The following is a 72,089-nucleotide window of genomic DNA, read 5'->3' as shown; positions in this document are numbered from 1 at the left end:
GGTGTATGTTAACTTTTTAAGAAACAGCCAAATTATTTTCCAAAGTGGTTGTGTCATTTCATGTCCCCACCAGCAGTGTATGAGAGTTCCAGTTCCTCCAATCCTTCTTAATTCTTGTGTATCTTTAAAAATTTTAACCACTCCATAGGTATGTAGTAGTATCTGATTGATACTTCCCTAATGACTAATGAAATCAAGCATCTTTTCATGTGATTACTTGTCATCCATATATCTCCTTGGTAAAGTGTTTAGCTATTTTGTTTATCATTTATTGGGTTATTAATATTATTTTTTTACTAAGCTTTAAGTGTTTTTTTTTTTTTTAAATAACACATATTTTGTATGTAAGTACTTTATCAGATAAATGCTTTGAAATTATTTTCTCCCTGTCTGTGGCTTGTCTTTTCTTTCTCTTCTCATAATAGTGTCTCTCAAAGAACAGAGGTTTTTAATTTTGATTATAAATTTTTTTATTTTATGGATCATGCTTTTGGTGTCACAGCTAAGAAATCTTTGTATAATCTAAGACAGCAAGATTTTCTCTATGTTTTCTTCTAGAAGTTTTATAGTTTTAGGTTTTACATTTAGGTCTATAATCCACTTATTTTTAATTTTTTATATGATCCATTTTGAGTTAATTTTGGTATATGGTGAAAGATATGGATTGAAATTCAGGTTTTTTGCATATGGATAGCCAAGTGTTCGAGCACCATGTGTTGAAATCACTCAGCTAATTTTAAAATATGGAGCACATAATTCCAGTGTGGTCCATAGACTATCTAAGCATAATCACTCCTAGTGCTTGTTAAAAATGCAAATTCCTAGGTCTCACACCAGCCCTTTCAAATTAAAATCTGATGACAAATACCTAGGTGATTCTTATAGATACTAAACTTTGGGAGCAACTGGCATAAGGTCATTATTATTCATTAACACTTTACTTCAAATCACTGTCTTCATCAGAGCCCAGAAAAGATATAATTTAGAAAAAATAAGTCTCTATAGGATGGAAAGAAACCAGAACAGTTTCTGTTTTTCCTTTTTAATACAGAATTTTTTAAACATATACAAATGTAGGTTGAATAGTGTAACGATTTCCATGTATTCATCCTTCATGTTAACAATAATCAATATTAAACATTACTTTTTTTAAAAGAGAAGAAATTGCAGGTGATTTTTTCCATGTGGGGGAAAACTTCCAAGTTTAAAAAACAGTGTGAAAAACTAAAAGTAGAAAAAACATAGAATGAGCAACTACAAAAAAAAAAAAAAAAAAAAAAAAAGAAAATCAAAGATCAATATAATTGCCCAACATAAATATTGAAAACCTCTACACATCAAAGAAATCTTGAGCAATTTAAAAGACAAGTAATAATCTAGGAAATATTTTTGACTAGAACAAGTGATTAATTTTTAATCTATAAAGACATATAAGATGAGTTTAAAATGACTAAAAAACTAAGTGATAAATGGGTGAAAGGACAAAGTACATAAAATACACCATTGAGATTATGTTTAGAGGATGTTACACATGCAGTAACATTATCTTTAAAAATAATTTTTATTGTGATGGGAAAATGTTTATACTATGAAAAAAGCTGAAAAGAAAATTGTGTATTTTGTATGTCCTCATATATTTAAAACAGGCTTAGGAAAACAAAATGACTGAAAGCAAATATGCTCCTGGATATTATTTTCTAAGTTATCTCCAATGAACATGTATATGTTGCTGAGTAGTCAGAAAAGAAACAAACAAACAAACAAACAAACAAAAAATTCTATTTTTTAAGAAGAAAGTGTCTGAAATGGGATATTTCCTTTGCAAAGTCAGAGATTGGCACAGAGTACAAACATGGAACAAAGGAATGGCACGGAGAAGGCCGAAGACAGGTTTAATACAGCATCGTCTTAAATGAAGGGATAGAAGAAGAGAAGAAGGGACAGAGGTAAGAAGTCTTACCAATGGATGAAGACTGTTTTCACCTGAGCAGTACAGATTGGGGGGACTGGCAGAGGGGAACAGATGCTAATGGCAGTCTGTTTTCCTGATCAGATGTAGACCCTGCTCAAGTCCACAGAACTCCTCTTCTTGATTTAAGGAGTGGGGCGAGGAGGAAATAAATTAAAGCTATAACAGTCCTTTCTAGTTGTCCAAAGCCATCCGGCGGATGAAATGTCTGTTTGTGCATAGACTCTGAAGTGTTACTTCGTTAGTATCATTTCTCTTCTATGGTTCAGAAACTAAATCGAAAATACTTCACCAAGTTGGAAACCCACTCATATCTTCTGGATTTGTACTTCTGAACTGAAATTGAACTCTGGCACTTTAGTTCACATGACATTAGAACAATATAAGTTTTTGTTTTGGAAAAGAATGGCTTTAAAAGTCTCATAAATGGGTCCTGCCTGTTCTTGGAAATCAAGTAACACTTGTAAACTCCAATTCCTAAATGTTGTATAATTGTGAATAAGTAAATATTAAGGAAGCAGAAATGTACAGATTATACACCTTAGATTATACACAGGTTCATAAATAATAAAAGTATCTCTTTCAAATCCTAGTATTGGAAATCACATCAAGAAATACAAAAAAGGACATTAAAAGATACAAACAGATTATGATTCAGGACGATATATTTATAATTTTAAAAAGTAACTTAGAAAGTCAAGTAAGGCTGGTAAAATCTCCAAAGTACTACAACATTTACTGGAAGACATTTTTATACTTTTGTTGTTTAGATGGTTCTATAATTGTATGGTTCCAGGTGGTGTAGATGAACATTTTCATGTAGTCTTCTTCTGTGATCAGCATTAAAATAACTATCACTGAAACAGCTATTGAGTATCCAAAGTATGCAGAACATATAAAATAAACTAAAATAAATTTGTATAAAAAAGTTTTTCTCAGGCTTGTCAGGAAAATAATACAGAGTGACTGTGAGCTATAAAAACTAGGCGACTTCTCTAAAATAGCAGCATAGGACCCCCTAAGCAGGTTTAAAAATAGATTTAAGGATTGATCCAAGTTATTTTCACTATTTTTGTGGAATCTCTTTTCAAATCCAAGAATTGAAACATGTAGCATGATGGTTATGATTCTACTTAAAGGAAGAACAGAAACTGAATATCTGAAATATTCTGAAATAAGAAACAGGATCAAACAAATACTACATGTTTCATTACTTTATATTTTAAAATATTACTACTAGATTTTTCTGATATGAAATATTCACACATTACTTTCATTTACTTACATGTATTAGTGTGAAGTGTGCTAAAAAGTAGAATAAAAAATGAGATTAAAAGGTAAGATTATCAATAATAGAGCTTTAAGTTCTGGACCCTAATTTATCTGCAGGAATAGATGTCGGACCCAAATTTTCAGGCCTGAGAGACTTAACCTTGTCATACACTTGCCACCTAACTTATTGAACAGTTTAAGAATAAGCACCATATATTAAGTATCATAAATGTGTAAGACATATTCTTCAATGTTCTGTTTTTGTGGAGCATGCTATACAAATAGCATTTTGAGACTGTTTTGATTGTGTACTTATCAAGATGTGCTTGATATTTACAATTAGTTGGCCAGATCCAGCATATTTAGTTCTTATTACTTACCTAGTAAATTCTGTACCTTCTCAGATTCTGTACTACGATGAACGTTATGTCTGAAAACTCATTTGATAAGAGAACACTGGCCAGTTAGCAATATGTGAGATATTATTTTAGAAAATATGGACAATTTTTTCTAAATAAGTTTGATTTGGATGGTTTCTTGGGCTTGAAAATTATATAGTCTAATATATGTTTGATCTCTTAGTGAATTCCAAAATTACTGCTCCTGTATCTGTATTTGGGGATAATCTATAGAAATACATTTTCCAACCTTCAACTATGCTGTTTCTCATAGAAAAAATTTCCTGGACTCAGTTAAAAAAATTGGGTATCTGGTAATAAGGAAAGTATTTTTTCATTTCTTATCAAAAGCCACTTACTGGATGCTAGTTTCATGTCAAATACTCTTTTAAGCACTAAAATAAAGAAGAGTTGGTTTCCACTCATTGATACACTGGTTTATATTTGGCAGCATGCACATGCATTATCCCATTTAATCCTCACTGGAACTCCACAAGTTAGATATAATTTCCCCCATTTTACAGGTCATAAAACTGAAGCAGAAATGTCACTTGCCCAAGATCACACTTTTAGTAGAGCCAGGATGTAACCCAGATAATTTTGGGCTTCAAGTTCTTTTCTCTTTCAATTATTCAATAGCATACGTTTTTCCAGTATTCTTCAGTTGAGATAAACCATGTATCTATTGTAATGCAGAAATCCCTCTAGTCCAAAGTAAGAATTTCAGTACCTTGTCTGAATTTCACTGGCTATTTCAATACCATAGGAGCAGGAAATTATTCATTTCATGAGAAAATTCATGCACCTGTGGATTTCACTTTTGCGCCAGATGAATAGGTGAGGTTGGATTTGATTTACTCCATGACTAAACTCTAAAATTGGGATTTAAAATGGATATGTAATCTCACTCTGATTCCATTTGCCCTGTAGTGCTGCCTAATGGTTATGCAAGTCTCAGAAATGTATTTAAAGTAATAACATGTCCTTTTTATCCAGTAACATCAAACTGAGATCCTTTTTGTTCACTTTGACTAGACCTCTAACCTTTAAAGGTGAGTCAGGCAGCTGCAGAAAACCTGATCTTATTTTCTGCCCCCGGCAAGACTTTTTCAAGTTCATCTTTTTTTCCTTTCTCTCAAAATCTGATGAAAAATGAAATGTCAGGAAAACAAGCTCTCAGCCTAAAACACTTGTGTCTGTCTCTGTGACAGATGTCAGTTTGAAAGGTTTCAGGTCACCTGTCAGAAGTGTGTCAGTGTGATCTCTGCTTACATCGACCTCACACCAACACCGAGTTATGTTTTTAAAAATATTCTTGAAAAATAATTAAATGATTTACAGTCATTGCCTTTTCCTCTGTCTTTTAACTCTGATTAATGAGACGAGAGAGAGAGAGAGAGAGAGAGAGAGAGAGAGAGAGAGAGAGAGAGAGAGAGAGACTGAGACTTTTGAAAGGACTGCTTGACCTTTGGGTGCCCCTGGCAGTGAACCAATCAGCATTCTTGTAATCCAAACACAGATGCCTGGAGCTAAACAAATCCTATACTTGTGAACAAGAATTCAGTTTGCTGTCAAAATACAGTGAGGATCACCACAATGCTGCTTTGAACAAAGTATCATGAATTAAAGTTTAAATGTTTGTGATTAACGGAATAAGATGGAACAACATAATATCTCAATGGTGGCTCAATTTAGTAACAAATATTTCCAGCAAAAAATCATGTCTTTTGAAAAGTTCTGTATCCTAACTCCATTTGCTGGGCATAACTTCCTAATATTTTATGCCAGAAACACCACTAGTATTATTGTACAAGTCAGTAGGTTGTAATGACTAATTAATGGGGTTTAAACTCTGTTCTTTCTGGATTAGTTACACAATGTTTGAATTATTTATCACAGTGATTTAAAAAATGTTTTTCTTTCCTTTTTTTTTTTTTTTTTAAATGAACCTTTATCATAGCCCAGGAAATGTAAGGACTGGGGGTGGGGGGGTGGGGGTGGAACTAAGATGGGATTTGTTTCATTACTTTGGGAATATTCAGGGATTTGCTTGTAACCAAGAAGATAAAAGATTACTCTCCAAAGGCATGTTTGCCAAATCTACCACTCTAAACAAGAGGCCAGATCAGAAGGAATGAGAAAAACCATGACTATAAACCCAGAAACTTAAATAGCACTATAGAGATGTTAGTTTTTCTTTTCCTTTGCTTGATTTTTAAGTGTACAATACTTCCCTACTTTCAAGTGGGCCCACCCGTGCTGTGAAATACAAGTAAGTTTATTGAAGATATTCATAGTATCCATGTCTGCAAAAACATTATTTTTGTGAGTGAAAAACCTGGGGAGGGGGGGACTGTAGACCTGGAATGCAATTAATTAGCTTGAAAGAGGTGGAAAACTGATTCTAGGCAATCAACGATTTGTGTAATATCTGGAAAATTTCCTTACCTCCCACAGCTATGTTTCAGACCAGTGTTTCTCAGACTTTAAAGTACACACAAATTTCATGGATCTTGTTAACATGAGATTCTGATTCAGTAGATCTGGGTGGGGCTTGAGCATCTGTATTTCTAACAGATTCCTAGGTGAGGCGGATCCTGCTGCACCTGGACCACGCACTGAGTGCTGAGGTTCTAGGCTCTTCTCAGCTTTCCAAGAGCGTGTGTGCCAAGTGCCTCAAGGTTCCCAAGTAGTTCTGCAGTTAAAGCAGCCTATCTTATTTAAAAAATTCCCTTTCTAACGTATTTTTCCTATGTTTATGATCTTTTTCTATGTGTCTGTGACTGGATCTCTTTTTAGGAATTGCAAATTTTAATATAACATCATCCCAGAATGACCCTACTGTGTTACAAAGAAGAGGTACAGTACAAAGATGGTAACAATGGCAGGTTTCCTCAACTCTGCTCTTAAATTATTAATTTTTTCACTAGATCATAGACTTGGTGAGAGCATTTTGCGCTCTGCAAGGTAATTGCCTTAATTTTGACTGACATCTCTTCCTTGTTACATATAGCAATCAGGCTGCTCAAAAAAGGTTGAGGTTCTTTATAAGAATGCACTTGGACTAAGAACCACCCAGAGGAAAAACAGTTAAAAACAAGAGTAGTCAGAATTATCAGCAGTGTTTAGACCCAGATGACCACAAACATCCTGGAATTTACTTAACCATGTCTGATTTCCCAGTGAGTCATGTTTACATCTCTAGACAGTTTACTTTTCCTTCATTTTTTTCTTGATCACTCATGCAGTGGAAAGCAGAAACGAAATCTTCCATGGCATTCGGAGTGCCAATACTTGTGCTAGCTATGTGTTCCTGTTACTAATAGGGAGAGATCTGGCCATTAGTCAAGCAAAGCTGCACCAATTTTCTCATGCTCATTACATATTTATAATATGGACAATCTTGTGACATATTATGCAGCTGCTTTAGCAGGAAACTAATATCAAATAAGAGAGTGCCAGATTTAGCTTTACCAAGGAAAAAAAGCACCATATTTAATGCTTAATTTTCATTCTGTGTATGTTAGATATGTACGTGATTGTTGAGATTTTCATACCAGTGTGTTCATAATTGTGTATCCCACTACAAGTTGTTTTTATCGTTGGTAAAAATTCTTACTCTCTTTTCTGCCAAATGCTAAAATAATTTCAACAAGTGAAAAATATTTGCTAATTTTCTCAAAAGGCTCAAAGTATTTTCTGCACAGAGGGTATAGCCCATTGCTACCTTGCATTAGGAACCAAACCACGAGGTGGTTGCCTATCACATAGCAAGGCGTTAAGCACTACTGTATCCCTACTTTCAGGAAAGCCTTTATTATATGTTGCCAACTTCATCTGGAGAGTCAGTCAGATACCTGCAAGCATGTGAGTATAGATTAGGCCAGGAATATAGATTCCATTATCGCTATCACAGAGACTGTTAATAACATTACTCCGAATAAACACTCCCATATAAGAAAACTGCTTCAATCTTTTTAATGAATATTGGTGGAGGGGAAAACAAATGAAGGATGTAGCAATTGTGGAAACAGATTTTTCTGGCTGAAATTAATAATTCTGAGCAGTACTGAAATTAATTACTCTGTGGTTATAAGTAGGGAGCGGATTTATGGTAAATGACAGAGTGTTTGCAAATTTTCCTGACTACTCGATTAGAAAATGCACAAGTGGCGGCGTCAGCCGGGCATGCATTATTTAAGTGGTTGGTGTCTAGCAACAATCTGGAAACTGCAATTGTTGTGGTTGCCGTAGGAAAATTCGCACTTTCTGAGAGAAATTCTTTCACCTTTGTGTGCCCACAGCATGGATCTCTCCTCATGGCAGCTGTAGGAAACAGAGGAACTCCGTGACCTGGAAAATGTGGAACAACTGCCACAAGGTGACCCTGCAAGGCTGGGGTAGGCCCAATTAATTTAAAATTTTGCTTGGCCTTGTCTCTTCCAATTTTCTAAATCCTCTGGAAAAATGATTAATGCGTACACTGCCAATGCGAAAATATTTTTGACCCTATTAAAGTCGACCAAGGGTAAACCAAGTGTAGGCTGGCATTGTATCAAACTAGCTTTATTAAATTTGATTGGAGGTTTGTATGAGGAAGGGACAGACAAGGACATTATTTTGCACAGCAGCTCTCTTTTAAATGAAAATATCAAGAGGAATACAAAGTAGCAATATGCCCTGGACAGGAATCATTTTAAATATAGGAAAATACCATGAAGAACTTTGTTTAAAGGTAAACAATATTTGCTAGAAAATTTTCTGCTATCTTATTGCTATGCTGGTTAGGTACCAACGAGGGTGTTTTAATTTATGGGAAGCTTATGGGAGCCTTATATTTCTTCATTTATAGATGAACTAGTTCAACCTTGCTTTCTTCTGTCATTGAATTCTACAACTTAAAATTACCTGCCTGCATTTTGAACCTTAGCGGAACAAGTCTTAATCTGCAGACGTTGCCCCAATGTATCCATCCTATGCAATCATCTAATTAATTAATAAAGTGATTATTTTTTTTCTACTGGTTATGCTGTTTTGAACAAAAATGGCACAATTCAGGCACAATTTCAAAGGATAGAATTTATCACGAGCATTTCTTCCTTCTCCAAGAAAGAGAAAATCTATTGAATTGTCATGAAAGATCGTGAATGCATAATTTAATTTAGAAGCCAAAATCCAGATTTCACATGTAATGTTTCCTATAGTTATTTCAAACCTAGGAGATATCAGCCACATGGATATTATCATAAAGATTATATTTTACACATTTATCATATGGAAAGTATAACAATTTCCTTTGTGGCAGGGATAGTTCTCAATAACCTTAACATACTTGTAAGTAGCATTTAATAAATACTTACTGAATGAGTGAGTGAATGGCAGAAATCACTTGTGACCACCTACCAAGGGGAAGACTACAGTTACAGCGGGGATGACAGTTTAGGTGATGATAATAGCGCAGTGAACGTTTTAAAATACACTAGTCATTTGTAGTCATTTTTAGTCGAGCAATTATAGATGTGGAGAATGTAGTCATAGGATAAAAAAATATCCATGACTGTGATATTAGCTTTGCCTCAGACGTTTTAACTGAAAGACATGAATGAACTGTCTATAAGATGTCATAGATTGTGTCATTCTTCACAAATGTTCTGTGGCTTTCTCTGCAATGTCTTCCTATAGGAAGGTTATACATCTCTGCCCTGTTTAACACAGGTAAGACCTTTTGATGTTAGGGCTAACGAAATATGAGCAAAAGTGAGGTATGTCACTTCCAGGCAGAATCTTTAAGAGCCAGGGTGTAGTTTGACTATTCTCTTTTCCCTCTGCATGAGAATCAGCAAAGTTCCAGATGAAGGGAGCAACATGGAGCCAAGTTGCAACTGACTTGTGATATACACAATAGTGTGACTAAGAAACACACTTTTGTTGTTGTTAGCTGTTGAGATTTTTCTATTGTCTGTTACTTCTGCAAAACGTAGCCTATCCTGACACACAGATGTAAACTGTATCCTTTCGGTATGAGCTAAAGAACATAGCATTAGTTATGACTTTGTGAGCTTTGGGATGAAATTAGCTCTCATCTTCCTGCTACCATATCTAGGAGCCCACTTTCTTGCACACCCATCTCCTTCTTCTTAAATGGATACAGTGAATCTGATCTGAACAACAGCCAAGCCCTCTACTAGTGTTCTGGATCCCATCTCCTCCCAAATATAGAATGAAGCTTCTTCTCTTTGAGTTAACTCCTGCGATGTCAATGTTTCCCTCTCTGATGCATCATTCATATCTTCCATGCTATAAACAATTCTTTCTTGGCTCTACATTCCTTTCAGCTGGCCCCTTCCCATTTCTCTCCCCTCTTTCTCAACCAAACTTCTAAAACGACTTACCTGTGTTTACTGTCTACATTTCCTCATCTCCGATTCAATCTCTAATCCACTCTGATGTAGTTTTCGTTCCACCACTGAAAACAAATTGCTCTTGTCAACATTACCAAAAGCCTCTGTATTGTCCAGTCCAAGGAACCCTTCCTGTGCCCATTTTACTCTACTTCTTAGCAGCATTTCACTGAGATAACCATTCCCTCCCTCATGTAGGACTCTACTCAGCTTCCAGGATACTCGCCTGCCTATTGTGGTTGACTCTTTTCCCTCCTTTACTCGCCTCTAAAATGTGTACAATGTAGACCTCCTATGGGTCAGTACTTGTTCCTTCTATCTGAATATTAACTTCCTGTATTGAATTTGGACTTGTAACTCCTATTATTTTTAGCATTGCCATTTTGAAGTCCCCACTTAGAAATACTCATAAAAGCTCTATTTATATATACATTTTTATTTCCCACTTCAAAATATCCTTTATGAAACTTCAGGCAGAATCCATAACTTTGTTATTTTAATTCCCTCATTTTGATCTTAAAAAAAATCTATTGATCATCCACAGTGTGCCAGGCACTATAATGTTAAGCATATAAAAATGAATCGGATATATTCTTGCTCTCAAAAAAAAGTGCTTAGTGGGGGGGGAATATGCACACAATTATGGTGAGATGAGTAAATGAGAGCATTTAATAATGTACCTTGTATAACACGTGATGGAGACATAAAGGAAAGAGTTTTTTGGGGAAGTAAGAGAACGATTCCCAGAGCAAGTTATTTTGGGCTAAAACATAGTCAAACCGGAATTTAGCAGAAGCAGGAAAGAGGAAACATTATTCCTAAAGGCAAGAAGATGTGAGAAGGTTGGTCATGTTTAGGGAACTTTTAAATAGTTCTGTATTTTAACATAGAAGAAGGGAAGTTGAGGAAGAGTAAGAGTTGAGGCTGGACTTGGGGACTCGGCCCAGGCCATAAAGGCTTTTGATGGAATTATATTCTCTTCATGTTCAGGCTGAAATTTCTGAGCCCTTGCCAATTTTTCTGTTTAATCCATCCAGTTCAACCCTAAACGCATGAGTTCTTTCATAGTAATGGGAGGGACACATAAGTAATGTGAAAGTCTTGAGACAGGAAGCATTGCATTATACCACTTTTCTAATATTTATATTCTCCTCTTATATCTATCTGTTTACATTCTAGTCTTATTACCTATTAATTTGGTTTTGAGTAGCACTTTTCAGGAAAGTAGATACTAAAAGTTTGAATGTTTTGACAACTACTACATACTATTTATAATAATCTAATTTCAGTCCTTTATCTTAAATACTGTAAGGAAACAATCATTCTAAATATTGAATGGCTATTTGAATACTAAATTTTCTCTATTTCAATATAGATAAAATCAGTTATAAAATGGTTGAGGGTTGAGTACTAAAAGAAAATCCCAATTGGTGGGTGAATTATTGTAAAATACAGTTTATCTAACAGAAACCACTGGAAATGCGTACAGTTGGATAATTTAGCACTATTTTAATAATGGAAAATGTGACAATTTCTATAATTTTATTATATTTACATTCTAAGCCGAAACTTGTATTTCTTTTTATGCTCACAATGAATAAGTTTTTAAAAAATTAAAAATAGCAAACCCACTGTGTATATATGGATTCTTGAATATTTCATACCTACCAGAGAAATACAACAAAGAACCTGTTTTGAAACAAACTCAAAGAAAGAATTTTGCTTCTAAACCTTATAATATAAATAGTATTTTAAATATTTAAATTTTGTGATGCAAAATTCAGTTGAGTGGTATAAAAAATGTTTTTGACTATGTTTTACCTTAAAAAAATCTCTCCTATTTTCATTTTTAAATTTATAACAGGAATGAGAAATTGATTATGAATAGGGCATACTAGGTAAGATCTTTAACTTCATGGATGAATATGTTAGGGTGAAGCAAATAGTTTCAGGGAGGAACCTTTGCCATGGAGTGCTAGCAGGCACCATTGTCTTTCTTGAATTATTTTATGGTTTCAACTCAGTGGACTCTGATAACTTCTCCAGTAAATTAGTCACTTCTAGTGAATAGCCTCCAGCACTTTTGTGAAAGCAGTAGAACCAAGAACAAAGAGACATTAATGGTATGAAGTAGATTCTGCCCTGTGACTTCAAAACTAAGTTAAAAAAATGGGATGGTAGGAAAGAAAGTGTGCAGGCCTAATTTTCTGAAGATAAAGGTAGTTTATAAAATGCCTTTAAATATATAGCGATTTCTTATCTGTCCAGCTCTTGCCCATTCATATGCTCATTATAATTTTCCATTTGCATTTGATAGACCAGGCTAGGCAGGTGGCCAATCACATATAAATTGGCTCCGCTAAAGTAAAGACTCATTTCTCACATGGAACTTGAGCTACTGGGCACAGGGATACTTTTAAAATACCTGTTCTTCCCCCCCACCCCCTCCAAACCTCCAACCACATGTGTAGGACATGTAATATCCTTAACACCACGACATGTTCAGGAATAAGGAAGTCTATACTCCAAATTATGTAAGGAGAGGCCAAACAATTTTTACAAAGATTTAAATAAAAAGCTAAGTAATTATGAGCTTCCTTTTTTCCCTATAGTGCTGATGTCTCTTCTCCGTATTAGGTAAAGTGTTTTGGGATGTTCATTAAGGATTCCAGGCCACTGGAGTACTACTAAGATCATTAATTTCTACCACAAAGCCTCAAATGTATTACCCTAGTCAAGTGGGTACTGGGGAAATCTTGTTCATTATTTCTGATAATGGAAAATGAACTTTTCTGCATTGGCAGCTACGCAGCTCACAGTTGTGGATATTGAGAAATTAGGCATTAGCTTTTCTAGATGTCTAGGGTTCCACTCTATATCTCACTTTATAGGTTCTGGCTGTTACATAGGAGCTAGTGCACTGACAAAGAACTTAGCTTTTTGGAAGATGGGAGGGTCCCAAGTGTGGAGAAAAGGTTGATGTAGGCCTTATAATGTAATTAAACGAGAAGAACAAATGCCTTCCCATTTGTCCATTGGGTTAAAATACAGTTAAACACATAAAAAAATTTTATTAAAAATATTTACTTTTTCTTAAAACTATTTTAAAGGTTTAATTTTCATGTTATTTCAGATGTGTATCAAACCTTTATTATTTATTCATATTAAGTTAATACAAAAAGAATTATTAACATCTCGTATGTATAAGACATTGTTCTAAATATAGGAGATGCAAATGTTTAAGAGTAAGGAGATGTTCCAGTCTCTCAGTAGAATTTCCCTGCTTGTTATAGGATGATACCAAATAACCACAAAGTAAAACACATGGAACTTAAAAATATGCAGTGTAGCTGGGAATGGCTCTAATTGCTTGCTCAGATGATTGACTGAAATCTGTTCTTTGTGGTGGCCTGCGTTAAATGAAGTTGAGATACCCGCAATTCTTTGATATTTTATAGGGGAAGGAATAAAAATAATTGGATGGATAGAAATGTTGTAGTGGAATTATGTATAACCTGCATATGCATTCTTTAATATTATGTGTCTCAAGAAGGCCCAGAGAGCATTCTCTTCAATGAGACATTGAGAAATACATTGGTCAGAGAATACCAAAATTCTTTAGGAAATCAGTAGTAGGTGTTCTCTGTAAGTAGGGCTCATGGTGGGTGATGTTCAAATAAAAATGGAGTTCTTATTTTTATTGTGGATGATTGGATTTCAGAGTGGCAGATGCATTTAATCTCCACTTTAAATTAGTAATTGGGGTTGAAGTTTATTTAAAAATATTTGCATTTATTGAGGTTATCTTATCATTTTCTTCCTTTAATCTACTTCTTATGCTGATTACAACAATAAGTTTCCTAGTATTATATCAGCCTTTCATTTCTGTGATAAATTCTATTTGATAAAAATGTTTTATTTTGTGGCTGGACTGTGGGATTCATCTACTAATAATTCTTGAATTTATATAATAAATGAAACTGGACTACAGTTTTTATTGTCTTATCCTTGCCCAATTTTTGTTATTACGATTTTGCTAGCCTTGAAGACTAGTAAATTGGACAGATGTCCACATTTCCGTATTTTTCTATGCTTATGGAGATTATCTTGTCTGGGAAGTGTTGACTATAGCTTTCCCATATAATCACCTGGGTTTGGTAACATTTTAGGTGTAAACTAAAACTTTCTTCTATAGTAATCATTCTGTTCAGACAAGGCATTTTGCTAAGGTTTTCATTGGTATAAAACAGAACATTCTATAGTAGTTATTTTTAGAAAGGATGTGAAGGGGGTAAATTTTTGAGTCTCTGCTTTCCTGAATATGCCACTATTTCCCCCTTCTAATTGATTAAAAATTTAGCTGGGTCAATAATTAGATTTTTTTTAAATGCCCTTCCTTAAATGTCTGACACTATGCTATACACCTAAAAGTAACAAAATAATATTGAATGTCAAAATAAATAAATAAATAAACTGCTAAAAAGAGATTTGAAATTTGAGCAGGAACTGCTGTTTGTTACTCTTTTATTATGAATTTTGCTCATTCAGGTGAATCTTCTAACTCAAAATAAACTTCTGGTTACTAATTTCTTTTTAAAAAATGTCCTTCCTGTTCTTTGAAAGTGTTGCTCCATTGTCTTGTAGAGTAAGTTATTGCTGAGAAATTTAATGCAAATATAATGAGTCTCGTTTCATTGTAGGCCACCTGTTTACTTCTTCATGGAAAGTTGAAGATTTTCCCTTTCTTTGGAATTTTGAAACTTACAATTTGTCTTTTGTGTATATCTTTTCTTTCATTCTGTTGAGCCCAAAGTCGTGGGTTTCTTTTTTTTTTTTTTAGCTCTGGAAAGTATTTTCCTATAATTTTCTTGATTATGTCCTAATCTAGTATAACCAATGTTGGTATTTATACTTCTATCATCAATATGTCTTAAATTTTTTGTACAGTGTTATCATTACTTTGTATCACTTTTTGGAAGAATCTTTTAGTTTGCACTTTCAGTTTGTGAATTCATTCTTTAGTTGTGTTTCCATTCCATTTAGCTTTCGAAATTACTACTTAAATTACTACTATGGTGATTCTAGGGGCCAGACCACATAGTAGTGTATGAGGTGTGTAGATTCTTTTAGGAATAAGAGGTTCTCATGCTCCCTGGGTTTTGCTCGCTTTGGGCTCAAGTGCTGCCTCTCCCGGCTTAAGTGCTGCCTTTCCAGACCTAGCACGCATATTGATTGCATTAGTTCCAGCTTCCAGGTAAACACCTCTGTTGCCCACTGTTATAGGCAACTGGCAATCAACCGAATGACTTTCCGGGTACCTTTCTTGCTGAGTCCAGAGCATCCTGGGATTGCTTTCCTCTTTTACATATGTGATGCATTGTGATCTGATTTTCAGTAATTCCTGAGACAGTCTAGTCTATTAATGGCTTTTCTACTGATGCTGTACATTAAATCATTTAAAAAATACTTTTTCTATCATTCTTAGGACTTTAGATAGGAGAGAGAAAAGGTGCGTGTACTCAGTATGACATTTTGGTCGAATATTATCTCCATTTCTTTGAACATTCTATTATCTTGGTTTTGTATTACCAATATTCTCTGGTGTGTTCTATGAGGTAGAACACATGTAAGTTTGCAAACGCATCCTAGAAAAAGTGCTACATACCTCATTGATGAATATCACTATGGTCACCTTCGAAGTACTCCCCTTGGGAAGCTGTGCACCGATGCCAGCACCTTGTCCACCCTTCAAAGCAGTTTTGGAACTCTTTTGCTGGAATGGCCATCAGAGCTCTCATCATATTGCCCTTCATGTCCTGAATGTCATCAAAATGTCTTCTTTTCAATATTACCTTTATCTTCGGGTAAAGAAAGAAGTCACTGGGGGTCAGATCAGGTGAATAAGGGAGGGTGTTCCAATACAGTTATTTGTTTACTGGCTAAAAACTCCCTCACAGATAGTGCCGTGTGAGCTGGTGTATTGTCGTGATGCAAGAGGCATGAATTGTTGGCGAAATGTTCAGGTCGTCTAACTTTTTCACACAGCCTTTTCAGCACTTCCAAGTAGTAAACTTGGTTAACTGTCTAGTTGGTACAAATTCATAATGAATAATACCTCCGATATCAAAAAAGGTTAGCAACATCATTGCAACAAGTTCTCAAACTTAATTGTCAGACCTCATAAGCATGCTTTTTCATCTTTCAGAATCTTAAAGTTTTAAGTCAAGCTGTGGGAAGGATGGCCACATCTTTTGTAAGACCACAACACTGGGGCTCCTTAATTTGATAGGCTGGTATTGAATAGATTACTACCTGAGGCAGTAAATACAACAGGCAGTTACTTGAGATCAAAATCAGGGAACTTCCCTGAAGAATCAGAGGATAGAGGGTATGTTCTCTGTAGTTCATCTGTGTTCAGAAATGTGAAAATTATAGAAAATTTCTGATTATATTTCCAATGAGAATAAAAAAGCATTCATTTATTAAACTTTAACAAGCAATTATGAAGAAAGAACAAAATTGAGATACAGAAGTATTGTGTAGATATGAAAAACACAACTGTTAGATTCATAACTTCAAAGGAAGCAGGATATAAAAATTGACAGAAAGAATATCAAATTAACAAAATAAATGAAAAAATAGATATGATAAAATGTCACAATTTTAGGAAAAGTATAAATAATTAAAAATAATGAAAAAATATTAATAATATGGGCAGAACTATATGATCCAATCTACATATATAAAACAGAGTAAATGAAAAGTGGTAATAAGCAAAGATATAACAGAAGATTCATTAGCAAAAGTAAGATCTGAATTTTTAAAATAGAGACATAACTCATGAATTACTAGCAATATTAATTTAATTTCACATATAGTGATGAAATTATTGTATTCTAAAAGTAGAGCAAAATTCTCAGAAATATTAGCAAGAAAATCATACTACATATAAAGAAAAAAATTTAGGCTGGCTACAGACTTCTGCAATATTTTTTTTGCACCAAATCTAAAACAACATGAAAGAGAATGTTGAATATAAAATGATAGAGATACATCAGACTGATAAAAAAAAAACAGAGGAAGCAATATAATTTTAGTACAAAATAGAATTCAAGAACAAAAAGCATGTAATGTGATGCTTTTATATTGATAAAAATTAATATCCACAATAAAGTTACAGCAGTAATGAAACGTGTAACTAAAAATATAATACTAACCTATACACAGCATAAACTTAGAAATACATGGAGAGACTGACAGAAACAAAATTGCAATAAGATGTTTCATCATATGCTGTTCTTAGTCATTGACAGATCAAAAAGTTAAAAAGTAAATAAGGACTGAAAGGAGTTGGAAAAATGCACTCAAGGTATTATTACGTCTATATCTATATTTTTATTTATACTTATGTGGTATACGACACTATAATTTTATAAAATATACATATCTATCTATATAAAAGCTCTATTTTATAGAAGCAATAGTTTTTTGCAAATGCCTCAGAAATATTTACAAAAAGTGATCATATACTAAATACATACCATCAAAATTTTAATTAAAAGTAAGGAGTAGAAACCATGTAAGCTATATTTTTAAATGGCATTGCAATGAAATAACTTAATTGCACAAATCTAAACAAAAAAATTCTCAGTATTTGGGTATTAAAAGCAAAATAAAGCATTTTGTTAAAGAGCTCTTGCATTATAGTAATACTATAGACTTTAGATGTAGTGTTTAGAGAGATGAGAACTTTTTAAATTAAAACCTCTGTGATGTTTCCAAAGCCATGGCTTGAGGGCAAATCCATAGCCAGGGTTTCCTTGTTTATTAAACAACAAAGACTGAAAAATCAATTAATTTAATATTTAACACCAAAATTTTGAAAAACAACAACAAAGCAACCATAAGAAACTCAGGAGGAAGAATGTGATTTAATCAGTAATTTATTTTTAGGAAACAACAGCAAAAAGGGCAGAATAACTATTAGAAAAGCTTCTGGCATATCCAAACAAGAAAAAAAAAAGGGAAAACTAAGTGTAGAAGTTTATCATTTAAAAAGGGGATATATTAGTAGATGTATCAGAAGATTGGAGAATTTAAACATTTTAAGATAATTTTACATACCACTCTGTGCTAATATATTTAAAAATCTCAACAAAATAGGTTAGTTCCTGGCTAGGCATAACTTATCAAAATTGGTCTGAAAAGAAGTGAAAAATTTAAGTAGACCTACAACAGTTGGAAAACAAGAAGTAAATTCAAGTTCTAACTTTTGTGTGTTCAAAGTTGCAGTGATTGAAAATTCTCATAGTATATAAGTTGATTGAGAACATAAAGAGAGAACGTTTTTAAAATCATTTTAAGAAGGTAGTGACCTTTGATAACAAAGTATGACAAAGTTAGCATAGCAGTGGAAACTATAGATTAACCTCACTACTGTAACACATAGATGTAAATATACCAAACAGATATCAGAAAATAAAATATAGAAGTATATTAAAATAATAAAACACCATAACCTAAACTAGTTTTTGATCCTCAATAATAATTCATTATGATTTGAACATTATTATGTCATAGGTTGCAGACTCAAAGTGATATGATCATTGAGCGATGGCTAATATATTAGTTTCCTGTTGCTTCTGTAACAAATTGCCACAAATTCAATAGCTTGAAACAGCACAAATTTATTATCTTACAGTTTGGGAGATCAGGAGTCCTAAAATCAAGTGTTGACAAGACTGCATTCCTTGTGGAGGCTCTAGGGGAGAATCTGTTTTCATGCTTTTCCAGCTCCTAGAAGTTTCTGCATTCCTTGGCTTATGTCCCTTTTCTTTCACGATTCTAACCCCTTGTTCTGTCATCATCTCCTATGCTGACTTTGACTCTCCTGCTTCTCCCTCTTATATAGACCCTTATGATTACTATGAGGCCACTCAGGTAATCCAGGATAATGTTCCCATATCAAGGGCCTTAATTTAATCAAGCCTGTAAAGTGCCTTTTACTATGTAAGGTAACATAATAACAAGTTTTGAGGATTGGGAGTTGGATGTCTTTGGAATCATTATTCTGTTTACAAAACCCAAAAAGAATCTAATTCCATTTAACATCTCTTCTGATCAAATTCTTTTTTTAATGATTTTTATTAAAATATAGCTAACATACAATATTGTATTATTAATAGTTTCAGGTGTACATTACAGTTATTCAACAGTACCCCACCTGACACTATACATAGTTATTACCGTATTAGTGATTATCTTCCCTGTGATAAAAATGTGATTACCATGATAAGTCCAACAATAATATGACACCATACCATACTATCACAATATTATTGACTATATTTCCTATGCTGGATATTATATCCCCAAGGCTTATTTGTTTCATACCTGGAACTTTGAACCTCATATTCCCCATTATCCTTTCCCCCCTTTTAAAAATTTTTAATTGCGGTTGACATTCAATATTATTTTATATTAATTTCAGGTGTACAGCATAGTGGTTAGACATTTATATTATTTAAGAAGAGATACCCCTGACTAGTCTAATACCCACCTGGCACTATACATGGTTATTACCATATTATTGATTATATTCCCTGCATTTTACTTTACATCCCCATGACTATTTTGTAACTACCAATTTGTACTTCTTAATCCCTTCCCCTTTTTCCCCTACCCTCAGCACCTCCCATCTAGCAACCATCAAAATGTTCTCTGTATCTATGAGTTTGTTTTTGTTTTGTTTGTTTATTTTATTCTTTAGTTTTTACTTATAAGTGAAATCATATGACATTTGTCTTTTGCTGTCTGACTTACTATACTTAGCACAATACCCTCTGAGTCCATCCATGTTGTCGCAGATGGCAAGATTTCATTCTTTTTTACAGCTGAGTAATACTCCATTGTATATATGTACCACCTCTTCTTTATCTATTCATTCATTCAGGGACACCCAGGTTGCCTGTACATCTTGGTCATTGTAAATAATGCTGCAATGAACGTATGGATGAACACGTCCCCTTAAAGTTGTGTTTTGGGTTTCTTTGGATAAACACCCAGAAGTGGGATTACTAGGTCCTTCTTTGTCTCTTGTTATGTATAGCCTTTGTTTTAAAGTCTATTTTGTCTGGTATAAGTATTGCTACACCAGATTTTTTGTTTGTTTGTATGTTTCCACTTTCATGAAATACCTTTTTCCATCCCTTTACTTTCAGTCTGTGTGTGTCTTTCAATCTGAAGTGAATCTTTGTAGGCAGTATATGTAAGGGCTTGTTTTCTTATCCATTTAGCCACGCTAGTTTTTGATTGGAGCATTTAATCCATTTACATTGAAAGTAATTTTAATAGGTAAGTAGTTATTGCCTTTTTATTATTCATATTTTTTTTTTTTTAAATTTGTCTTAAAGAAGTCCCTCTTAGATTCCTTATAATACTGGTTTAGTGGTGATGAACTCCTTTCACTTTTTCTTGTCTGGGAAGCTCTTTATCTGTCCTTTGATTCTAAATGATAATTTTGCTGGTAGAGTAATCTTGGTTGAAGGTCCTTGCTTTTCATCACTTTGAATTTTTTCTGCCAATTCCTTCTGGTCTGCAAAGTTTCTGTTGAGAAATAAACTGGCAGTCTTATGGAGCTCCCTTATAGGTATCTAACTGCTTTTCTCTTGCTGCTTTTAAGATTCTCTCTTTGTCTTTAAGCTTTGACATTTTAATTATGATGTGTTTTGGTTGGACCTCTTTGAGTTCATCTTATTTGAGACTCTCTGTTCTTCCTGGGCTTGAATATCTATTTCCTTCACCAGGTTAGGGAACTTTTCTGTCATTATTTCTTCAGAGGTCTTCAATACCTTGCTCTCTCTCTTCTCCTTCTGGTACCCCTATTATGCAAATGTTGGTATGCTTGATATTGCCCCAGAGGCCCCTTAAAGTATCCTCATTTTTTGGGATTCTTTGTTCCTTTTGCTGTTCTGATTGGGCATTTTATGCTACTTTATCTTCTAAATCACTGATTCAATCCTCTGCTTCATCTAATCTACTGTTGAGTCCCTGTAATATAGTCTTCATTTCATGTATTGTATTCTTTATTTCTGACTGGTTCTTTTTCATGTTTTCTATCTCCATTTTTATGTTTCCCATCTCTTTGTTGAAGTTCTCACTGAGATCATTGAACATCTTTATAACCAATGCTTGGAACTCTGTGTCTTGTAGATTGCTTGTCTCAATTTTGCTTAGTTCTTTTTGTGGAGCTTTATTCTGTTCTTTCATTTGAGACATGTTTTTTTGTCTTCCCATTTTGGCTGCCTCCCTGTGTTTGTTTCTATGTATCATGTAGGGCTGCTATGTCCTCTGGTCTTAGTAGAGTGGCCTTATGTAGTAGGTGTGCGGTAGGGCTCAGTGGTGAAGTCTTCCTGGTCACCTGAGCTACACACACCAGATATGTCTCTTGTGTGGGTTGTGTGTGCCCTCCTCTTGTAGTTGAGCCCTGGTTGCTGTTTGCATGTCAGTAGGAGGGATTGACCCTTGGGTTCATTGATATTGAGGACTGGCTGTGACTACAGTGGAGGAGCTGTGGTGCAAGGGCTGACCCTGCAGAGCAGGATCAGCCTCAGCAGGGCACTGGTGTCTGGCCAATTCAGCCTTTGTGTGTGTCATCCTAGGAGACAGTTGGGTGATGCTCCAGCTCATTTCAAAGCTGGTGACTGGGCACACCAGCCCTAGGGCCACCTGTGAGGGGATTTGCTGCACGTCAAGTTCAGCTGCAGCCCGTGCTCCACCCGGGGCCACATGGTAAGAGCCTCAAAGCAATTCACAGCTGGCCACCACCCATGCCATGCTTGGAAGTGACTTGGGAGACCAAACCATGAACCAAGGCTGGCTGCCGCTAGTGCTGGGTTCCTAGGACTGCTCAGCCAGAGGTACGGGACATGCTCAAGTCAGATGCTGCTTTTCTGGGTTCCACACACTTTTGAGAGTCTCTAGGAAAGTCTGCAGCATGAGTCAAGGTAGGCAGTTTGTATGGAAAAGCCACTGGAAGTGGCTTGGGTGTGCCTGAAAGTTGGGTCTCAAAATCACTAGGGCCTGGCAAATGAACTGTGTCAGTCAGCTTGATGGAGACTCAGATATAGCAGCTTCCTGCATCTGTATGCTGGGAAGGGAGAGGACTCAACAGAGAAACAATGGCCCTCGCCCAGAATCTCAATTCTTCCCCGTATGTCCCTGTTGCTTGTTCAGTTGCTACCCCTGTGCTGGAACTCAGAGTCAGGCATTCCATCTTAAGTAAGTCCATGTATGGTCTATTTAAGAGGAGTACTTGAGACTCCAGCCATCCTCTGTCTCACTCAGCCACAATATCCACTGGTTTTCACAACCAGAAATTATGGGGACTTCTCTTCCTGTCACTGAAACCCTGGGCTGGGGAGGCTGGTGTGGTGCTGGGACCTTTAGCTACTTTGGAGGGACCTCTGCAGCCAAGATATCCCTCCTGATTTGTAATAGTCACACATAAGTGTGGGACCAGCCCGTTCTGCATCTCTGCCCCTTTTACCAGTCTTGGGGTGGCTTCTTCTGTATGTCCTTGGTTGTAGGGCTTTGGTTCAGCAAGATTTCAGGTGATTCTCAATGATGGTTGTTTTGAAGTTTAGCTGTAATTTTGATTTGGTCATGAGAGAAGGTAAGCACAGCATTTACCTACTGCACCATCTTGACCAGAATCGTAGATAACCCTGATCAAATTCTTATCAAACCAGAACCAGAAAGATACTTTGCTAAAATAATGGAGCATATGCATTATCAACTAACAGCCACTGTCTTATTTTGTGGAGAAAGACTAGAGATATTCTTAATAAAGTTAGGAAATAAGATGAAAATGATTGCCACATTGCTGTTAATATTGTTCTGGAAGTAGTGGCCAGTGACACAAATAAATAGGACTAGAGCCAGCTCTATCTAGTGTAGAAAGGAGATTCCATTTTCATTGTTTCCCAGTGATATTGTATATGTAAAAAGCAGAAGAATCCATGGAAAAACTATTAGAATAAATATAGGGCTTAGTAAAATTACTGGGCCCTGAAAAAATAAACAAAAATTAATCAAATAAATAAACAGTATTTAATATACTAGCAGGAAAAGGTTTAGTTCAAGCAACACAATGTAACCATTTGTTCACAGGGACAAAAAAAAAAGGAAGAAAATAAAGTTGGACGATTAGACCAATGATTCTCAAACATTTTAGTGTCATAACTTCTTAACACTATTAATAAATATTGAGAATGATGACTTGCTTCTGTTTATGTGGATTATATCTATTGATATTTACTGTATTAGAGATTAAAATAGAGAAATTTTAAAAGATTTTAATAGTTAAAAATAATAGTAAACCAATATGTTAAAAATAATATGTATTTTATGAAAAATAACTGTATTTTCCAGACCCTCTCAAAATTTAGAGAAGAGTAGCATAGTTTACATTTTTTCAAATCTCTTTAATGTCAGACTTAACAGAAGACAGCTGAATTTCCATGTCTGCTTCTACATTTACTTTGTTGTGATATGCGGTTTTGGTTAAAGCATATGAAAAAAATATGACCTTACATAGATATGTAGCTGGAAAAGGGAGGAGTATTTTAATAGCCTTGTGGAGAGTTGTGGATATTCTCTTTTGAACTTGACTGGTGGTAGTTTCTTAAAGTGTCGCAATGACGAATCTGAAATGATATTAACACATTTGATGCTCTGCTTCATTAAAACATTGAACTCTCTTGCAGTTTGAATGACTCTTTTACTCATGCATGAATTTGTAATGTCATGCCTCGGTCATTTGGAAAATATTTGTTTGCTAAATTTGCAGGTATTTTATATTTTGACACATTTTATTAGATAATATCTAAAGATCATCACTGATCTCATCAAAAGCGTTTTTAAGTCCTGGGAAGGTATTAAGCTCATAGTGGCAGATACAAGTTCTCTAAAATTCTAATTTTTGCTTGACAGTGCTGAAATATTGGGATTGATTGCTATGGTACTCTAAGCCAAAATTATCCTTAGCAACATGGAGGTACCGAAGACCTTAAAGCTGCTCATTTTTATCTTTATAATCAATGGTTCGTGAGTTATATGGAAAATAAACCATTTGTGATGCTTTGATTGTAAATCTGAAGCACATGTGCATTTCTTGTCCATCAATAGTTCATACAAATTATAACAAACATTTGAAAAACTGTGGTAAAAATAAAAATATTTATTTGGCAGTATATGGAAGGATGGATTGGAAGTGAATGAGTGGGAAAGGAAAACTGGAGGAAGTAAGTGAGCTATTTCAGTAATTTAATATAATAGGTTCTAATTGTGGTGACGTTAACAGGAATGGAAATAAATGAGTTCAAGGCATTGCATTTGTATGTCTTAGTTTTTATCATTGTTATTATTGCAAATAAAAGTCTAAAAGAACATGAAAAATGAGTGGGAAAGCTTGGAAACATCCACAGATAAAATGAGAAAGGGAAAAGGAGCCATTGAAGGAAGTGACAGGGGCAATCTCAACTCTAGGAAAAGGAGCATGCTGTCGCAGTATGGAGGCATGGGTCCCTGGGGCCACATGCAGCTCAGAAGTTCAGTATGATCAGAGGATGGAGGAAGGGCCACTGTAGTTACTGAGAGGCAGAGAGCCTGTGTTCTCAGGTGGAGGTGTTTTTAGGGACATTGTTGTATTCAGGAGATGATGGAATTTGAAAAAAGGAATAGGGATCACCCACATGAAAATGCAAAAAGAAGCAAGGAAAAAACAACAGTAATTGGAATAAGTCTTGAAGTCAAGGGCATATTTGTTTAAAAAGAGCTTTTCAAGTTCCTGATGATTTGAGGGCAGATGGGAAAGAACCAAGGAAGAGAAAGGTTAGAGATTTGGTGAAAAATAAAGCAAGTATTGTAACTGGGTCCCCCAGGATGTGGGAAAGAATAACATCCAGTTTGATTTTAAGGAGGAATTAAGACTTAGAGCCTGTTATATTTGGAAGGAAGATGAGACTAAAGAGAGCCAATTTTATGTCGTAATGATGAGAGCTATTAGGAGACTATACCATCAGGTAGGTGTGATTAACTTAGTGAAGATGGAGGCTTTAGCTGAGCTTATCCTTGGGTAGATTTTATCTGTCCTCTGCCCATGGGGAATTACACTGGGTTTGCATTTAAAGTATAACCTGAACACATTTTGCATTTGTTTTTATTTAATGCTACATTGTAATAAAAAAGATAAAAATGAGTCTCCACTGAAACCTCACTATTATGGGGCTCCTGTGGAAGTTTTTATTGATAAAACTGTCTGAATGAAGAGATCTTCAATAAGGTAAGCTCTAGATATTGGTTTGAAGTTTGGCCCAATGTTAATAAATGAAGTTTCATCATTTGTAGGTCAGCAATTAAGTTATAGTCAAGTGAAGCTGATTTTCTTTACCATCTTCTAAAATTTATATACTTAGAAATTTCCTTCATAAGCATGTATTACTAAATAAAATCATTTTTATTTTGAGAATAGGAATGTAAACAGAGGTAATATTAATTACACATTGTTTATCCATCATTTCAGAAATCCGCCTTTTGATTTATCCATGCTCTAAATCAAAATTGAAATCTTTAATGCTATAATCCACTGATTTTACCACCTTTTACCTCCCGTCATCATCCTTCTCTTCCCAGGTTATACTTTGTGAGCTATTGTTGTAATCACTCCTTTGCATACATCAACCATCCTCTTCTCTTCTCTCATCATCATCGTCACTTTGGAAAACCCCAGAATTATTTAATTCCAACTCTTCCCCATTCTGTGCTCTCACATTAGTAATTAAAGTAACTGAAGAAAAACACATATATTAAATGCTAACTGGGGTTTTAATGATTCACAGTAAACAATATATATATCTGATTCGGTTTTCTTTGTTAGATTTACTTACCAAATTTGTAAATAAAACCCATTTTGGCTCCTTAAATCACTTAGAATTCTCTCTTCTGCAAAGTCACCTGAGTTTTCAGGAGGCAAAGCTATTTTGAAAGGAATTTAAATGAATGAGTATCCCTTTTTTTTTTTTTTTTTAATTTTATTGGGGAATATTAGGTAGCAATGTGTTTCTCCAGGGTCCATACAGCTCCATGTCATTGGATTTCAGTCTAGTTGTGGAAGGCGCAGCTCAGCTCCAAGTCCAGGTGCCATTTTCAGTCTTTAGTTGCAGGGGGCACAGCCCGCCATCCCATGCGGGAATTGAACTGTTGTTGAATTGAACCATTGTTGAGAGCTTGTGCTCTGACCAACTGAGCCATCTGGCCACCCCTCCAGAGTCTCAGTGGCAGGACATTGTCTTCACTCTAGTTGTGGACAGCACAGCTCACTGGCCCATGTGGGAATTGAACCGGCAACCCTGTTGTTTAGAGCTCACGCTCTAACCAACTGAGTCATCTGGCCACGCCCCTTTTACTCTTAGCTTTGGTGTTATTCACTCATGTGGGATTGGTGAGAAGTGTTCAGATTCTCGTTATATATTAGAAATTGAGCCGATAGAATCTGCTGATAGGTCATATATAAGATATCAGAGGGAATACAAACAAGGATAACGACAAGGTTTTTGTCTTACAAAACCATTTGCAAAGATGGGTTAGGGGTGTGAGAGGAGCTGGCTTTTGAGAGGTGAAGATGAGAGAGCATCAAGAATTATGCTTTTGACACATTGTTTATGATGCCTTTTAGACACTTGTAGTTATGTGCGTCTGGAACTCAGGGGAGAGGTCAAGACTGAAGGTATTACATTTGGGATTCTTCAGGGAATCAATAGTTTTTATAGCCACAGGAACTGGATGAAGTTATCTAAGCCAGAGTGCATGTAGAGAAAAGAAGTCACCAAAGTGAGGCCTGAGGCTTTCCAAAGTTTAGAGGTTGAGAAATTCAGAAGAATCAACGAAGAGAATGAGAAGGAACAGACAGTGTGAGAGAAGGAGAACTTAGGGGGGAATGTTGCCCCAGAAGCTAAGTGGGGGGGAATAAAGCTTGAAAAGAGGAAAAGATCATCTGTATCAAATGTTGTTGATAAATAAGATGAGGACTAGTAAATGATCATCATCAGTGTGGAAATCTTTAATGGTTTGATAGAGACGTGGGGATAAAAAGCATAGGGAAAGAGCCTCAAGGGAGAGTGAGAGTAGAAGGAGCTGAAGGGGAATTCTGTTAAAGGGAGCAGAGAAATGGGTTGTTAGCCGGTAGGCCTGGTCTACTAGCCGAGGTGTGGTCAAGAGAGGGTATTTTCAAGATCAGAACATCCTAGTATGTCTATATATTGCATTCTGATCGAGTAGAGAAGAAAAATTGACAATAGAGGAGAAACAGAAGACAGATACTGGAGCAATGTTTCTTAGTAAGCAAGAGGGGATGGAACCAGGAAAGAGGTGGTGGGGTGGGGCACTCATAAGAACAGGCAGGTCACCCAGAGAGATAGGAGGGAAGGAAGAGGTAGGAGCAAGCTGCGGGAAGGTGTGAGGATGTGGCTGGGACAGCTTGTTGAAGTTTTCTTTGGATTTCTCCTGTTGTCTCACAGGGCTCTGGAGAGAAGGGTGAGAGAGTGGATATACGCAAGTGCATAATTATAACAATGCAGCATGGAATCCAAGGTGTGAAGGGAGATGGACATGAGGGAAGTATGAGCTAGAAGGGTGGTAGAATCAGTGAATAATAGCATGAAATGAATTGAAATTCTGGTAAATAGCATGGTTAAGGCCAAAAACAAATTAATGAGTGGGTGATAATATATAAACTTTACCTGTGTTTATATCTCTTATTTCACAGATAAATTCTTAGTGAAAAGTTATGATTACAGAGTAAGTTGTTTTAAATTTCATGAATCATTCTGATTGTATCAGTTTGTCTTGGAAGCTAGGCTCAGTATCACGTACGCGTACTTGGTAGGTCTCACCTCCATTACCATGGTTCTTACCTGTCTTGTCTCAGTCTCCACTGCAGCAGGCAGCCCTCAGTGGGCTCTGACTGACTTTATGCAGGTGCAGTCTGACAGCAGCACCCACTTGGTACTTGTGTGGGCCTCTCACCTCCTGCACAGGTGTTGACTGCCCAGTGTGGAGCACTGCATGAACAGCTTGGTGCTGGAGGTCTATGCTGGGGTTGCCAAAAAAGTGTATACACGTGGACACTTTAGTCAACATTGCTCAAGCAGTAGTTCTCCATAATCAGAAGTGTCTGGACGCTGACAGTAACCACTTTGAGCACCTCTTGTAATTGCAGAAGTCAAAATGTGACTTGTATTCATCTTTTGTTATCGGTATATATTGAATATTACAATTTTAATAGTTTTTTTCCTTTCTTAAAATGTGTATATATTCTTTTGGCACCCTCTGTATATGTGCAACTGGGAAATGTGTAGGGAATTAATAGGGTGGCATTCTAACCCATGGTAGGTAGGAGCTGGTAGAATAGTTCTTCTGCTCTTTTGCCTCCTCCAACGACTGTTCTGAGAAACTGCATAGATAGACCTTCTAGGCTATTGGAGCAGTCAGTTGTAATTAGCGGCACACAGCTTCAAACACATCCTCTGTCCTTGTTGGGGCTTTTTCTCCTTTCCTGTTACACCCCCTCATCCCTGTCTCCTGCTTCCAGGGTTGTTCTTCCTGATAAAGCAGGAGCCTCTGAGACCTGAACCTCAGGCTCCCTGGGAATCCAGACTGAGACAAGCACCGTAACACTTTTAGATTCTTATAAGTTCCAATAAAGGAATAAAACTTTATTTAAACAATTTCTCCTGTAAGTTTGCATCAAGGACTGTGATTAGAAGCTGTAATTTTTCTTCCTTAACATAGACTCTTATTACTATATGATTTTAGTCATTGGACTATTGTTTATGAACTTAAGTTCTAGTCGTATTGCATTTTGTGGCAATTTAGACACAATATACATGATTGTTCTGATCTAAAATGTTAAAAGAAAACAAAACAAAGTACAATTATGTTTATTATACACTACATGATATGGACAAGAATAATAATTTTTCCTTTTCTTAATTTTGTTTATTAAAAATATTAGGTCTTTATGATTCCTTCATGGATTATTGAAATAGTTTCTTAGCTCAGTTCCCTGCCTCTGAGTTCCCCCTTCCGGTCCTACACGTTCTCAGTGATTTTTCTAAAACAAAGATTTGATCAACTCATACTTTGCTTAAAAGCCTTCAATAGTTTTTCATTGCCAGAAATTAATCCCAGAGTCTTAAGAGGACCTATAACTTGCAACTCTCTCCTTGCCAACCTCCTTAAGCCCCATGTCCCGTGCTCTATACATATTTAATTATTTGTAGAGCTCCCTGCTGGGCACACTGTTTCAGTCCTCAGGCTCAGACCTGCCCAAGTGTCTCTTCTTCTGCCAAGCTTTCTTCTTTCCTGCCCAGTTGGATTTGATCATTCTCTCTTCTAGGGAGGTCTACTTTGTTCTTCCCTCTTTTAGACCAGGAAGCACACTGTATGGCAATGATTTGTTTACATAACTCTCTTTCCTCCACTAAACAAGGCTTTGCTCATTTGTGTATGTCCAGCCCTTTTAGCACAGTACTTGGCATGTAATAGTTCGTCAATGTCTTGCAGTTGCAGTCTACAAAACTGTGTTATCTTTGTTTGAAAGTAACAAAATTAGGTTAAAAATTTATAATTCAAAGTTTTTGTGAATTTCAATAGCTACCCCTCCCTCTTTCCTGGGACCATTGGCCCCAGGCCCCTTAGGGGAATCAGTGGAAGTTACTATAAACTTTAGCTGGGAATTCTGGGTTCACAACACATTTTGGAACATGTAGGTATAAAAATTCCTTTTATGTTAAGCTTAGACTGTTCAATGGTCATGTTTAAGCTTTGTTTGTCGTTAGCATTATTCCATGTCAGCAGTGGACTTGAGGGTGGCTTGTTCAGGGTGAAAATCATGGAGAAAATTTAGCCTACTTTAGCCTGGCCAGCTTGTCCTTGCACACAGGTGTTTTGTTTAAAACTATGAATTAGTTGGCAACGTTTAAAAATTAATGTATTTCACACATACAAAAACCTGGACTTCCCTCTTCTCTTGGAGTAGTGGAAAGGTCTGGGACACCAGGCCTACCTTTTCCCATAAGGCAACAATTGGCTGCAGCTGAACACTATTAGGCATGCATGTCCTGTCCATCGTGATCCTAGCCCCCCTCCCCCCTTCTGTCATTTCTTGATTTTGACCATTTGGCCATTGTGAGCATTTTTGTTTGCAAATCCTGACTCTTGGTTGCACAGTACATTAAAATAATGTTCCTTCTGTATTAGTGTTCTTGTCCTGTAAAGCCATGGCCATTATTCCATTATAAATCAAAATTCTACATATTTTTCTGATAGTTTGAGTTATTTGTAGTAAAATATTTTTCAAATACCATCTGATTAAATGTAAATATTTTCCCTGTACCATGTTATCACTTAACATTTTGAACCTTCAAACTTTAGTTGAAGTCTCCTGGGGTGAACTACAAACAATTTCGCCACTAGCTTTTTCAAGGCCAACTTTAATAAAGTAAACCACGTTGCTCAAAAGAATTCAGATAACTCAAAATATCTGTACCATATTATCTGCTAAAATTTAGTATTTATTTTTTGACGTCTTGCAACATGTCAATGCATTTCTCTTGTGTCATGTTGTGTTATGCCAGTTTATGGTGGGAAGAAACATAACAGGATGTGACATGATGTAAGTGATGCACTGACATGTATAATTTAAAGACTACACTCCTGTTGGAAGCAGACACCTGCAATTAATTCAGAGCCTGGGAATTTAAAATGAAACTGATGAACAAAACTAGAAATGTCCATGAACTGATGGGTGAATGATGTGATTCACCAACCCAAAAGTAGATTATGGTATGTGAGTATATTATTATCACCGAGGATCTCAGAGCTTAACATCACCCATGTGTAAAGTGGTCATTTGCTGTTGTCCAAATTTGATTAGATTCTTTAAAAGACAGTCTAACATGTAAGAAAAGCATTTTCATTTTTGAAATTTTAAAAACTTGGTTATTTAAATTGTTTAAATCCCAAATCAGGTAATTTAATCCAAAGCTCTCCTTGCCATATTTCTCTGGATCTATTATGTTAAAGATGTATTTTGTTTTAAACAATAATGATCAATGCATTTCTCTTTTAAAAAATAACAATTTTCAATAGAAGTATTACATATTTATCATTAGAAACCTGGCAAGCAAAAACGAATATTAAAATTTATTAAGACACATTCCTCTCAAAGATAAATAGTATTATCATAATATTTTAGAGTTTTTTCCAATCATTTCTTTTAGATTTCTATCTACTTATCTTCATTTATCCATATTCACATCTACATTTACCTTTATCTGTATATTAGCATATTAAGTGATTTTATTGTATCTCACAATTGTGTGGATCTGGGATTTGGGCAGGGCTCAGTGGGCATTTCTTTTCCTATGACATTGCCTGAGTTTACTTGGTGTTATTAAGCTGGCAAATAGGCTGGTCTGGAAGGTTTGAGATGGCACCATGACAGGATGACTGCATAAGACTTGGTCCAGCTGGAGCTATCGGTCCTCTCTCTTTGGGTCTCTCCATGGGACTGCTTGAATTAGTTAGACTGCTGGAACTTCCTCACGGCATGGGGGCTGAATTCTGAGAGTAAATGTTCCAGAGGTATATATATATTTTAAATATGGTTAGAATTCAACTGTATTCCCAGTTTTGAATCTTGTATTTAAAGTTTTTGATCATGGTATGACCATTTTCCTATTCCACAAAAATTTCTTGGAAATGAATTTTGACAGCTGCATAATATTATATATTATGCAATGTGATTTACTTTGCCACTATACTATTGTCACATAAGTAATAATATTTTTGTTATATTAATAATATGGAAGAAAAATTGCTGTGCACACATTTTTGCCTGAATTTTGTATTGGTTCCTTAATATGTAGTCCAAGAAGCAAAATTTGCTTAAGGGCATGAAAAATTTTAAGGCCAGTGATATAGGTGATCAAATTGCTTTTTGGAATTGTAGTACTTATTCACACTATCACCATTATTGTTGAATGCCTATCCACTATACTTCATCAGCATTTTCATTCTTAAGTCTTTGCACATTTGTTATAAATATCTTATTGATGTTATTTACATTTATGTGATTGCTACTAAGACTGAAATACTTTCATGTTTATTATTAACTTATATTACTTCTCATATATTTGCTCATTCATCTATTGAGACATTTTTAAAAATCAGTTTATTCTAACTTTATATATTAAATAATTATTTTAAAGACATAAATTGTGATAAAACATATCTAAGTACTTTTAGAACAAAAATTCAAACTGACAAGATTCACATAGTGTAAGATTTCTCTACCTTATGTTTGAATTAGATTTAAAATACTTTTGGAATTTTGCTTATTTTTATTGGCACAGTTTTACTTGCTATTCCTACTTAATCTGGGCTGTGCAGAAAGATAATAAAAAGATGATTATGCAATTTTTAAAAATTTCTTTCTCAAAAAAAAGATAACAAAATACACTCTGAAACCAGCATAAAATTTGATTACTTTGACTTTTAAAATATCAAATAATTTCTTTAATGTTTCTAAAATACTTGAATTTTTTATTACATTTATTGTCCTTTTATTGTAGAGTGAAAAATCATTTCTGATTTATACATTTATAAAATAGTAACTGAGTATTATTTCACATTATTGTTATATACACAGTTTGTCAAGAGAGAAGAATGACAATACATTCTATGTAAAAATATTTTTATTGCCTAATTTAAAAAGCTGTTTGAATTATTTAAAGGATATGATTTCACTCCCTTCTTTAGTGTTTATTTCAGGACGCTGTGATACAGGTGAAAGTAAAATGGCTGATATATAGATAGATGTAATTACATAATAGATGTGTATTTTGAATGTGAAGGATCATAAAACTTTTTGTGGAAATTCACTGCACAAATTCAGTAGCAACATCACAGATTGTCTTGGAAAAACAAAACAAAAAGAATGTAGGAAATCTCAACAAAGAAATGTTTTTTGGGTTTTTTCTTTTGGTGTAAAATGAAAGCATTTCATCATGATGTCCTGCCAAGATTTGTCCTCAATATAATTCAAAGTCCTTCTCTTTACTTTCCAAATTCTGTAAAATGCCTTGCTATTGATTGTGAAACATGTATTTTCTCACATAATTCTTACTCAGAGCCAGTTTGTTTGATGTCTGCTAACTTGCCTATTAATCATTTTCCTATAGCCTTTCCTTTCGGGTTTGCTTTGTTATGCAAGTATTCCTCTAAACGAGGTGGATCACTAACATTAGCCTTAGAATGGTTTGGATTACAAGTCTAGCTAACACACAAATAAAGGCTGCATATGCATATTTTTCTTTTTTCTTTTCTTCTCCCCTTTCTCCCTCTCTCCCTCCCTTCCTTCCTGCCTGCCTGCCTTCCTTCCTCCCTTCCTTCCCTCCCTCCCTCCTCCACTTCTCCTTTCCTTCCCTCACTATATTTGGCAACCTTAAAGAAGTGTTTGCAGTAAACTTACATTACTAGCAATGTAACATGATGCTGTGTTAAACTATAATCTCCCCTCCACCAAACCTAAGAAAGGTAACTTGGTAAATGTTGTACTAAGGCACAGTGCAATGTACACAACTGCATGATACTATTTCATCCCTTTTCTTCTTGAGACTTTTATAACAGTCCCCTTTATTGCTGATGGGTTTGTGATAACGGTGTTCATGTGGCTTTGGAACAACAACAGAATGTTAATTTATTCCCCAGTGTTACCTTGAGGCCCTGACGTGGGTCCAGGATTGGTGATGCCCTAATTTAAATATTGGACCCAGCTGATCAGGTGGCTCAGCGCTAGCACAATAGGCTGAGAGGGGAAGCCCCACACCCCATCAACACACATCAGGAGGACTCCAAGTGTAATTGGCCTCTGGGGAGTGTGTAAGTCACTCTGCACACCCCCTTCAGACCTCCTTAATGCCTTGCCAGCTGGAAGGAAAAGCACTTTCTTGTATTGCCCACAAAGGAAGCGGGCAGTGCGGGGAGTAGAACTGGAGAAATTACAAGAGAGGAAAGAGACAGTGACACAAATGAAGAGGTGGGTAATAATATTGTACATCTAAAAGCCGGGAGAGTGTGTCATAAACAAATGGGCTTGCAATGGTCAGTAGACAATTATATCCTGTTACCTCATTTCAAATGCTGACTAATTACATAGAGCAAGAGGAAATTAGCACAGGAACCACATTCTTTGCCAAGTCCACATCAAAATGTTGTAAAAGAAAAACATGAAATCAATCTTCCATGGCTTTGAAGAACTCATAGTTCCTGAAGTTTAAAGCTTTGCACAAAGTCCTGCAAAGTATAAGTCGACTTACTGGATGTTCAGTTCTCAGAAATGAGATTTGTAGAAGAGGGAAAAAAACAAAAAACTAAAAACCACAACCCTATGGCTGTCACAGATTTTTTGTGATCTAGACAACCCGTTTAACATTTTTTTCCCCTTTATCCTGATATTATGGTTTAAATCCCCAACTCCATATCTACTTGCTTTATGTCAAACAATGATTTGCTGAAGTGGGAAAGTATTTTCTTGGACAGAGTTATCTCCAGAAATTTCTCTTGGGATGCATTTGTCTTGTTTCAGAATTTAACTGAGTTCTTGAGCTTCCTATTCAAAGAGGTGCTGGTAAATAGTAGAGCTGCATTTTGTTTTTAAATATCTTCTGAATATAGAATTTTGAAAAATCAAATCACTTTCTTCTTTTAAAGCTATATCACCAGTAAAATACAAAAATCAGTTCCCAGAATAACTGAAAGACATTTAAATAGGCATAAACCCCCCCAAAAACAAAAAGCAACCCCCCCAAAAAAAACCCTTTAATAAAAGCACCAAACTATATGCTCCAAAATATATATAAGCATGAAATAGTGGAGAGAGTCAGCAAGGCAAACCTGCAATGTGACCTTTGGCAGTGAGTGGCCTTTCTGAATCTAGGTTTCTATTTTTCTTTTTTTTTTAATTAAAGTTTATTGGGGTGACAATGTTTAGTAAAATTACATAGGTTTCAAGTGTACAATTCTGTAATACATCATCTATATATTGCATTGTGTGTCAAGTATCTTGTGGAAAACCCACACAAAGGTACAGTACTATATCTGAAAGAGAAATTATCAGTGTGGAAAATAAGGGGTCTTATCCTACTTGAAGATGAAACTCAGGTTTTTTCCTGTGACCAAAAAAGAAAAAAAAAGAAAAAGGCTTTTTTTGGAAATTAATTTAAGTAACCATTTTTAATAATCCTGTGGATGTCTTTCACTTGCTGTTTTTGTGGGGTAGTTTGTTGCTGGTAGGGTAGGGGGACGCTCAACATTTAAATGTCACCAAATGTGCCCCCCCCCAAAAAAAAAGAAGGAAAAGAAACATTGCCATACATTCATTTGCTGTCACAATAAGTAAAAAATAGAGGGAAAAAAGTAAGAAAGCCAGTACCAAATTAAGACAACTAAAAAAGCATAATGAACTTAATGTTTTTTAAAGTATTTTTGATGTGTTTAGCAAGTTGCTTAGTAACTCCTCATCCATTGAACCAATAGCATTTGTAGTCTAAGGCTGAATCCCTGGGAGTAGAGGTCTTACTCTTAAGTAGAAGATTTTTCTAAATTCCATAAGCTTCACTCCACATGTCGACTCTACCACAGAGACATAGAGGACATGTAAAAGTTCCCATTGGGGGAAGTATAAAGCCTTCTGATGGTGAAGGAGCGGTCGAGAGGAGAGAAAGGGCAAATGCAGGAACTGAGACATTAGTGTTCAGGCTTACCTCTGGGGTTCAAACCCCTGGTGGCAGTGGGAGGGCTAGTTAAACTGAGGGTTATGGCTTGAGAAGGAAGACTCAATAGAGGGTCACTGTGCCTATTTGGTCTTTCGAATTCTCGGAGGAAACCTTCTCATGGAAAATCCTTCACAAGAGTAAGTGGCTGCAGAAGAGGAGACATGGCCGAATGGCTTGTTCAGGCAGACACAGTCTGAGGCGTGATCTCAGATGTGTGGGATACAGTTGAAGCTGTTGGCTGGCCAACTACCAAGGCAGTTACTGAGGTGACTGTCACAGTGACCTGTGGCAGAGGACTTCAGTAGAGCATACTGCACATGAGAGCCTTATCCAGACCTCAGGCAATCTATAGCCCAAGTGTGTGTGTGGGGGGGTGACGACAGTGTAATTAGGAGAGAAGGCTGAGTTCACTAGAGAGCTTTCGCTGTGTGCTGTTGCTGCCAAGAAAAGGAACCATGAATTTCACCAGCTCAGATTAGCAGTGGAGTCAATGACAGATGGATGCCCAGAGATGAGCAGGGCTGGACCTTCCACCGTCTATGTGGGTCATATAACTTCCCTATGTACTCAAATTCCAGACTGAGCATGAGTAAGGAGAGATGGTTGGCTATGACTGTGGCAATTTTAGCACTGTGAGTCTGCATTTTGGGGAATGCCTTAGCGCTGGGCAACAGTTGATCACCCTACCTTCAAGTTCAGAAAGGCAAGAGTTATAGGAAAATGCTATCTAACAGCATAGTGACAAGAAGTAGAACTGCCCAAACTGTGCAGGGGCCACAGGGCAATTCCTGCCCACTAACTAAAAGTATCAGTCATCATGGACATTTGCTCATTATAAAGGTAACATTTTTTGTTGTTGTTATTTTGCATGAGTTAAATGAGAGATGTTTTGTCCTAGTGTCATAAAATGTTTTTTAGATGGGTTATTGTCTTTTCTGGTAACTTTTCTTATTTCAAATTAAATTTCATTCTTTTTTTTTTTTTTTTTTTTTTTTAACACATATTGGATGGGTCCATGATTTAGGGTTAACAGTTTCAAGTTACAAACCTAGTTCTTTGAACAGGAGAAGGTAATAATGTGGGCTTTTCTAATAACATTTGTACATTTCCTACCATTTTTCCTATTCATAGTTTATTGAGCCAGTGTAGCATGGTGGTTAAGCAAATGGAGGGCTGGTTTCAGATTCCCTGGGTTCAATGCCACCTCTCAGTTTTCACTGGTCAGACCTTGTAGACTTTAATTCATGGTGACTTGGTTTTCTCATCTGTGGAATGGGGATGATGCCAGTGAAGAGACTATTAACTATTTACCTTACAGGTTTTTGTTAGGGTTAAATGAGATAATGCATTTAGAGTGTTTTTAGTGTGTCTGGGCACACAAAACAACAAATGTCACTTTCTATCTTTTACAGTTAATTCATGACTCCTCCACTAGTTTGTAAGCTCTTTGGTCACAGAGACATTGTCTACTTTTGCTAACCAGTTTATCCCCAGTATCTGGAGTAGAGTAAGCATTAAATAATTGCTAGTTATTGTTAAGATTGGTTTTTGAAAAGAAAAACACCCACAGCCTTCATACCATACTTTCTGTCTGGATTTCTCTCATTCTTATAATTTCTCCTTCTTAGACTTACAAGAGAAATAAACAAGGAAAACTGAAAATTCACTGGGGGTAAATACTTGAGCACTGTTATGATGCTACAGGCATAGTTACAATCCCAAATGTACCGTCTTCTAGGACATCTGAGACAGGCCGAATAAGGTCAAACACCAATCCAGGAATCTGAAAATCTGGCTCCTGCTATTTTCTCTGCCAAAAAAACTTTTCCATAGTTTCTCCTTAAAATCTCTCAAATTAGAGGGTTGGATTAGATGAGGGCTAAGTTCATGTCCAGCTCTGGATTTCAGCAATTTGAACAGAGAACTAAACAAGACAGTATGCAATTAAGTGCTAAATTGTGTGCTGAACCACATGATAACGTGTTTTAGAAACTTCACTCTTTCCCTAAAACGAACAATCTTTCAAGTGTTAATGTCCCCCCCCCCCCTTTTGCTTTTGATAACCTGCTTTCCTAGTGTAGGACTATTCTGATTCAGATGAAAAAAAGAGAACAGGCTTGTGTGGATGATTCCCAGCAGCTGAGAACACCTGACAGCAAAGACTTGGCCAACATTATTGCTCACCTGAGGGAATAAGCGTGGCTCCCATCTAGAAGGTTCATGAGCTGAAGGAGGCTGGCAAGTTACTCCAAAATCACAGTCAGCCTTGCAGTAGGGCAGAAACAGCAAGCAGCTTTGTCTATATCTTGAAGTGGTGGAACATCACACCACCTTCAAATTGCCTTTTTCCTCTGTCCTTCCCATTTCTACTCCCCCCCCCCCCCCCCCCCCCGTGTAAGACAAATTACTCTAGTCCTTGCTGAGAAAGCATGTAGTGAGTTGCATAGCTCTATGTCTGATGGCCTAGGATACTCTACAACCTTAATTTGCTAAATGCAGGCAGGGGATCATCTAATTTTCCCTGAGCATCTCTTGCAACAGGAGTCGCGCAAAAAACCCTAAATTATAACTTAGAATATACTGTCCTTCCTCTGGTGGCACCGAAGGACTAACTTTTCCATGTATCACTGCTAAAATCAGGCAAGTCTAAGAAGGAAGACAGATACTCTGGACCTGAAATCTCACTGTATTTGGAGAGGCAAGGTCACCATTTACTTTTCTCACTAACAGTTTGTTCTGGCACTACTTCTCTCACATAAACCACAATTTTTGTAGTAAGGATGCATGCATATAAGACAATTTGTTTCTCATTGATATTCCCCTTGTTACTTACATTTTTGAGGGCTATCTTTTTTGTTTCACTGCCATTTTCTGACAAGAACAATAAATCAGAACTTTTCCTGTCCAAAAAAACGGCAGTGAGTGATGTGTAGACACAGCTATTAGGTTGGTATAAAGTAATTGCTGGTTTTGCAATTATTTTTAACCTTCTAAACCGCAATTACTTGTGCACCAACCTACATGTCTACTGAGGACACACTAATATCTCTCTGCAGACCTATGGGACATCTGGGCTCTATGTGGGCTCTAGGGTGTGCCGGTAGCACCTTTCATACTGTCAGACATTCTTCCTGCTAGAGTAGGAAGGGGTAGGAACAGAGCCTACATTGTGTAGGAGATTCTCTGTGTACAATTTTATTTGTCCGAGCATCAGTGACAAATGGGACTTACTTTAGGCCTAATGTTAAATCTCCCCTATTTATTCTCAGGGGCATCCTCCTCACCCTTCATCTTATTCCTGTGCTCTCAGGAGCAGCTGGGTGGGAAGTGACATGCTCTGGAACTATTGGCTTCTTAGAATAGCAACCTAGTCAGAGGGGCCCTGCCTGAGGATAAGGCCTCTCATAAGGATGGTCCCCACCCAGTCCTCGTTTTCTTTTCCTCTTGGCTTAGCCAAACTCCCTAGGGCACAACCTTTGTCCCTTTGCCCCAACACTATGTATATGGCCAGAGCCCTTCCTCAGTGGTATTCTCTCTCATGCCACTTCTGATCCTACGTGTTAATTATGAGACTGCCTACTCCCCAGTAGTGTGGGCAGGTGGGCTTCTATGGTTTAAAAACTTCTCAGGGATTTTGGAAGGGAAGCCAAGCATAATTTTGTAGCCTGGTGAGTGGGAAAGGGAGCCCCTGCAGTTAGGGAGTGAAATCTAGAAATCAACCCTTTCTTATTCTTTAGAGAACTTTGTAGTTTGTGTAGGTTTGTTAACTTTTCATTAGCTGCCTGTGTCTCAGGAGCTTAAACTCATGACAACAGAGACTATCAGTTGTCCTCACACTGAATATCTAGCCTCTAACTCTGTGCCTAGCGTATATTTGATGCTCAGTACATGCATATTGAATAGACAAAAGGAGCAAATCCCTTTAAACGTGTGTGTGTGTGTGTGTGTGTGTGTGTGTGTGTGAGAGAGAGAGAGAGAGAGAGAGAGAGAGAGAGAGAGAGAGCAGGAGAGAGAGAAAGATCTAGGAAAAGTCTACATCACAGGTTTTTAAACTTTTTTGGTTCACAGGGCTCTTAGTGTTTCAGGAATTTTTCTCACTGCATTCCCAGGTTAAAAGAAATATACAACAATTCCATTAAGTGGTTGGGTCCAAACAATTTAATAAGTACTTCTATCCTAAGAAGTGAGTGGTCATTTAAAAAACACACATAAATTGCAAAATAAATTTTTTTTATTTCATTCTTATCCAATATTATATACAAATGGATATGTATGTCTGTTGGCACTGCATTACTTCTCAAACTTTGCAGTCAGATTAAACGTTGTTAGGCTCAGTTCCTGTTCCACATTCTACACTGATTTTCATGTGGTACTTGCTCATCATAACTTTGTGAAACCTAGTTTCACAAAGACATTACTTCATCAAAGGGAATCTAGCACAGTCTAATACTGAAACCGGCAACAACCTCAACCAGGTAGTTTGTGGGGTATCTGACAGATAGAGAATATCTCTGTGCCTAAAATTAAAAAACATACTATGGTGAATCCAGTGTGGCATCCTGGGGTATGTGGGTGCAAAGTTTGGGAATATGTGGTTACATTCATGTTGATTTCAAATACTGGAGGAATCATAGTGAAAAATGTGTTATGATGATGAAAAGGTAATGAAAGTTTTACTCATATTGTAAACTACTTAGCAATTACGGCTAATTTTCATTCCATAACCGTCATCATTAAATATGCCTTGGGTTAACTTTGCTAAGTTGAATTTGATTAAAAGCCAACTCCTTACTTTCAAAGGCTATGACACTAGAGCAATGAGACTAATTTCTCAGGTTAGTCACATAAATTGGTCTCTTCACTTTACATCCCACAGTTTTAACCTTCACGTTGAGGCCCCTGGAGCATGGTTGTCTGGTTACAACTTAAACAAGGGTTTAGGGGGTCCTACTGCTGGTCTTGCTCACACGTGCAGCATTAGGGGGCTTACAGTATCTGCAGCACATCACAACCTTTGTGTCAACCTGTGTATTATCTGTTGGAACTGGAGGAATTTCCTTAAAAGGCTTCTGGTGAAATCCTATGAGAAATAGGTACAATCTAACATCAGCTTTCTCACTAAATGCTTTATTCTTGGCATTTATAAATGTTTATTACCATTGTGCATTCTTGAGTAAATTTGGGTTTTAGAAGATAATTTATAATCCTTATCATACCTTCTGTAGAATCCAGCTAACCACTGCTCTTAGCTGAAATGTGAGACCTCAGAGGGTTAAGTGAGTTTCACCCACACCAAAAGTCAACATCAAATTTCTTTAAATGTGGACTCCTTGACAAACACATCTCTCCATTTGCAAGGCCCATGAATTTAAAACATCCCGTAATAACAGGCCTGTTCTCCCTCTCAGAGCTGGAAGCTCCTTGTGAAATGGTATCCTGCCAAAGTGCCACTGCAATAAAGCTCTGCGTCCTAACACTGGTGTCAAAGTGCCAGTGAACCAAGACTGGCAGTGGGCTAATTTGGGAAAGCTGTCTGCCTCAGCCTCCCCCACGCACTCCTACTGATCAACTCACCCACACAAGCTATTCAGCTTGTCAACCGTTCATGGGTACGGCAGAAGGGGATGAAAGGAAATTACGATATGCCTTTCCCTTTCACTCAATACCCAGATTCCCCTACGTCACAGATCAGCCAGCCTCTGAGCACCAGGAGTTTTGTTCCCCTCCTAGATTAATGGCTTCATAAGCAGACCCTCGAGATAAGAAACACACCCCTCACTGAAGGTGGCATTACTTATGCCCTATAGTGTTTTGACAATATCTAACACTTTCACAAACAACCTTAAATAAATTTGAGTACTTACATGCATGAGTGTCTTTACTAATAAATGTCTTGCCTGATTATTTAATAATCTTTTCCCCTCTAGTAAAAATGATCAATTGAATGAAGGGAAGTAAACAGTTGCACGGCTACAGACAGTAGAATGGGTGAAAGCCCTGCTGCAATGTTTGGGGTCGAGGATAAGAGAGTTGCAAACAATCTGTGACCTACAAATGCTTACTATTCAGTAAACCAAGCCTTGGCTCTCCATTGCCACACTTAAAGTCACAAGTTTACAAATTTTAGCTCTTTTCTCAACCTATCACAAAGCTATAAAACGGGGACAAAACTAATCCTGACGTCCTTGGCATGAGGCTCCAATGACTAATGTCCATAAAGCTCTTAGCATATACCCTATTTCCCTGAAAATAAGACTTAACTGGAAAATAAGCCCTAGCCTGATTTTTCAGGATGACATCCCCTGAACATAAGCCCTAATGTGTCTTTCAGATCAAAACTTAATATAAGACCCGGTCTTATTTTTGGGGAGACACAGTAGCAAGCATGAAATAAATTTTTTCTCTTTTGCCCCCTTCTATTATTATTATTACTGACTTAAGCAACTATTTGAAATAGATGTACTATAATGTAAATTGGCATTAATGCAATTAGCACCAAATGTTTAATCTTAGTTGAATACAACATGAGAAGAAAAATAATTAAAGAAATCCTACCCAGGATGAAGAAATTACAGCAAAATAAATATGGCCCTCAGAGGTCCCTACTCCTTATTTGTACGAACGACTCACCCTGAGGCAGTGATACTGACTGTGCAGAGTGTGAACTGTTCACAACACTTAACAAGCGGTTTGTGGCTCATTATAGTCTGATTTACTGTGTGCACCCTGTGTGTGTGCTTCTGTCCTTCTCAGAAAGGAGCTTCAAATAAAATGTGTAGGTTCCACTCTTGGTATCTTCACATACGGCACGTGGCTGTTCTCAGCATAAACAGAGTACCTGGTACTTCATGGTGATGCCTTAATTCTCCTTAGCAATCATGAGGGATGGATGTAGGCACACAGCATCATGGTAAGGGGTTAAAATGAGTTACAGATGGAAACATTTGACACAGGCAGTAACAGGAGAGGGAGCCAGGCTTCACAACTGATGGAGGCAGTGAGCAGCAGGCTTATGTTGCTGGAGGGGGTCCCATCAGAGAGATGAGAAAGTTTTAGATATATGTACTTGATCATTTCGGTGATGGAGGGAGCAAGGCAAAAAGTATGTGTGTGTGTGTGTATGCTTATTTGTGTGTGTGTGTGTGTGTGAGAGAGAGAGAGAGAGAGAGAGAGAGAGAGAGAGAGAGAGAGAGAGAGAGAGAGAGATTGAGATTTCACTGGTTTTAAAGGAAGGGATCACTTCTTTCTTTTTTCCCCACTTGGTTTCTTGTACACAGAGGGTTTTCTGCTCTGGACCCCTTTCCGAAAGCCATCTTCCTTGCAATATTCACATGGTAGCTACGATTTTTCCTTCTTCTAATGCATTTGTTTTGTAGAGAGTGGCAGAAGAGTTATTTGAATGTCATAGAGGCAAGCTTTTTCTGATTATATTTTTAACCGTATTTTGTTGGTTCATGCAGTCAGGCTTCTAGGCCATCTTCCTCAAAAGACACCTCATTTTCATTTTCAATCAATTTCTCTCCACGATTTTTCACGTAGCTTCCTTCACTCTACTAATTGCACTTTAGAGCTAGCAATCATGAGGGATGAGCAACCCCATCATGAGCAACCCCATCCCTGGGCTTGCTGTGCTAACATGTTTAAACATGATTAGTCTTTATTAATGTAAGAGAGACAAAGCTTTAAGAATCACACACCTCTTAATTTGCTATAGTTCCAAAGGGGAACCTCAACCCTGGAAACTGAAAATGAATGGGCTCCTTGAGATGCAGATATACCGGGCATTCTCCTGCTAAGTGGAAAATTTTGCTTTATAGTTGCAGACAGGATTTTCTTTAATTGCATTCCAGTTCAAATGCCTGCTCTATCAAATGCCATGAAATATCCAAATAATCAAAGAACATTTCCTGGTCACAGATGATGATTAATGTACTTTCAGCAATGTTCATTACACATTTAGTTCAGAAAATGAAGGGATTTTTACATCATTATGGTGGTATTTTATCCCCATTGTAATCTTGAGAATAATACTCTCCCAATGTGGTATTCAGTTATTCCATTATTCAACGGATATGTGCCAAAAACTGTGGTAGGCACTCAAGAAAGGTTGAAGTCATATGAGACTATCCATTAGGGAGTTAGAGTTAGGGTGAGTACTTCATCGGTTTAGTACCGTCATGGAAATTCTAAGATTTCACAGTAATAATACTCATCTATATACTTACATATATATAATATATATACCTACAGATATCTGATACTTGATATATGCTGCTTATTTGAGAAAGATTTGATTTGGGTTACACATATACAATAAAACATTAAAATAAGGCTAAAATATTAAGGGCCATATAAAGGAGTGGAGGAGATTATTGGATCTGAAATCTAAGCTAAGGATAGTTTCTACAATTGCACTCTAAATTCATTTCCTGTGTGGGTCACAAAGGCCAATAAAGAAATTCCATGAATCACATAGTATTCATTTTCTAATAAAAGGATTTATGAGTATACTAGAAGAAAATGTTCCCGGAAATAAACTAACAGGAATCTAATCCTGGGCTGCTTTAATAATTGAAAATATCTTTAATAGTGGCCTTGTAGAGAAGGTGACGAAAATGTATTCATATGGTCATTTCTTATAGTGAACCTTGGTAAAAATTAAGAGAATAATACTATATAGCAATTATAAAAATGTGTTTCTACAGGGAATAAAATGACATACTGTGTTTCCCCGAAAAGAAGACCTAGCTGGACCATCAGCTCTATTGCGTCTTTTGGAGCAAAAATTAATGTAAGACCCAGTCTTATTTTAATACAATACAAGACCGGGTATAATATAATTAATATAATATAATATAATATAATATAATATAATATAATACCTGGCCTTATATAGTATAAGACCATAAGACCGGGTCTTATATTAGTTTTTGCTCCAAAAGACGCATTAGAGCTGATGGTCTGGCTAGGTCTTATTTTCGGGGAAACTGGTAGTCATCAGTCCTCTGGAACCTGGTGTTTTGTTGCAGCTGGAGGCAGCTGGGTGTGCTGCCCATGTTTTATGGCTGGGTATGCATCTGAAAAACGTAATTTTTCAGATGACTTGATTGAGCGAGCTCAGGCCCAGGCACCTGCTGACAATGTTGACATGAATGGCACACTCCAGAGGCCCACTAACACTGTGGGCTGTTCCCAAGTAGTGGGTGGGTCCTTCACCTTTCTAACATCCACCCTGACCACTGCCTTGGCAGGTTATCAGCAGCTGTTGAGCCCCACTTCTTCTCACCAGCAATGTTCCTAGGCTCTTACCTGCTGCTGGGGCTCACATTGGGGCATCATAGGTGACTTATGGCCTAAATAAGTGGAGAATTTGGAAGTATTTCAAAATGTGAACAATCAGGATGGTTATTCCAGTATACATCCCACGTCCCCTGATGAGAATGTCATCTCCCCTCCCATTGAGCTCACTTAGTACTGCACAGTTTCCCTTCTAATGGACATTTTTCATATACATTTCTTATCTTCGTTACACACTGTAGTGTCCATGAGGGTTGCGTTCATGTCTGGTTTGATTTCTGTGCCTCACAGCACTTAGCGGAGTCCTTCATACCCACAAAAATATCTGTGAGATATTTAGCTAAGTCCTTTGGGTCTATAAACATGGGTAGAAAGAGGTAAGGCATCTTGTGATATTTTTAATCTCTGTTGATTTTAGCTAGATTGAAGACTTTGAGTAGTTTATTATTTCTCATATGGAGTGATTCTTTTTTACATCTAATTAAAAAGTTATAAAGATGTGATTCTTGAAGGCAGAAACCTTGGAAAAACAGATAAAAACCAGACCTTAGTCCTTGAAGCATTTTTTGAGATTGCGTGCCAGCAGGAAACTCATGTTTACTCAGGAGGTCACTTTAAGAAGCTTGAAGGCTTCTCTCTTCTAACTTGATTATAAATAAGGTCACTACATAATTTGTTGTCCAAATTGGGATTCTTGAGGGTGAAAAAGGGCACTTTTAATAGTTATGTCAGGACTGCAGGCTTTAGCCAAGACTGACCTTGGGCAAATGGGGATGTATGGTCACCTAGCTATAAATATAAATATATTTTTATTTTATGAATCATTGGTTGCCAGTGTGACAATCTGCCTTCATTTCCTTCAGTGGCCATGAAATAGGCAAGAAATGACACCTGTAGGGCATTTTACATTTGCCCAAATTGCTTTTTTTCGTGTATGCAACAGATTGGGATCTTTCCTGTACTCTTCATCCCACCCCAAAGCACAATCTTAATTCGTAGGCATAAAATAGAATGAAAGAAAATGGCATTCTTTTTTTATGCTGGAATACAGAAGATTAAAAACTGACACACAGTACTGTCAAGCCAAGTAGCTGGTGACATTCTTAGAGAAGAAAATTACTTCACAGTAGACGACACTTTTAATTGTAAGCTTCAAAATTTGGTGGGATTCTGATGGAGAGGAGGGGATCAATTTCAGTGGAACACTCATTCATTGGGAGAGATATTTGACCTTGGCTTAGAGGAATGGGGGATAGGCAGAATAGCTCATATGAAATAAAATTGAAGCCTAAACATGTGGGGGTACAATTCTGGCTAAGTGATCAGTCATTTGCTTGCAGTATGAAGTGTCTGGATTTATCACAGTAATATTCTTGTTTGTTTCTGTGAACATGCGGGTCTCATTATTGCTATGCTGATGGCCTTGTCATCACTGCTGGTGATCAGAATTCTCTCTGTTGGCCTTATGTAACTCAGTAACCTTCAATTATTGAGGATGGAACATGGCATTAAGTGCTGAGGGTAAAGCCAGTGTCCATAGTGAGATCTTTTCTCCCCTAATAAGGGAGCAAAAGTTTGTCAGAAATGATCAGCAGATTTTCTTGGACTATTAAAAGGAGTGGAAATAAAGGGACCCTCCCTGACTTTATAAATTACACAAGAGTATCCAATCTGCTCATCTTCACCTTGTAATGTGGAATGGATAAAATCTCTTGTGCATAAACTGCCTTTCCTGAATCTACCACAATTAATCCAGAAGAGAAGTGGGAATGGGTAGCAGGTTTTTTTTTTCTTCACATTTTGTTGTTAATTAAAAAAACAATTATCAAGGATTTCTAATTACTTTATAAGTGCTGTTGGCCTGTACCTGCTCCTCAGCAAATTAGTAAGATAATGCTGGAAACATCTTATTAAACAGAATTACTCTTTCTCCTCTCTCTCCTCCTCACACATCTATTTAATTGTCCTCTTCTTATGCAACACCTCTGTGAAACATTTATATCTATTAAGTTATCTCACAGTTATTAGCACTGTGCATTGGTTTCTAAATGTTTTTTTTTTTTTTTTTTTTTACCTAGGACCTAATAAATTGACAGGCTACTCTAAGGGTGAGTAGTAATCGACACCAACTCTTCAGAAGATCTTTAAATATATTTCCTTAAAACAAGTGAATGTTCTGGAAATAATAAAATCTCTCTGCTATAGGGTATAGAGAGTCAGCAAAAAGATAGAACCTAAAAGAAAATAGAGCCCAGAGGTCCACAGAGTGTCCCTGAGGTAGAACGGGAATATCTGTAGTCAGGGGCTGGCAAGTGGAAGACTAGAACCGAAATGGGAGGCACTGGATCGTGCTGACAAAAGTCGCACTCGAATGGGAGGGCTGACTGTGTTCTAGGCCACAGATTCATGTGAAATATGCTGCTCCACAGATGGGGATTTGCCTACTGGAGAGATTCATAGATTACATCAAGGTCCGCAGCCCATCCTTTTGAATTTGCGCAGAACCAAGTTGAGAATGAGGAAGCAAGCTGTCAAAATACAGGAAATCATGATCTCATAGTTTTAAATAATCTTTGAGACAACCATTTACATCATATAGTGTATGCTAGAATTATGTGATATTGGCACTTGAAAATGAAGTTAATTAAGATGTATTCAAAGTTTTTTTGTGTGAATTTTCTAAATTTGAAAGTGACTTTAATCTAAATATATTTTTATTCTTTTATATAACAGTTCACATAAGAGTAATGGTGATGGTACTCACTGCAGTTTTTTTTGTTTTGTTTTTTTTTTAGTTCAATACTCTTTAGTTCTGGAGCTGAATCAAGATGACAATTTTGTTATACCAAATTGTTATATGACATTTGCTAGCTTGTCCAGCAACCCAGCATATATGCAGGGGATCTGGGATTAAGCCTAAAATTCCCTTCCCTCTTGCCTACATCTGCAATAATCAGTCCACCATGCCCTAGGTACCTAACAGATATTATCAGTCTGCAAATGCTTTGATGTCACATATGCCAAGCCACTATTTACCAGAATGAGAGTCTCATTTTGGCATGCATTGCTCATGAAATATTTGTGGAGTGTTGGGGAAGCTATGGAAATCCTTTTATTTGTGGGATTTTAAAAAAAGAAAAAAAAACATTTCATCATGAATAAATGGTACCAGTAGGGATTTTAAGGGAACACTGGGACACAGTTTGAATTTCCAGTTAGATTCAGAGAAATGTCACTGAGAAAGAAATAAACACCAATAAAGTTTAACAATTATAAAATAAGCTCAATGACTAAAACTGAAAGGGTTTGGGATCATCAGGCAGGAAGTGAGAGTTGAAAATTACTGAAATGACTTTCAGTAAGACAAAGGATGAGTAAGTGGTAAGACAAAGGACGAGTAAGTGAGAAGCCCTGACGAGACTCATTGCAAGCCTCGTAGAGGCTATTGAATTGGAAGAGTGATGGATGGACATAGGCGACATGGAATGGGTGTCTTTGTGCCTGAGCACAGTTGGGAGAGGAGTTTCTCCCCATTTTGGTGAGGTGCACAGCTGGGAGAAGGAGAGCACTGGTTGATCGGGACAGAGTTGGTTGGGCAGCCAATTCACCAGGACTGGGTGAGCGTGAGCACTGGGCAGACAGGTGACACCCTGAAATGCTCCCAGTGGACTCTGCAAGTTGCTGGTGAGACAGGAAACTTGTGTCATAGTAATTTGATGCATACATTAACAAGTTCCAAGGTCTCCTGGGGGAAGTAACAGAAGTCTCTGACACTGAGAAATAAATGTTTCTTCCTCCACTGTCCTCCACCCATGGACTGTGGGCATTGTGGATTAAATTATGATCAAGGTAACCTGAAATAGATATGAAAAGTGAAGGGAGCACAAGCCATACTGATTCTCTTACATAGTTTATATAAGGCTGACCACTCATGTAGATTATCTGGAATGTACTTTGACTCCACCTTCTATTCACAATTCCTTTAAGCATTTCCCTAGAAAGCCTTTTCTCTAAAATTCTACCCCATTAGCATATATACATGTACTTACTTCACATAATGATGGCCACTAAGCCATCCGTCCCTATGGGGTTGTTCCTCCATCTTTTACCTTTTGGACCTTCTCCATTACTCTAAATTACTCTGGACACAGTAGAATTTCAATAAATATTTATTTAATAGATTGAGATTGAATTTTTATTAATATGTCTAATCTAAAAAAGAGTGGTTTTCTTATTATAAATGTAATGTTAATTGTGAAATATTTTCAGAGTGAAAAAGTAGGTTGTCCTCTTAATACAAGCATAGTTTGTTATTGTGGCTTTTCTATCACATCAGGAAAAATATTTTAGAGTATTTTTCTTTTGACCAAAAAATATATATTAAAATAAAATGCACTGTAAAAATTAATGACTTGTCTGGAATGCAAAGATATTTCATAGAAATCTTATGTAGGGTGGAGTGAATAAGTTTAAAGTTGTTTTTGTCCTGATTGAGGACTTTTCTTCAAAATGCACTTATTTCTGAGTTGTAATTTTCTCAAATTTATGGGATAGGGATAATAATATCTCTTTCATTTACCTCTTGTTTATTGTGACACTCAAATAATGGATTAAGTTCCTTTAAGGTGTAAAAGTCTATACTTGTGTTAGAATACAAGGGTTTTTCATTCATTCGTTCAAGGCATTTTCAAGCCCGGTGTGAACGAATGTCAGGGGAAGTACTATAGAGGATTCAAAGATACATAAGAACCATATTTGCCCTTCTCTTCAAACAAATGCCTTTAACTTATAACATCCAACATTGTTAGCCCAAGTAGACAATCTTACAGGTAACCATCTACTGAAGTAAGAGAGAACAAATTTTCAAAAATATGGGGGACAGTAAGTCTGACTTCCTGACATACGTCTCTAGAAGGAGGAGGACGTTAGGCAGTTTGGAAAACTTGGAAGCAATGGTACTGTAGCTATAAAGCTACAGACTAAGCCAATGAGGAAGAAAAGCTGGTGGTATGCAAAGAAAACTATCTTCCAATATTTGAAGGCCCGTACTCTGTAAGAAACATTTGATTCATTCTGTGTGGTTGGCTTCAAGGGGCAGAATAGGACCAATAAGGGAAAATTACAAGGACACAGATTTCAGACTATTACAAGGGAGAAATTTATCATATGCTAAGCTATCCAAAACTAGAATGGGATGCCTGAGGGGTGATGAGTTTCCTGTCACAGTAAGAGTTCAAGCACAAAATGCATTACCTCTTCCTTGAGCTGAAGGCCTTTAAGGTGTTTCCCAATGCTGAGTCAACAATTCTACTCTTGAAGTTGGTATCATTAAACTGTGAGAATCCCTTCTCTCCTGCCCTATTTGGTCCCTCTCTCCCAGCTCCCTCTTCCCCAGAAGGCAGTGGAGTAAAGTGAAGTATAAGGTTCCTTTAATATTAATCTGCTATTAAGCATAGAAATATTCTCTTTTAGGATGAGGTTTCTGTTCAAGGATAAACCTGGGGTCACAGACTTATGTTTTTATCTTTCTTTTCATTTTAAATGGAACCGTAAGCATTTAATATGGCGCTCATATAATTTCATTTTATTTTCTAAACTTAAGTATGTAGGGATAGAGTGAGTCTGTTTTGCCTTGATACAGCAATAGGTTTTCCTCTGTTTTCAATCAGACAGTTTTAAATTTTGGTTAGGCCTGTAAACACACTGTGATGGACGACATTAATAAATAAGTATTATGTTGGCTCTGCTTAAGCAGTCCCTCTTCATCTTTATCTTTTTTGTTTAAATCCTGTGGGGTCTCCAAATGCTCTTTATGGAGATCAAGAAGATTAAGCGAAATTAGCTCTCAGCTACATAATGGGCTTCCCTCTCCTGGCAAGTCTGTCCCCTCTCTGCACGTGGTGACTTTTCCTGCTATCAACAGGAGATTCACAGATGGGAGGGGGAATTATGTTCCGAGTGAGCAGGGCATGCCGAGGGATTTCAGCGTTCTCTTTCATTTGTAGCAGTGTATATGCTTGAATTGGAATCCAAAATGAAAATGATAAGTAAATCAGTTAGCTACTCAAAGACACCTCCAAATTCATCTGTCTCCTAGGTAGGCTGACTTGTTCAATCTCAAAGTGAGGGGTAGTTGTCTTAGTCTTGAGAACATCTAAATGACAGCTTCATAAACAGATGATACCTTAAATGCAGTTATTTTTCAGGGAGAACTATGCTTCACCCATGTCAAACAGTGAAACTCATGCCGTTTATAAAGTTCTCCAGAGAGAGACTGGCTTATTCATGGGCAGAGTCAGCATCTGCCTACATGGAATAATTTGAGGATCAACGAGAGGCCCCCATGCTTTAAAATCCATCTCCCTCATCAGTCTGCAGTGGTGCCTGAAATTTCCACCATTACTGTCATTTCCTAAAAGCCTTTAAGAGGACATATGCCCTATTATCTTGAAGGAGGTAGCATTAATTAACTATATAACATATTAGAATGGATGAGTTTTCTTGTTAATAACCCATTACAACCATTGACACTCAGTAAAGATCAGGACTGTGAAGAAATAGGAACAAGGGCAGGTAAGTTTTAACAGAGAAGTAGAAGATGGTGATTCATAGTGTGTATGTGTGGGGTATTACTCAGGTCCTGTTGGGGCAGGATGGGGGCTCTAATATGAGGATAACCAATGAACAAAAAGGCACAAGGTATTTTGTTGCAGGTAATGAGATGTGCATGGCCCCCAAAAGTGAGAAAAATGGAAAACAAACGGAAGAATGCAGAGGACAAAATTTACTTGCCTTGTAATATTGTTAACCCTGGCCCTAACCCTCCAAAAGAGTTCATGGTCTTAATCACTCGTAATTTCAAACTAACTTAAATGCTTTTATTTGTGGGTGGAGAATATGGTTTTTTATCTCATATAAATGAAAATGGAGAACTGATCATCATAATTTGGATGGCAGTATTTCACTAATTTAAAGGATTTTTTATTCAGCCATTATCTATAAGATCCACTGGCTAGATCCATTGGTTAGAGTGTGGTGCTAATAACGCAAAGGTTGCTAGTTCGATCCCACATGGACCACTGTGAGTTGCACCCTCCGTAAAAACAAACAAACAAAAAGAACCATTGGTTAAATAAGCACTTTTCTTTAGCAGTTTCTTCAGAAGTATTACTGAAAAATATTTAACCCACAGACAATATAAAGCATTTATAGTACTTAATTAGAATCAGAGAATTTTAAGAACTGGAATTGATGGCTTGAGATCTTAGTTCAACCTGATTACTTTAGATACGAGAAACTGAAAAAGATTGTCATACAGTGGCTTTATTTATTCCTCCATTTATTATTGAGTATTGACAATGTGCTAGGCAAGCAAATGGTAACCTAGCAAATATAGATGTAATATTTTCCACTTGGAGTTTATACTTTAGTGAAGGAGAAAAATATTCAAAGTTGATTAGAAAAACTAATCAACTTAACACATAAATACATATAAAATAAAACCTGTGATAAGTATTATTTTTTATTTATTTATTTCAGTTACAGTTGATATCCAGTGTTATTTTATATTAGTTTCATGTGTGTAACATAGTGGTTAGACATTTATATAATTTATACAGCGATCTCCCCAATTAGTACCTACCTGACACCATATATACACTAGTTATTACAGTATTATTCACTACATTCCCTATGCTGTACTTTACATCTCCATGATTATTTTGTAACTGCTAATTCATATTTCTTAATCCCTTCACCTTTTACATCCAGCACCCCCAATCACCCACCTCTCTGGCAACCATCAGTTTGTTTTCTGCATCTGTAAGTCTGTTTCTATTTTGGTTGTTAGCTTATTTTGTTCTTTAAATTCCACATATGAGTGAGATCATATGGTATTTGTCTTTCTCAGTCTGACTTATTTCTCTTAGCATAATACCCTCTAGGTCCAGCCATGTTGTCACAATTGGTAAGAATTCATTCTTTTATGGTCAAGTAATGTTCTATTGTACATGTGTACCACCTCTTCAATATCCAATTGTCTATTGATGGGCACTTGAGTTGCTTCCATGTCTTGACTATTGTAAATAGTGCTGCAATGAACGTAGGGGTACATATATCTTTTCCAATTTGTGTTTTGATTTCTTCGATAAATACCCAGAAGTGGAATTGCTGGGTCATAAGGTAGTTCTATTTTCAATGTTTTGAGAAAACTCCGAACCATTTTCTATAGTGGTTTCACCAATTTGCAATCCCATCAGTGATGTGCGAGGATTCCCTTTTCTCCACATCCTTGCCAACACTTGTTGTTTGTTGATTTATTGATGATAGCCATTCTGATAGGTTGAGGTGATATTTCATTTGTATTTCTCTGATTATTAGTAACCTTGAGCATCTATTCATATGTCTATTGTCCGTGTGTTTCTTCTTTGGTGAAATGTCTTTTCAGGTCCTCTGCCCATTTTTTTAATTGGATTGTTTGTTTTTTTGGTGTTGAGTTGTATGAGTTCTTTATAAGTTTTGGATATTACGCCCTTATCAGATGTATCATTGGTGAATATCTTCTCCCATTCAGTAGGATGTCTTCGTTTTGTTGGTGGTTTCCTTTGTTATGCAAAATCCTTTTAGTTTGATGTAGTCCCATTTGTTTATTTTTTTGTTTTGTTTCCCTTGTCCAGGGAAATATATCAGTAAAAATATCACTAAGAGTAATGTCAGGAAGTTTATTGCCTATGTTTTCTTCTATGATTTTTATGGTTTTGGGACTTACATTTAAGTTTTTAATCCATTTTGAGCTTATTCTTATATATGGTGTAAGTAGGTGGTCCAGTGTCATTTTTTTTTTTTTTTTTTTTTTGCATGTAGCAGTCCAGTTTTCCTAACACCATTTATTAAATAGACTGTCTTTATCCCACTGTATATTCTTGCTTCCTTTGTCAGATTAAATGGCCACATAGGCATGGGTTTATTTTGGGGCTCTCTATTCTGTTCCATTGATGTAATGTATCTGTTTTTATGCCAGTACCATGCTGTTTTAATTACTGTAGACTTGTAGTATAGTTTGATAACCAGGGAGCATGATACCTTCAATTTTGTTCTTCTTTCTCAAGATTGCTATGGCTATTCAGGGCCTTTTGTGGTTCCATATAAATTTTAAGATTATTTGTTCTAGTTTCGTGAAAAATGCCATTGGTGTTTTGATAGAGATTGCATTCAATCTATGCATTGTTTTGCGTAGTATGGACATTTTAATGATATTAATTCTTCCTACCCATGAGCACAGTATATGCTTCCATTTATTTGTATCTTCTTCAATTTCTTTCTTCAGCGTCTTATAGTTTTTTGAGTACAGGTGTTTTAACTCCTTGGTTAAATGTATTCCTATGTATTTTATTGTTGTTGAAGCAATTGTAAATGGGATTGTTTTCTTAATTTTGCTTTCTGACCATTATTGTTGTATAAAAATGCAACCAATTTCTGAATATTAATTTTGTATCTTGCTACTTTACTGAATCTATTTATCAGTTATAATAATTTTATGGTGGAATCTTTGGGGTTCTCTCTATATATTATCATGTCATCTGCAAATAAGGAGAGTTTTCCTTCTTCCTTTCCAATTTGGAGGTCTTTTATTTCTTTTTCTTGTCTGATTGCTATGGCTAGGACTTTCAATACTACGTTGAATAAAAGTGGTGAAAGTGGGAATCCTTGTTTTCTTCCTGATCTTAATGAGAACACTTATAGCTTTCTATGATAAGTATGATTTTAGCTGTGGGTTTGTCATATATGGCCTTTATCATGTTCAGGCATGTTCCTTCTATTTCCACTTTGCTGAAAGTTTATATCATAAATGGATGCTGGATTTTGTCACACAATTTTTCTGCATCTATTGATATGATCATATGATTTTGTCTTTCATTTTGTTCATGTGATATATCACATTAATTGATTTGTGAATATTGAACCAAACTTACATCCCAGGAATAAATCCCAATTGATGATGGTGTATGATCTTTTTAATGTATTGCTGAATTTGGTTTGCAAATATTTTATTGAGGATTTTTACATCTTATTCATCAATGATATCAGCCTATAATTTTCTTTTTTTTGTAATGTCTTTGGTTTTGGAATCAGGGTAATGGTGGCCTCATAGAATGAGCTTGGAAGCTTTCCCTCCTCTTGAATTTTTTGGAATAGTTTGAGGATAAGTGTGAATTCTTCTTTGACTGTTTGATAAAATTCACCTGTGAAGCTATCCATTCCAGGACTTTTGTTTGTTGGGAATTTTTTTCATTAGTGATTTGATTTCATTAGTAGTAATCAGTCGGTTCAGATTTTCTGATTCTTCCTAATTCAGTCCTGGAAGATTGTATATTTCCAGGTATTTACCCATTTCTTTCAGATTGTACAATTTGTTGGCATATAATTGTTTGTAACATTTTCTCATCATTCTTTGTATTTCTGTGGTGTCTGTTCTCACTTTGCTTTCATTTCTGTCTCTTTTTTTTCTTGATAAGTCTGGTTAAAGGTCTGTCAATTTTTGTTTATCTTTTCAAAGAACCAACTCTCAGTTTCACTGATCTTTTGTATTTTTTTTAGACACTATTTCATTTATTTCTGCTGTGATCTTTATTAGTTCCTTCTTTCTACTCACTTTGGGTTTTGTTTGCTATTCTTTTTCTAATTCCTTTAAGTGTAAGGTTGGATTGTTTATTTGTGATTTTTGTTTGTTTGTTTCTTGAGGTAGGCCTGTACTGGTATGAATTTCCCTTTTAGGATTTCTTTTGCTGTGTTCCATAGCTTTGGGGTCGTTGTGTTTTAATTTTCATTTTTCTCAAGGTATCTTTTGATTTCTTCCTTGATCTCATTGTTGGTCCATTCATTACTTAGTAGCATGTTATTTAGCCTCCATGTGTTTCTTGTTTTTTTTTCTCTTATAATTGATTCCTAGTTTCATACCACTGTGGTCAAAACAGATGCTTGATATGATGTAAATCTTCTCAAATTTATTGAAACTTGTTTTATGGCCTTACATCATCTATCCTGGAAAACGTTCCATGTGCATTTGAAAAGAATGTTTCTGCTGCTTTGGGGTAAAATGCTCTAAAAATATCAATTAAATCCATCTGATCTAGTGTGTTATTTAAAGCCACTGTTTCTGTGTTGATTTTCTGTCTAGAAGATCTGTCCGTTGGTGTCAATGGGGTGTGAAAGTTCACAACTATGAATGTATTATGGCCAACCTCTCCCCTTATGTTGGTCAATATTTATTTTATATATTTAGGTGCTCCTATATTGGATGTATAAATGTTTACAAGGGTTATATCCTCTTGTTGGATTGATCCCTTTATCATTATGTAATGTCACTCTTTGTCTCTTATTGTAGACTTTGCTTTGAAGTCTATTTTGTCTGATATAAGTATTGCTACTCCAGCATTTTCTCATTTCCATTCTCATGGAATATCTTTTTCCTTCTCTTTACTTTCAGTCTGTGTGTGTCTTTCAATCTGAAGTGGGTCTCTTGTAGACAGCATATGTATGAGTCTTCTTATCCATTTAGCTACCCAATGTCTTTTAATTGGAACATTTAATCCATTTATATTTAAAGTGATTATTGATAGATACATAGTTATTGCCATTTTATTATTCATATTTATGGTCTACCCCGACCCCTTCTTCTACTTAAAGAAGTCCCCTTAACATTTCTTGTAATACTAGTTTCACGCTGATAAACTCTTTTAGCTTTTTCTTGTGTGGGAAGCTCTTTAGCTCTCATTCAATTTTAAATGATAGCCTTGCTGGGTAGAGTAGTCTTGGTTGTAGATCCTTGCTTTTAATCACTTTGAGTATTTCCTGCCAATTCCTTCTTGCCTGCAAAAGGTTTCTGTTGAGAAATCAGCTGACAGTCTTATGGGAGCTCTCTTGTAAGTAACTAGTTGCCTTTCTCTTGCTGCTTTTAGGATTTTCTTTTTGTCTTTAACCTTTGCCATTTTAATTATAATGTGTCTTCATGTGGGCCTGTTTGGGTTTATCTTGTTTGGGACTCTCTGTGCTTCCTGGGCTTGTATGTCTATGTCCTTCTCCTTGTTAGAAAAGTTTTCAGTCATTATTTCTTCAAATACATCCTTAATCCCTTGCTTTCTCTCTTCTCCTTGGGCTACCCCTCTGATGCAAATGTTGTTAGACTTGTGGTAATCATCTTATACCATCCTCATTTTTCTGGATTCTTTTTTCTTTTTGCTGTTCCAATTGGGTATTTTCTGGTGCCTTGTCTTCCAAATTGTTGATTTGATCCTCTGCTTCATCTAGTGCATTCTTCATTTCAGTTATTGGTTTCTTTATTTTTGACTTGGTTCTTTTTTGTTTGTTTGTTTTCTATGTCCTTTTTTATGCTTGCTGTGTCTTTGTTGAAGTTCTCATTAAGTTCCTTGAGCATCCTTATAACCATTGTTTTAAACTCTGTATCTGGTAGGTTGCTTGTCTCCATTTCTTTCAGTTTTTTTTCTTTTTTCTTTTTTCCTACTCCAGAGCTTTCTCCTGTTCTTTCATTTGGGACATATGTTTTTGTTTCCTCATTTTGGCTGCCTTTCTGTGTTTGTTTCTATGTATTAGATAGATCTGCTACATCTCCCAATCTACTACAATGAGATTGTATTGTAGGAGAATTTGACCCCAGTGGGGATTATGTTAGAAAAACTTTATTGCAGAAATACTGTTTGAATCAATATGTGAAGGTGAGTAGGGGTTCACTAAGCAAATACAAGACAGGAGAAAGAGACGTCTAAGCAATGGGTAGAGAAAGTATAGAGTCTCTTGCAGGAGGCATGGCATGCTTAAATAATTAACAACAGGCATGGGTGTTTGGAGCTCAGTGTGACAAGGAGAGAGTAACTCTTTTTCAAAAGAGGCCAATCACAAGGGGCTTTGTTTGGGATTTTTGAACTGTATCCTAGGACCAATGCATAGAAGGGACTGGAGCAGAATGAATGTGAGTAAGGAGACTAAACCAATGATCCAAAAGAGAACTGGGTGTGACTTGCCCAAGGCTATAGAGCTTTGGTAAAACCGACATTACTTTTAGGCACCTTGATTAATAAGAGTGTGTTCTTTTTCCTCATAGCAGATATTTGTTGCTTTTTGAACTGCCCATCATTTATCCCCTTTCCATTTTAGTAGGGGATTTAGCACTTCACACAACCAGTTCCTGTGATCTTAGAGTTGACTGGAGCCTTAGCTTTCCAGGCTGGCATGTGATTCAGACCTGACCGATGAGACCCTCAGATTCTCTTGGGACCATAGCAGTTGGTTCAGGAGTTGGCATGTGATCCAATTTTAGCAAATGAGATACCATGAGAATGTTGTGAGGATTTCTAAGACAGAGAAAAGGAGAGAAGCAGAGCCTGCAGAAGTCATTTAAACAATAGGTAGAGAAGAAACTGAAGCCAACACAGCAGAAGCTGATGTTAGAGATGGAGAGAAAAATTCACCCATATGACTGAAGTAATGGCAGAAGTAGTCATGTCTTAAAATTTTCAGTTATGGGAATCAATGAAGTCTCATTTTGTTAGAGCTGGTTTTCGTTGGTTTATCTATCATGTGCAACCAAGAGTCCTAACAGATTACTAAATTTTTTGCTCCTTTGTTAACTTGCGTATAGGACACCACCTAAAAATGAGTAAAGCTGGGCCGGCCCAGTGGCTCAGGCGGTTAGAGCTCCATGCTCCTGGCTCCAAGGGCTGCCGGTTCGATTCCCGTGTGGGCCAGTGGGCTCTCAACCACAGGGTTGCCGGTTCGATTCCTCGAGTCTCGCAGGGGAGATTGAACACAGCACCTTGAGCTGAGCTGCCGCTGAGCTCCTGGATAGCTCAGTTGGTTGGAGCGCGTCCTCTCAACCACAAGGTTGCTGGTTCGATTCCCACAAGGGATGATGAGCTGCGCCCCTGCAACTATAAACAGCAACTGGACTGGGAGCTGAGCTGCGCCCTCCGCGGCTGGGAATGAAGGGACAACGGCTTGACTTGGGGGGGAGCCCTGGAAGTGCACACTGTTCCCCAATAAAGTCCCTTACCAATAAAATCTTAAACAAAATAAAAAAGAGTAAAGCTATGATTTTTCAACACAACCTTTAAAGGAGAATAATTTCACTATAAAGTCAGCTACTCTTCAGCTACTCTGGATTCATTTGGGTTGAACACTAGGAACTTTAGTATTATATCACTGCAGCTGAAAAAAGTCAAATTTTCATGTATTCTAAATAGAAGTGTTTTTCCATGAAATAATTATATACTGGAAATGTTTTTATCATACATACTATCTGGATAAATGGTATTTATGAAACGTAATGTCATTAAGAGAAAATAGCCAATTGACAAATATTCCTCATATAATGACATGATATCCAAGTAATTTCCTGCCCCCTGAAAACACTTGTTTCCTCACTCATTGATAAATCAATGTAATATCTCTTTTACAACATTTTTACCAATTATTTTTGATGTTGTTTCCTCATATATAATCCATAAATAGTCTCTGTTTTTGTTCTCTCACTTGTCTTAGTCTAGGTAAATGATGCAAACTGTTTCTTTAAGTTTTTTGGGGGAATATTTAAATATTTTTATGTCCTTTTTATAAATGAATAAGTAACCTAAGAGTTTACAGATTACATTTGTTTAAAAGTAGCATTATAAAATTTAAAAGTATAAGATAAGGCTTTTGTGGAGTAATTTTGGAACTGTGGAAGAGTCTTTAAGTGCTTTAAAAAAAGTTAAATAAAATTCTACTTTACCTTTAAATCATACAGTTCCACCTAGAAAAAAGCATCCATTCATAAACTTTAAAATTCGATGGGTTTCAAGAAATATTGCTATCGACTATTTGTTCTGATTTATTTTTTACCCAAACAGGACAATAGTAGGCAGTCGCAGCTCACAGTAAACACTTCTGTAAACTCTGACTCACCAGAGTTTCATAAGTGAAGAGAATTTCAGAAGTTTTTATCAAGTTGAAATATTGAGGATCAGTATTAGTCTAACAAACATTGATACTTCTTTTTAGCATGTATTTTTTATGCTGGAAATCTGAGTTTTGTGGCATCTGTGGGTGAAATGGCTGCTTATGTCTGACAACCCACAGAACTCTGCAGTATTGGTAAACAGTGCAGGGCCATCACAACAGCACTTGTCCAGGCAAGGAGGGCCCTCTGCCCTCAGGATGTCCTCTGAATAAGGGATAACACTACAGGTCTAGACCACTACACTTTGACTAATATCCTGATGCTCAGCTAAGAAGAGATAGGCTTTCAAGGCTGGTTAGAGGGAGTTGAGAATGAGGTGGCAGATATTCCTTCTTTGTATGGTCTTATGAAAATAGAAAAGTTAACATGGGTAGGACCTTGGGAAATGTACAGTCCTTGAGTATGTACACAGTTGAATAGAAGATGTAATGGGTATTCCAATATTTAGTAAAACTAAGGAGAAAATGGAATTGTAAAAAAGTCTAAGAACCAGCTGTACATATATTCATTCATAACCATCAATGTTCAGTGATTATTTATTGTTTCCAAGGTATCTTGCTAGTTTACCATTTAGCAAATGATGATGAATTAATCAAGAATTTTGTCATTAATATACATGTGATCTAAAAGGCATTCAGGTTATGGGATTAAATAATTGTAATATTTCATAAAAAATCGGTTTTTGTTTAAATGACTTCTGTCTAATATGATTGAGGAAAACTCTGTCTAATATGGTGGAAGAAATGATGTTTAGGCTGTGACTTAATGATTATGCAGAATTTATAAGAGCATTCCAATAGAAGGAAATAGCATAAATAAAGTTATCCAGGAGAAAAAGTGAGAGTTCAGAATAGTAAACAGCAAGTAGTTCATGAACACAAGGAGATGAAGATTAGAAAAATAAGTTATGTGAAGGCCAGATCATGGAGGTACTTGAAAGCTATTTAAAGGGTTTTATAGTTTATCTTTGAGGTAATAGAGAGCAATAGACTACTTTGGAGCATGAAGAAAGATTGAAAGAAGGTTTAAGGAAAACTAAAATGCTTAGAAAATGTTTGGCGACTGGAATAGTCCAAGTGAGAGACAATAAAGTTCTCTAGAAGTAAGCCATGTTTGGAAGAGATGGTGGAACAATGAAAGATCTTGGCAACTGATTGAGTATGAGACAAGGGCAAGAAAAGAAAAAGATGACTGAGGAGAAAAGCAAATGTGACTATTAGAAAAGGAAATTCAGGCAGAGGAGCAGATGTAGTAACAGAAAGGGGGCAAAAGATGTCATTGTCTTAAGGATTGCAGTCAACTCTTCATGGAAATAGGAGCTCTGGATAAAGCTACTACACTAATTTTTAATTTTACATATGTCTTACTTAGGAGTATTGCACTTAGCACCATATTACTATAGCATCATTGTAATTATGATACAATCATATTTGTAAAGTTTTAATTCAGATTAATTTTACTCCACTTGTGCCAGCTGCCTGCACCAAGCAAAGAAATGACCTCTTTCTTTCAAAAACTATTTATTACAGATGCAAGACCTACATATTTCATTTCCATATGTCCTCTGTTGATCCATGAAACAGTTTAGCTATAGGACTTCTTTTAATGGAGATAATAGCCAATAATGTATGAAATGGATATGATCACCAACATATTAAAAAACATGAAGCAAACAGTATATCAACATTATAGAAACACTGTGTGTGTATCTCTGTCTCTGTCTCTCTATAAAATATATAATATTTTTAAAATGTGGTTATTTATTCTAGTGTTAATAATGTTTCTGAACACTCACTAGGTATGTGGCTAACCATCCAAAGAGAGTTTTAAGCTTATGGAATCAAAATCTTCTAGTAAGGCCAGTGAGTGTCTAACAGGGGAGACGGTTTTATGTGCTTTTTATAAAGCCCTCAAGAGTTCAAGGGCTCACAGTCTGTCTTAAAAGTGTCCTGTGTTTTATCACTCTCCTAATTAAGAAGTTCCTACTTAAGTCCTGTTGACATCTTTCCTGCTCCATTTCCCATCAGTTCTCCAAAGAGCAACTATGTTTCCTTCCCTGATTTCGGTGAGGCCTCAGGGGTTGTCCGTCTTCCTAAAATGTTTTCTGTTGTGAAATGACTTGGGAAGCTCATTTTCTTCCTAATTGTTCAATATTGTGATGAAGCACCAGCCAGTGTATACTCTGGAAAATATATGAATTAGGCCTTGCGAGATCGTAGTAGGAGACAGCAATGTTTAAAGCCTGAGGAGCTAATTAGGCAATCGCTCAAAATCCTCAATGCCCTTTGAAGCCTCTGACGCTTCTAGATCCTCAGACCAAAACTGCGCCTGTTGTCTAGCAGCCTCTGTAGTATGTGGGAAAGAACTGGTTCAATATGAAGTTCTGTGGGCCTATAGTCAGAAACGTGTCCTCAGAGAAAAGAAACCTCTGATGCTAAACATAGCTTGAAAACAGTTGGATAAGGGTGAGGCAAGGAGGCATGTATGACATAAAATTTCAGGAGCTGTTCCCTCTCAGGATTTCACCCTGCACAGGCATGGCCATGACAGTGAGAGTCTTCTGACATTTGGCACTTCTAGGTGCTTGCTTACTGTATCCAAGTCACAGGCACTGATTGAAAACAAGTCTTTTGAGGAGAGCATCAAACTTCCCAGGATGTGAATTGCACTTCCATTATGATTCTGGCCTGTGGGCCACAAAAATAATAGCATGAACTTGAAATGGGAAGAGAATTCTGCTCCCCAGGGGCAGGGTTTGTTTGCGAATTGGGACCCTATGGTTGTAAGCAATAGAATTGACGTTCTCCAACTAAATTAAAAAAAGAAAAAAGGAAAAAGAAAATGTATGGGGAAAATACTGGGGTAGCTCCTAGGGTAGAAAATAAATTTGAAGAATGAGATTTAGGAAGGACAGGGAACAGTTAGTTAGTTGGTAAGGAGGTCTCCACGACCTTAGAACTCTTGTGCATTTTTAATGGAAATGCAAACTGGTGCAGCCACTATGGAAAACAGTATGGAACTTCCTTAAATTAAAACTAGGACTACCATGTGATCCAGAAATCCCATCTCTGAGGTTATTCAAAAGAATTGAAATCAGTGTTTGAAGAGATACTAGCATTACCATGTTCATTGCAAGACTATTGACAGTAGCTGAGATATGGAAGCAACCTAAATGTCCATTGACAGATGAATGGGTAAAGAATATGTGGTATATGCATACAATGAAATATTAGTCAGTTTTAAAAAAGAAGGAATATGCAGTATGCCACAACATGGATGAACCTTGAGGGTATTAGGCTAAGTGAAATAAGCTGGTCATAGACACGTACTGCATGATTCCACTTATATGAGGTGGAATAATAGTTGCCAGGGGCTATGGGGAAGAGGAAATGAGGAGTTACTATTTAACAGGCATAAAATTTCAGTTAAGCAAGATGAATCAATTCTAGAAGTCTTCTGTACAGCATTGAACCTATAGTCAACAATACTGTATAGCACACTTCAGAATATATGAAGAGGGTAGATCTCATGTAACATGTTCTTCCCACAATAACATAATTTTTTCTTTTAAATTCACATCTTTAAAACAAAAAGAAAATGGTTTTATGATTGGACTGCTACCCAAGTTTCACCTACCTCAGAGTGTGATTAAATGAGACATCGCATACCATCATTTAGGACCATGCAAGCACAAAGAAATACACAAATGTTAGCTATCAAAATAATTTTAAAATACCAACTTGAGTCGTTTTGGATACTAATTTGAGCCAAGCCTCTCAGTCATTAATCTACTCATTTCATAAATATGACTACTTACTTCATAATTAATAGCTGGATGCTGTGTTAGGCAGTGGAAATCAAAGAATTAAGGATATTCTTTCTGACTTCATGGCACTTATCATCAAATGGAAACCAAATTTGGGGACTAGCATGTAATAACGACATAGCCAAATATGGTGCTAGAAATATTCTCAGAGTTGCTGAGCCTGATAGAGCAATTGACGGGCACAAGAGAGTGGGGAGCAGCGGGGAAGGTCATTCTGAGTTGACTGTAGGACTTCATGAAAACGTATGATAATAACAAGAGTTCATGAATGCAGCACCTCCATAAAGCAGTAAAAAAACAACAACAACTCTTTGAACCAAGCTTATCAATTCTCCATATGAAAATGCTTCATGAATCACAATCACAGGAAATCAAAACTTTATTTAAATTATTACTTGCATTCCCACATTAAGCAAGGCAGTATTTTCTCTTAAGTGATTTTTAGAAGATCAAATATCTGCCTGGTGCCTTTTCATTTTCACCCACACTTTCAAATTTATTCTTCTTTAGCTCTCAAGAGAATTTTTAAAGCAAGTAATATTTTTCTATTCGAACTGAGGCTCCGTCACCATCCAGGCTACACGGAAGCCTACTGATCGTTTAGCCGGAATTCCCCCCATCCTTCTTTAAATAGATTTAAAATTTTAAAAAATTGGGTCCAGTGAGGTTAAGGGACTTTTCCAGGGTCACATACATTTGACATATGAGTAAGACAGTGCCCTTCGAGCATAAATAATTTGTCAGGTAATGTGTCCAATGGTTGAGCAAGTGGGACTGAGCACACAGGCTGGTTGAAGCTCAGCCTCAGGCCCCTTTCTTGCAAAACAAGTAACAAAAGTGATTAAGGATAAAACTCTTGCCCTTGACAAAATGTGTGATTTTGCATTATAATCTTTTCCTTTTTTTTTTGCTATTATTTTATTGGAGGAGCAGTCCATCATAGTGGTGGAGCGCTCAGGCTCTGAAAGGACCAGACCTGGACCTGCATCTTGATTTTATCATTTCCTAGTTAGGTGCCTTGGACAATTTGACCAAGCTCTGTAAGCCTCAGTCTGTCAAATGCACTTAGCATAGTACTTGGCACATAATACCTATTAGTTGTTTCTGATATTAATTAGTAGAAAAACAATAAAAGGATTACATAGAAGCAGAATATTGATTTTGTTCCAGTATTTGCGTCCTCCAGAGAAACAGAGCCAATAGGATTGATTGATTTTAAAGAATTGGCTCACACAATTATGGAGTCTGGCAAATCCAAAATCTGCAGGGTGGGCCAGTGGCTTGGAGACTCAAGGAAGAGACCGCAGTGCAGATTGAGTCTAAAGGCTGTCTGCTGGCAGAATTTCCCCTTGCTCAGGGGAGGTCAGTCTTTTGTTCTGTTAAGGCCTTCAGTTGATTGGATGAGGCCCACCCCTAATTACAGAGGATAATCTCCTTTACTTAAAGTCCGTTTATTTAAATGTTAATCTCATCCAAAAACACTGTCACAGACACCTCCTGAATAATGTTTGACCACATATCTGGGCACCATGACCCAGCCAAGCGGACATATAAAATTCACCATCACAGTTCCAAGCACATTTACTGATTTAAAGGTTTCAATGTCTGGTCTGGCATCAACGAAACTATCCCTTCAATCATAGAACTCAAGCCAGCTATTTGACGGGCTGGGATGCAAATCACTTTTTGATAGTAACGAAGCAGTCCTATTCTATGGCGATTTCTGTCAGTTTTTCTTCATAAACTAGTTCCAGCTCTGGTCATTCACTGGCCCTCATATTCTCCCTTCTTCCAAAGTAATATCTGCTATATTGTTCTCAAACTAATTACAGAGGCACCTATTCAACCATCGGTACTCACATGTAAGTCACTCACATTTCTCCAGAGGCGTGACATTGCTCTCAGTAGCAATAGCCAGCCTTAGTGGTTGTTAATGTTATTCAGATCCTGGCCCTGAAACCTACACTTGTTTTGGAATGAGCCCTGTGGGAAGCAATCAGCAGGTGTGGAGCTATTTCAGTGGGGGCTTCTGTTGTTAGGACAGGTCTGAGGAAAGCTGTGCGTATTTTTAGACTATCCCTCTCCTGTCAGCAGCTGTAGAGAAAGCTGAGGAGCATCATCAATCTCCTAGTTGTCAAGTCGTAGCACAGGGGATACTCTAGTCAGATGGCCTGGCCGTTAAAAGTGGCATTATTTGCCTTGTGCTATGGTACATGTTATTAAAGCTGCCGTTTAATGTTCTTTTCCAAGGAGATTGTCTCTGGTGTTTTTATAGTCCAGGGAAATGCGGTACCAGAAATGATCGCATTCCTGGCAATTTTCTTTGAAAATGGTAAACTTTTGCAGAGTTTACTCTCTCTTCTATTAGGGTTGATAATGAGAAATTGTGAGGATTATTAAACACTCCTAGCTTTCAGTAGGAACTTATTTAGCACAGATGTTTCTATAATTGCAGTACACTGGGAAAATTCAGTGTTCAATGGCCCAAAACTCATTATTACTTATTACTTCTACCTGTGTGTTGTGGCGCTAGTAAGCTGGGCTGAAATGTTTAATTTAGCAGGGGCTATAGCTGTGTATCTCAAATGCTTTAGAAAGACTGCTGAGAAGAAATTATTGGATGTTCTGCCCAAACCCTTACTACTTATTAATCTTTCACCCATTACCTGGTACGCTGATATGTTCTTTTTTCATGGGTACAGGCCACATCATTGTGGTAGATTCCTCAAGACAATTCCCTAGCTTATGGCCAGGAGGGAAAACCAGAATCTGAAGAAACTTTTAAAACAAACAGTGTTGCTAACCATTGTGTTTTACTGGGATAAAATACAAGGCATGTGTATAACTGTGTTTAGCTTTCTACTACTTCTTTATAAAGCACTGCTCTCTTATCTCAGCAGTATTGCTTTGTACTTGTAATGAAAGCTCGACAATATTTAAGAAGAGGGATAGAAGATATGTTGAAAATGGTTATAAAAGGCCTCTGAAGAGAATACAAAAACTCCTCATATGCCTTTATATTCTTAAGACCAACACTACAAAAAATTCCCCATCACATCTTTTATTTCCTTAAAGAGATATTGTTTTGGCTTTGCTAGAAGTTTGCTGGTGCAAAGTTTGTTAAACACACCTATATGAGTTTAGTGAGGGTGCTCTCTTCTTGGTGACTAACTTGTCCTGTTTTGCTGAGGACATTTCTGGTTTTAGCACTAAGCCCTCAAAATTCTACATCCCAGAAAACTTTCTTAGCCTTGGGCAATTGGAACTGTTGGCCTTTCTATCTCCTTGACGACATAGGGTTCCTTTAAGTCAAGGCCAGAAATTTTTTCTTTTAATATCCTTTGCTATAATTAAATTAATTCAGGTCATGTATATTTGACAGTGTCAAGACTGATTACAAAATAATCTAGTGAATTTGGATAACAGACTTATATATCTACCTTTATCTGAATAATCTCATACTTTAATTTGAAGATAAGGTTACTTTTCATTTTTATTTTTTGCTTCAATTATTTTGACTGGCTGCTTGTAAACACACACACACACACACACACACACATTCAGAGGGTAACAATAATGGCTTCCTTTCTGTTTTTTTCTCTTTTTTGCATATAAAATGCAAATACATTTTAAAAACGCTATGATGATTTACTAGGTATTTAAAACTCTACTTAATTCGGTTAAGTAGAACAAAGAATAATATCAATCATATTTTCCTTAGGAAGTCTGTGGAAACATTTCAGGTAACTACTACTTCTTGCCTTATGTTGAGTTAGCCTGGGAACGAGCAACAAGCATGTACACTGTATTAACATTCATGCACACTTCTGAGGGTCGTACATGGTGATGAGGTACGTGGATGACACTGGACCTCTTTAATAGCAGGGGAGAGGAGCATTGTTCCATTTGCCATTGGTGACTAAGTTACAAAAGAATATTTTAAACACTAGGAATGGTTTTAGATACACATTTTTCTGTATGTCAGAACACTAATATAATTAGGCTTTGACATTTAGGACACCAAAGAGACTGGGAACAGTAGTTCAAAATATTCCATCAAACTTGAATATTTCATTCATAAGTAACCAAAGAGATGTTCCATTCGATCAAGTTCTGGACGAACTTCTGCATGTTTATTTATTTTTCATTGTGGCAAGGCATCTCAAGTTTAAAGTGTTTATGAAAATCTTCTCATTAGTATTCAAACTTTTCAGCTTTCTAGTGAGATCTAAAATATTTAATCCACTTGATCATGGAAACAAACTATTAGGAACTAAGAAATAGCCTCTGTATTATTTGTAGTTTCCATCTTCAGATGGTACTTAAGAGCATAGAGGTCGGAAAAGTGTAGAAACTAATTAAAAGTTTTTAGCAAAGTTATGTGAATATCAACTTAACATCAATTTGAGTCTATGCTGAGGGATTAGATTTTTAAAATAGAAGGGCAGAAGGGAACCTGACCTCCTACTTAAAATTTTTTTGAATATGTTCACCTCTCATTCATTTGGACTTGATTTTTTGAAGCTCTAAATCAGCTTCTTCTTTGAGATGGAAAATAAATGACAGAGATAAATCCAAAGCTAGTGACACTTGCACACAATATGCCAGCCTCAGATGGAGTTATCAGCATTTTATCTGCAGTGCTGTGCTGAAATTCTTCTCGCCCATTCCTTCCCTGGAATACTCCTGTTGAAGAGCCGTAATAATAACTACTCTGCCAATTAAGGTGTTCTACCTGGGGCCAGCCAGAGCTTAGTTTGGGGACAAGGTCACTCGCTGAGATGGAGTTGTAGTTCCCCAATTACTAGTAGTTCCACTACCTCTTCTAACTTGTCAAATAATGAGGAGACTTTGAAGGCTAAATCCAGCAGTAGCTCCTAGCGGGGTTAATGCAGAGTGAATGACAATGATACCTCAGGAGTGAGAATCTGACAATGTCTGTCAAGCTCTGTTCACAAGGATGACGAAGTTCATTGCTACTCAACAGTACTTGGGAAAGATATTGGTCTTGATCTTATCAGTGAGAAAGGACCACATTACTTACTTTGGCAGAAGTTCATCAACTCCTTCACATCACTCATATAAACTAGGCATGAACTTACTAATATCCTAATGACGGAAGTTGAATGTGCTACATCAGAGCAGCTTATCTCCAGGGTATTTCTCATGTCTTGACTCTCTAGTCAATGTTTTTTTTTTTTTTTTTTTTTAAGTATCTAAATTCTGTGTTTAGTGATGAATAGCAGTGGTTAGTGATGAATAACAGTGGTTATACAACAATTATTTTTAGTACTCATTAGGAACACAACTGAGAGAATAAGAATAACAAAATTATACTCCCAAATGAAAAACAGAAAGATTTTATACCAATGATAACAATGTTCACTGCTGACTCTATCGGTGAAATCATTTAACTGAAGATTGAAAACAACTCAACAAAAAGCCCTATAAAATTATTCTAATGATTAGCCATTCAACATTTGTAGGAAATTGACTAGATGGCCTGAAAAATAATGTCTCCCAAGGCTAAACTGTACTTTTAAAATGAGTGCTCAAAGCTGAATATATAATGTAGAAAAGAATTTTTAGTGATTTGATTCTTTTGTGTGTGTTTTTCTTTCACTCATGTTTATTTATTGAAATAGTGAAGGATACTGCTGTCCTTTGATTATACTTGGATTCCACTGTGTAAAAGATCAAGAGAGCAAATGGCCTTTTTGGCTCCTAGGGATGTTCTGACTCACTCCTCAAATTCTGCTCAAGTTTGCTTTGGATAAAAGGACAAAACCTCACTTAGTGAAGACACACATATACACAAGTATTTAAAGAGATGCAAATATTACTTTTGACTCACTAGTCAACTGGTTCAGATATGAATATCAGATGATATTTCCTGCTCAGAAAATAGTTCTGTGTCCCCAAGATTATTTCATAAAAACGAAAAAGAAAAATATTTTAATAAAAAATGAACAAATATATGTCGTCTTATGGAACAGATTCCCATTCCCAAGTTTCAATTATTGGGTACCAAAATGTTAATTCTCTGTTTGCTTTTGACACATGTGGCAAACTCACTAAGATCAAGGAGGGTATTTTAAAATATTTTTTATTCTTACATTGTGCAAGTAGACCTGCAATGACCTTTCAAGTTTCACACTTCCTGTGAGAAATCGGGTGGTACAGAATAGCTACAGAATTTAAAATTAGCATTTTGATAAATGAACAAAATTCTAGTTAGGTAACATTTACACATTCTTGAGTGGCTTTTTAAATATTAGTTAAGACTCTATTAGCGCTGTGGGACTTATTATGGCTTACATACCATCTTGCCTCCTACCTAATAGTATTTTGTTGATTGTCAATGGCCAAAACTATTCCAGACGGGTCAAAAGGTAGACTGACTGCAGTATTTGATTTGTAACATTGTGTTTGAGGCATTTCTCTGTGTGGAGTTCTTTCTCTTTTGTTTATCCAGAGCAATGTTATCCTTTGCTGACAAATCTCATTTTCCTCTATTCATAATACTAAAAAACATCAGACATAATACAGGCAAAATACTTTCTCTTGAGTGTCCGAAGGTTGATTCATAAGGGGGAGGAGCTCTTTGCCATCAATCAGTGATTCATGTTGTTTTACTGAGTTGTTAGGACTTTTCCAAGAACCTAGTTTAATTATCTGGCACCTCCATAAGTAATCCTTTGCAGCCAGGATCTGGTATGGGCAATGTGACCTGGTGAAGTTTGATACTGCTGCCCCTCTCCTCTCTTTGCAGAGGCTTTCTCTCTTACTTTTTGCTCTTGAAGTCTGCACCAGCCCTTCTTGCCATTCTGCTTCTCTTACACAAAATTTTCTGCTCTTGCCCTCAGGGCCCCAAATGTCAGTTAGCTATTCTGACAAATTAATTTATGTTAATCTGCTCTTGGGGGTCCCCTCTAGATAACATAGGAATGCATTGAAAAAAACTGAATTGTTATCTGTTCTGAGCATCCCACCCACATTTATTGTATAATTAGTTGGTGATACCCTAGGATAGTGCTAGGAGAAGCATGCTTGGGCCAATGGGCCGTCTGATGCCTCTCCCATAACACTGCCTAATAGTCTATCAGCTCACACCACCACCATCTGCTTCAGTGACTCAGACACACATTTCCAACCACCCTACAGATTCCCAGTCTTCAGGACTTTGTGAATGCCCTAATTCTGTAGAATCAGCTCTCCAAGTTGAGTGGGATAGTGATGGATGGATGGCTATACAGTCTCTCTTTTTTACAGAATACCCTATCAAAACAATGTCCAAATATGCTGGAACCAAAGTATAAAAACAAATCTCAAATAATCATGAAAATACAAAAACCATTTCTAACAATTTCTGCGCAAGAAAAAGCCATAAGAGTTAGAGTGATTTTCTGAATATGGGTACTACTGCAGGGTGGGTGTTCAATGATAATAAATGCGCAGTTTATTCTAGCCACAGTGCTAATATCACTATACACATCATCTCATTTAATTCTTGAAGTGACTCAGAGAATTAGTACTGTTATTCACATTTTACAGATGAGAAGTGAAGGCTCAGTGATATTATATAACCTGCTCAAGATTTGCACAGTAACAAAAATGAAACCAGACCCTGCATCTGCATTGCTCTAATGGTGGTATCTGTGAGTTTTTCACTAGACCACAACTGTGCTCTCTAATCTCAGGACAACTTTGTGGTCTGTTCTGACATCATCACCCTTGTCTAGTCTTGGGCGCAGGATTTCTTATTAGCTGGGACCTTGACTGGGTCCTGAATTCGCTAAGTTGCTCTGCTTACATATGAAACAACCGCTATGTAAGACATGAGGGCATCAACCATCTCTCCTGATTGGTTAATTATTTAATCATCTTACTTTATGCAGATAACAACAAAGGATGGAAAGAAATAATACATGGTTCCATGTTCTATAAAGAATTAGAATGAAAGGTTTTTAGTGAGTTTCCTCTAGCACAGAAACTGCTGTATCAGTTTAATCTTTCTT

Source organism: Rhinolophus sinicus, chromosome 3, assembly GCF_057876585.1.
Source record: "Rhinolophus sinicus isolate RSI-liver-muscle chromosome 3, RSI-T2T, whole genome shotgun sequence".
NCBI lineage: Eukaryota > Metazoa > Chordata > Mammalia > Chiroptera > Rhinolophidae > Rhinolophus > Rhinolophus sinicus.
This window is presented reverse-complemented; position numbering follows the sequence as displayed.